This window comes from Prunus avium, chromosome 2, assembly GCF_965620075.1.
Source record: "Prunus avium chromosome 2, drPruAviu1.hap1.1, whole genome shotgun sequence".
NCBI lineage: Eukaryota > Viridiplantae > Streptophyta > Magnoliopsida > Rosales > Rosaceae > Prunus > Prunus avium.
The window spans coordinates 25,587,035-25,659,123 of record NC_142285.1 but is presented as its reverse complement, the minus strand read 5'-3'; the positions used below and the strand labels follow the sequence as shown (position 1 = coordinate 25,659,123).

General features: G+C 38.4%; 1 protein-coding gene and 1 non-coding gene across 2 annotated transcripts; both read left to right on the top strand.

The window, feature by feature from the left end:
• Nucleotides 1-21,277: 21,277 nt before the first annotated feature.
• On the top strand, nucleotides 21,278-60,558 carry LOC110747175 (transcriptional activator DEMETER). The gene is made up of 20 exons (XM_088249476.1): nucleotides 21,278-21,435; nucleotides 21,672-22,785; nucleotides 26,883-28,802; nucleotides 28,902-29,258; nucleotides 29,502-29,592; nucleotides 29,699-31,079; nucleotides 31,161-31,240; nucleotides 54,936-55,020; nucleotides 55,116-55,207; nucleotides 55,283-55,351; nucleotides 55,479-55,515; nucleotides 55,609-55,691; nucleotides 56,111-56,548; nucleotides 57,961-57,997; nucleotides 58,089-58,146; nucleotides 58,415-58,554; nucleotides 58,642-58,707; nucleotides 58,961-59,075; nucleotides 59,170-59,208; nucleotides 60,103-60,558. Exons 2-20 carry the CDS (start codon nucleotides 22,047-22,049, stop codon nucleotides 60,216-60,218), a joined length of 5,943 nt encoding a protein of 1,980 aa, XP_088105602.1. The 5' UTR covers nucleotides 21,278-21,435; nucleotides 21,672-22,046; the 3' UTR covers nucleotides 60,219-60,558.
• LOC148296726 (small nucleolar RNA R71) lies at nucleotides 46,310-46,416 on the top strand. Its single transcript, XR_015834176.1, has one exon. It is a non-coding gene; the product is annotated as a small nucleolar RNA R71 (small nucleolar RNA).
• Nucleotides 60,559-72,089: the final 11,531 nt, after the last annotated feature.

Here is a 72,089-nt window from a genome sequence, read left to right as displayed (position 1 = left end):
CCTTTGATTGATGATTTAAAATCTTTGTGGGATGGGATTAGAGGAGTGTATGATGCACACATAGGAGAATATTTTACACTCAGAGCTGCATTACTGTGGACCATTAATGATTTTCCCGCCTATGGAAACTTATCTGGTTGTGTTGTTAAAGGATATAAAGCTTGTCCAATATGCGGCGATGATACACCTAGTCATAGGTTGAAAAATGGCCACAAAATTTGTTACATTGGGCATAGAAAATGGTTACCAATTAATCATCCATATAGAAGGCAACGTGCAGCTTTTAATGGGAAACCTGAATATGGCACGCCTTTGGAGCCATTAAGGGGAGAAGAAGTGCTGCATATGGTTGAAGATATTAATTACATATGGGGATCGAAAAAAGGGGGAGGTGGAGGTGAAAATGATGGTGACAGAGTTTGTTGGAAGAAGAAGTCAAAATTCTTTGATCTTGAGTATTGGAAATACCTTCCAGTGAGGCATGTCCTCGATGTTATGCACATTGAGAAGAATGTTTGTGATAGTATCATTGGTACATTGCTGGAGATCCCTGGAAAAAATAAAGATGGGATTGCTGCTCGGTTAGATTTATTGAACATGGGGGTCAAAACTGATTTGCAACCCGAGTATGGAGAAAGAAGTACTCGTTTGCCTCCAGGGCCTTGGAATTTGTCAAGAGCAGAGAAGAGAGCGGTTTGCAATTCTTTCTATGGTATGAAGGTCCCTGAAGGTTATTCTTCAAATATAGAAAATCTTGTATCTTTACAAGATTCAAGACTTCTTGGCCTTAAATCACATGATTGTCATACCTTAATGCAACAATTGCTCCCTGTGGCAATTCGTTCTGTTTTGGAGAAGCCTGCAAGGTATGCAATAACTCGTTTGTGCTTCTTCTTCAATGCTATATGTGCAAAGATGGTTGATGTTTCCAAGCTAGATAAGTTGGAAGAAGATGTAGTAGTTACTTTGTGTTTGCTTGAAAAATACTTTCCACCTTCATTCTTCGATATCATGGTTCATCTAGTAGTACATCTTGTTAGAGAAGTTCGTCTATGTGGGCCAGTTTATTTTAGATGGATGTATCCGTTCGAAAGATATATGAAAGTTCTAAAGGGGTATGTTCAGAACCGTACTCATCCCGAAGGTTACATTGCGGAGCGTTATATAGCTGAAGAAGTTGTAGAATATTGCACTGAACATTTATCTGATATTAGTACAATTGGAGTGCCATCAAGTCAGAAGATAGGAGTTTCAAAGCCATTATCAGGTTGCACAGTGAGCTTAGTTGATCGGGACCTGTTGAACCAAGCACATCTATATGTCTTGGAGAATACGGAGGAAGTTCTACCTTATATCGAGTATGAGTTTTATTCCTTAAGTTTCCATTTTAAATTATTCCTTATGTTTATCTTATATGTTTGGGACCGTAATGCTTGAATTTTTCGTGTCATGTAGGGAACATATGATCCACATCAAGGCCGCTTATCCAAAATTTAGAAAGAGAACAAAGTGGCTGCAAGATAAGCACAATAGCACTTTCATTCAATGGCTACACTTCAAGGTATATGTTATTCAATAACATATTGGACTTTTAATTTTCTTCTTTCTATGTTAGATTGAATTAAGATATGATTAATTTGCAGGTTCAAAGGGAACTTGATGAGGGAGGCAATCATGGGGTATCAGAAAATTTAAGGTGGCTAGCAGCTGGTCCAAACATGGCAGTGCCATTATATAGGAGCTATCTTATTAAATGTGTTAAATTTAACATCAAGGCACAAGATGATGTGCGGACAGTTCAAAATAGTGGAGTTTATTTACTTGCACATACCATGCAAGTTGCTAGTGCCAAGGATAAAAACCCAATTATCTCAAATATGGGTTTTTATGGTGTCATTCAAGAAATTTGGGACCTTGACTACCAAAAGTTTACAATCCCAGTCTTTAGGTGCGATTGGATAGATAGTACTTCCGGCCTTGTAGTTGACGAACTTGGATTTACCCTTGTAGATTTGAGTAAAATTGGACATAGGAATGACCAATTTGTTTTGGCTTCTCAAGTCAAACAAGTATTTTTTGTTGACGACCCGATGCATCATGGTTGGTCGGTAGTGTTATCAGCGCCTAATAGAGAATATAATGATGATGTCTTAGGTGATGTGAGAATTGAGTGTGAGCCATTTACTAGAGGGATGCCAAATGTTGACACATTTGATGAACTAGTGGGTGAGTTTGGGAGTCAAAATATTCGAGATGGGTGTGAAGATATATGGATTGAATGATGCTCTTGTAATTTATGAAATTATTTATGCCCTAAACATCACTACTGTATGACATTAATTTTGCAATAAATTGTAATGTGTTTTCTTCACTTTCATTATGCAAGTTTTGGACACAAAACAATCAGTACATAAAATACTGGTTCAGTATTATAAAACGACGGTCCTTATAAAACTGTGAAAAACAGACGTCTGTTGCCATAAAATTGTCAATAAAAAACGACGTTTTGGAGCATTCAACGACGGCATTGAATTTACCGACGTCTAAAAGCGAACTAAAAGTGAAAAAAGACGACGTTATTGTGAAACAGTTATTAAAGATATCACGTCGGAGAAGGATAAAGAGCCGACATGTAATTACAAATAACACGACTCCAGTACAATAATACCGACGTCTAAAAGGACAGATATCGAACTTGAACGTTACAAAAGACGACGTCTTGGATGGATTAGACGACTATTATTTTACTAAAGACGACGTATAAATAGGGAAATACGGCTGTCTTTTACATGATTACGACGTTGTATATCACATACTACGTCGTTTATAGAAATAAATATGTCGTAAGTCATGAGCCTAACATATTTTCCACGTCGGTTATGTAAATATATAAGACGTAGTAAATATTAATAACGTCGTATTTTATTTATTTAAAGACGTCGTATATACATACAAACGACTGTGTTTGTATAAAATAGGTCGTCTATTCTTCTAAATGAAATTTTTTTTGTTCATTTTTCAGTATACAGACGTCGGTTGTTTTTGTAAATGACGTTGTTTATTATAACAACGACGGTGATTTACCTTAACCGCTATTTCCACGTCAATATTAATGGAAAAACTGAAGTAACAATACTATTTCACGACGGTTATATAAATATATTCGACGTCGTATGATTTAATAACGTCATATTTTATTTATTTAAAGACGTAGTGTTTTCTTTTACACGACGAATGTTGTATAAAATAAGTCGTCTATTCTTCTCCATGACAATTTTTTGGTTCATTTTTCAATGTACAGACGTCGGTTTTTTTTTGTAAATGACGTTATTTGTTATAACAACGACGGTGATTTACCCTAACCGCTATTTCCACGTCAATATTAATGTAAAAAACGAAGTGGCATTACTATTGCACGACGGTTATATAAATACATTGGACGTCGTATGATTTAATAATGTCATATTTTATTTATTTAAAGACGTATTGTATTCTTTTACACGACGGAGGTTGTATAAAATAGGTCGTCTATTCTTCTCCAAGACAATTTTTTGGTTCATTTTTCAGTATACAGACGTCGGTTGTTTGGTTGTTAATGACGTTGTTTGTTATAACAACGACGGTGATTTCGCGTCGTGGTTTTACTTTGCAAAAGACGTCGATCGATTTTACGACGATTTGAAAACCAAATTCACGACGGTGAATTCCCGTCGTCTTTTGCCTTTTCTGTAGTAGTGATAGTCCATCAAGGACAAAGTCTTGGAGTGTTTTCGCACAACAAATGGTATCAGAGCCATGTTTTGCGGTGGGCTCTTATAGTTTTAAGAGTGTTTGTAAGTCCTGACGATGGCGGGCGACAAGAAGGCGGTGGGAGAAAGCTCCCAAACGAAGACACCACAAATGGATAGCGTGAAGCTTGAGGTGAAAACATTCACAAGGAAGGAAAACTTCATGCTATGGCAAAGGAGAACGAAACATGACCTAGCCTAGCAAGGTCCAACTGTTATCTTGGCTGGCGATGAGACAAGGCTAGAAACCATGACAACAGAGGAGAGGGACGTGCTTGGCGAGTTGGCTAGGGGGTCCAACAAGGTCAAGGAAGACATCGCAAAGCGAACATAGGAAAAGCTCAAACGGATGTTTGTAAGGAAGTCCTTATCAAACAAACACTTCATGAAGGAAGAGCTCCTAAATCTTCAGATGGAGAAGGGTAGAAATCTCACGGAGCATCTTAACACCTTTAATAGGTGTATTACAAGCTTGCAGAAGGTGGACTTGATTTATAGCAGGGAGGAGGCATTGATGTTGTTGGCATTATTACCTCTGTCCTATGTACACTTACAGAAGACACTGATGATTGGCAAGAGTACTCTCAATTTTGAGAGGTGGTGCAAGACTTGGTGCAACACAGGTTGGCTCAAAATTTTGGAGATAGCCCTTAAGATGGGGGTCTATTAACATGGACCGGAGAACGGGGTCCTTCAAGCAAGCTCAAGGGCAAAAATTGCAATGGGAGGAATCCTAAATTCAAGGACAATGAAGGGTGCTTCAAGTGTGGGTCTACGGACCATTGGAAGTGGGATCATCTGAGATGGAAGAAGAAGTGGAACAAGATGAAGAATGCCAAAAGTTCAAACGCAACCAATTATATGGAGCATAATGGGGAAGTCGTGGCAAATTCTTCGAGTATGGGTTCTACTTCAATTTGTATTTTAGATTTCGGATGCTCTTATCATATGTGTTCAAATAAGAGTGTATTTGATACATATAACGAAATGAAGGGTAGCAAGATTCTATTGGCAGACGAAACAAATTGTGAGGTTTTGGGCCTGGGAGTAGTGAAGATCAAGATGCAAGATAATGTTGTTAGGAGCCTTAGTGAGGTAAGGCATGTATCGGCACTAAGAAGGAATCTTATTCCCCTTTGGTGTTCTAGATAGCGAAGGGTATTCATACAAGGCCAGATAAGGGAAGCTCTTAGTCACACAAGGTTCGGTGGTGATTATGAGGGGGAAGATTCAACCTAAAGAATTTTATCAACTTTTTAGGGGTACAATAGTAGGTGGAGCATAAAATTTTACCAATGAGGCATTTTGCACTAATGAAAAGCTGGCAAGGAATCTTACTATCAAAGAGCCTGTGCAATGGAATGAAGCTACAAGTGTGCTCAAGACTAGTTGGGAAAGGGAAATAAGTTAAGGTTGTATGACTAACAGTTTATCATCATGGGTGCTTGATTTCAAAGGTGTAAAAGTGGCAATGTCGGAGGAAAATGTCCACAAAGGTGAAGTCAAGCCATGGGATAATTGGGAGAATGTTGTTAGATTGATGGCAACCGAAAAGATACTTCTTACCAATGTGGTCATGGAAAGGACTCCAAGATGGGTGGAGCTTGACATAAAGGTTGAAGATGATGGGTATCAACAACAAACTCACAAAGGGGTTCTACTTGAAGTGGAGCCTTCATCACAAGTAAGGTCCGGGCCCGAGGAATCCATCAAACCGTTCTAAGGGTTTGGATGGAAGGACAAGGTTGATTCAACTACATTTCAAAGTGCTTTTTGGAGCATGAACCGAGAACATTGGATGAGAATGAAGGAGTTAGTTTATGAATCCAAGAGCAAGGTTGGTGGTTGCGTGGGGATTTATAGAACAAGGGTTGGCATGCAGTTTGCGTATCAAGGCATACCAAGAATTCAAGGTTTCAAAAAGGTGAGGAGTAAAGAGTTTGGCATGGGGGATCTCTCTTCAACATAAGAGGTCTGGGCGACCCAAGTTTAGCATGAGTGGAGCGCCTCCTCACCTGAGGTGCATTGAGGCAAAGGGTTTCCTACCATGGTGGAGGTTGAAGAGGTTCTAGGGGTCAACAATTGTTTATGGGCGATTGATGGTTCACCAAGGTGGAGATTGTTGAAATTTGGCTCACCATATGATGTAGAAAGAAGGAAGAGGAACCAAGGGCTGCAAGGAGGAGTAGCGGGAATAAGAGAAGATGTCATAAGAGGAAACTGTTGTTGCAGGCGACCGGTCGCCGTTGGCTAAGCGACCGGTCACTTTTGCTTAGAGCTCGGGATGATTTTCTTCCACCAAAGCGACTGGTCATTGCATGAACAGTGTCATGTGCTATTTTGGCTGTTTGGCATGTTTTGACATGATTCCCTATTTTATTGGGGATTCTTAGCCTAATTTAATAGGGTTTTGGTTTGCTATTCCTAGTTCACTTGTAACCCAAGTCCTATGAGTTATAAATAGGACTTTTAGGGCTAGGTTAAAAGAGAAAGAGAGAGAGAGAGAGAGAGAGAGAGAGAGAGAGAGAGAGAGAGAGAGAGAAATAATTCAAGATGGGTGAATTATTGAGTGTTTACAAGGGCATCAAAGGGTGTGAGCAAGGGTATGAGAGAAATTAAGACCTAGGGTTAGATAGGATAGAGCGCTAAGGGGGTTCTTGTTGTAACCAAAGTCGTTCCTATTCTTCTAGTAAAATTTCTCGAGGGGATCACCAAAAAGGACGTAGGTACGAGGCCGAACCTCTATAAATATTTATGTTCTTGTGTGTTTGCTTTACTCTCTTCGTTATGTGTGTGTTTTTTTCTCAAGGGGTTTGTATATGTGTCGTCACATAGTTCATCAATGACAAGGTCTTGGAGTGTTTTAGTAGAATAATTTATTGTTGTACCAACATGCCCAATAGGAGTCAACTACTTGTCCAAACCATGTACCGATATTGTCCCCACCTTAACCATCTAGGTCCAATTCCGGGGTTGGGTTAGGCCAAATGGACTTCTAGGGGTGGGGTTTTAACTTAAAAGGCCTCGGTGAAATTAGGAGTGGACCACCTATATTGAAACTGTAGATTATTGTTGTATTGTCCGATGTGAGACTTACATATGGCTTGTATCGAGCCACCTACACCAACAATCTCCATCTTGGCGAGATCCAAGCCATGGTAACCTGCCCATTCACAACACTAGCACTTTTCAAGAGTGATCCCCTACAACTCCACCTCTTCTGACAAGGATTTGCTAGAGCCTCTTGGAGCCCTTGCTCCACCGATACCTAGGATTTTCTCGAGCCTTGCTCCACTACCCGCTCCATCTTTCTCCACCGGTCAAGGAATTTTTACTTGAGTTGCCTCCTTGAACATGTCAATGGCTTCACCTTGAACCAAGTGTGTATTAGCTGAACCATGCTCTAATACCAATTGTTGTACCAACGATCCCAATAGGAGTCCAGTACATGTCCAAACCATGAACTGATATTGTCCCCACCTTAACCACCTAGGTCCAATGCCTAGGTTGGGTTAAGGCCAAATGGACCTCTAGTTTCGTTTCTTCTTTTTCTTTCTCATAATATGTTTTATTTTTATTTTTTTTTTTCTATTTTCATTTCCTCTGTATTTGTATGAAAAGTAGCAAACTCGAAAAGGAATAGGCTACGTGACAGACAATTGTACGATCAATTATGATTTGTTTGTTTAATTGTTAATTTGATATGTATTTCGATTAGATTAATTGATATTGATTTTCACTAGATTAATTATTATTTAGTATGAATTTTAGTTGATCCCCCCATGAAGACCCTTACATGGGATGTAAAAGAAATTTCGCAGTGACTGACTTTTCCTAATAGCACTGTAAAAACATTTATAAAAAAAAAAAAAAAATCAAAGAGAAGTATTTCATTAAACTTGCATCAACACTTACAATAGAATCAATTGACAAACTGGAGGGCTAAGAGTGGCCTCATTAAAACCCCCAAAGGAGAAAAGTCTGGTCAAGGAAAAAAAGTACCACAACACCTCCAAATAAACAACATAGGAAAGCAAAAAAACTGTTAAGTCTGCATCCTATTGCTACCTAGTACCCACTGTTGCGTAGATTCAGCTGCACCAAAATGGGTTCAACTGCATCCTCAACTTGTGATACTCGCAAGTGCACGAACCGTTGATAGTTTAGCGTATGTAAGTGCGAGGTCGATTCCACAGGGATTGGTGATTGAATGATCCAATTCAGTTTTCCTACACAAAACATAAATAAAAACAAAAGAAACAAAACAAGAAGAAAGAATGTACATTACAAGAAAAATAAATTACAACTACGAAAACATTAAGGAAATTAAGAGAACTTTGAGGAAGAGAAGAAAGTGTTGAGAACTTTGAGAGGGAGAAGAAAGTATTGAGAACTTGGAGGATTTTGGAAGAACATGTGTTTGAGAGCTTTGAGGATTTTGGAAAGGTTGAGACATGTGTTTAAGAGATTTGGAGACTTTTGGAAGAGAGGAGAGATGTGTTTGAGAAAGAGAAGGGAGGAGTGTTTGGGAACATTGAGAATTTGATGAAGGAATGGGAGAAGTGTTTGGAGAGTGTTTGAGAATATGTAGGCTTTTTGGAGAAGAAAGGAAAGTGGTGTTTGGGAACTTTGTGGATTTTGGAAACTTGGAAAATTTGAGAACTTTGAGAACTTTGGAAGGGAAGAGACATGTGTTTGAGGAATTGGAGAATGCTTGGAAGAGAATAGAGAAGTGTTTGGGAAGTGTTTGAAGATTTAGTAAAAGGATCATATTACAACAATTGAGAACTACAAAGGGAAATTAAGAGAATTTGAGGGAGATAAGGGAAGGGAGCTCTAGAGAAGTGCTTGAGAGCTCCCCCCCCTTGGGGTGTTATTACAAGCTTAGAGAACTTCCCTATTTATAGGCCTAGGGGAAGTGAAAATCAGAATTCAATAAGACTAATGCATACAACACTTGAATTATAAAATCTGAAATGGTTGATGCACTTGTATTAGAAAATCTGAAATGGGTGATGCACTTGTATTAGAAAATCTTGAATTGGTTGATGCACTTCACCACTAAATCCCACCAGCAGCCCTAGCTCATCTTCATGTCACCATGACCAAGCTTCCAACCAGAAATGATAGCTCATACCTAGCTCACCATGACCAAGCATCCAACCAGCACATGCTGAGGTCAGCATGACCAGCAACTTCAAGGGCTTACAACTTGGGCTTCTCTTAATCAAATTAGGACTTTAAGCACTCTAAATTGAAGTTCAGAATGTCTTCTTTCCAGCCATATGTTATTTGGGCCAATCCAAGGTCGGAGGAAGAAGTTAAGGCCGAAACAAATTGCTAACTCATTTTCCGCGCTGATAAGATCCATCCTGAGCATGGTTCTGTGTTTGCTAGGTAACGGACTCCAGATTTATCCAATGGGGCTGAACTTTGGATATGTTATAGTACACACCAATTGGAGCAACTTTCATGAAGAATGTGGCCTCATCCGAGCTATGTAGGTTGCTGAAACAAAGCTTGCAATATGACCTACGGAATTGGACTGGCAGGGGGCTGTAGCCATAATGAATTTGTCTTTAAGCTCTTCATCAATTCATCCAAATTAGGCCTTAACATGCTTGAATTGCATGAATTATGTTCTCCAAAGCCATCATTGTTACCTAAAGCTCAATTAACTGAAAGATAAACACAAAAAGGATTAAAAGCACAAGTTTAACTCAAAAACATAACCAAATCATAAGCTAGAAGGGTAAGAAATAATATACAATTATGAACCGATCAAATACCCCCAAACCTAGATTTTGCTAGTCCTCGAGCAAAACAACACAAAACAAAGTTAAAAACAAAACTAGAAGTTAACTAAACCACTTTCGTAGGTAACTCGATTGCATTTAGCATATGCAACAAGCCTTTAAACCTCTAGGCATCCCTAGTAGGAGGAGTTGTGTCTCCTGAGGGTTTAACAGATACGATACCCACAAACGTTTTACTGACTCTGTAAAACAAAGTAATTAGAAAACTTAAAGATTGTTAGTCCTTAAGCAAAACCAAAAACAAAAACAAACACAAAAACACAAAGAACTTAAAACAATTTTTCCGAACATTTTCTGAAGAGAAATGACTCATGCACATGACTTAAACGTTTTAACAATAAAAGCTCAATTTTTAGACATTATTTACAAAGCGGCAAAGTTCTAAACACAATATGCTAAAAGTGTAGTAGTGTGATAGCCAAATGCAACAAATTCCCCAATCTTAGTTTTCACACAATTTCAAAAATCATACAAAGCATAAGTTCAACTTCAAATCTCACCAAAGTTGTCCTCTCACAAATGAATCACTCAGAAGAGGGCTATAATGCACACTCAGTTATAAACATGAGAATAGAGTTAAACCATAAGGGACTTAACTCGCAATAGAAATATGAAGAACTTGCATTAATATGATCTCAAGAAGGATGTCAAACACTTAAAAGTAGAAAAATGAATGCAATTCAACCACATGACATTTAAGATCAATTTAGGTCTTTAACATGGGTTGTAATGGGGCCAAGGGTGTAAGGTGAGTAAGAAATGAAGGATATGGATAATACAAAGTCCAAGGAACTCGCAATGCAAGAGCATAAAATAATTGTTTACAAGACTTCGAATCATCACGATTAGATTTTTTTTCTTTTACCTGATCAAAACTCCTTATACCCTTCATTTACATTGATTCACTCCTTTCCTGAACAACCACCAATTTATTTTGAAGGCCCAAAAATGAAACCCAAAAATGAAATTTCATTCAACCACCACTTAATCACAACTTTTCTCTTTTCTTTCACCAATTGTGTGATTTTTTTTTTTTCTTCGAAATTCCCAAACTTAGTATGAAAAACACATCCCAATTAAAGCTCATGAGTTCCTTAGAAAGGTAAATATTTGTTTTTCAGGCTAAGGCGAGGAAATATAATTGGTTAAATGAAAGAAAAGGTTTACATGTAGGCTCAAAATGGTTAACAATGGAAAATCATGCTTAAGCATGCATAAGGTTAGCTTGAAAGGCACAAACGATCCAAAGAGGGCCTTAATATCACTTCTTAAATGTCGTGAAGTCAAATTGCATAAGAATGAATGACTTTTAAGTGTTCAACCAAATCAATAAATAATGAGATCAAACAACAACTTTGATGACAAGAAAATAAGAGTATGTATATAACACTCATGAATTGAAGTACAAGGCTCAAAAGCTCACTTTATATGGTTATATAAGTCTAATTTGTGCTTGATACAATTCTTTGGGTCATGCAAATCCTTTAATTGGAAAATTATGAAACAAATGGCAAGTGTAAAGAAGGTTTTAAACATATCATGCTAGAACAATGCCAATTTTTTTTTTTTTTTTTAATAAAGAAAAAAAAAAAACACTAAAATAAAATGAAATCCAATTTTTATTTAAGTCATGCAAACATTTATCACTATCTCATCATAAGTGTTCGGAAAGTGACTCAAAACAAAAACAAAACAAAACAATACTTAAAATAAAAACAAGCAAAAAAATAAATAATTTTTTTTTTCAATTATTTTTTTTTTTAATTTTAAGAAAAACCAAATTTACTTGCTAAACTCCAATACCCCCAAACCTAGAAATGAACATTGTCCTCAATGTTTAAAAATTAGCCACAACCAATGTCATAACAACAAATGAAGGGTATTAAAGCAAATAAAAATCACAAAACATACAAAAATAAAATAAAACAATTACAAAATAAAAATTACAAAATAAACAATCAAATAAAATAAAATAAAATAAATAAATAAAAAAACACGAAACAGTAAAACACTCAAAACAGTAAGCCCTAACAGATAGTCTTACACAAACTGAAACCCAAACAATTGAAAGCCCAACCCAAAATGAAATTAACCCAACAACGGTAAAACCCGACCCAACATGAAATTTGAAGCCCACACGTTTAAATTTAATTTTTTTCTTAAAAAGATAAAACGTGAATTATGAGCGCAAAGCGGGATTTCTAAAAAGAGGGAATATGGTCCCTGATGTTGTTTCATGGATAGTCACGGGCAGAAAGCAGGAGCCACGTGTCGACGCATAGAGGCGCCGCAGATCCACAAGCGAAAATTACGGGCTCATGGAAAGGCGCGACAACTTTGCTGAACGCGTCCGTTCAGACAAAGCAAGTCGTGACAAATGTGTTGGAAACGGTTGGAAAGTGAGAAGGTTGTGGGACTCGAGGAACGCTGGATATTCAGAAAACGCTTAGACGCTGCAACGGCTAGGGTTTGTTTGTCAAAGACTACATCTATAAGAAGGAAAAAGAAGGGAAAAAAACAAAAAACAAAAAACACACAGACTCAGAAACACAAAAGAGAAAAGAAGCAAGAAAAAGAAAAAAAAAGTGAGAAATCAAATGGCTTCTTCCTACCCCTTTTCGTTAGATCTCAACCTAGCTCCACCGACTCAAACACGAGGCCAAGCAGTAGCACCAGTATGGATGCCCTACTTTGCCTCCGCACGGGGGCCTGTGACTGTCAATGACTCAATACTCCTGGACAACGATGTTGCCATTGGAGTTGGCAGAAATTTAGTGACTCCCAAAGATATACGTGTGTTCGGGACAAGGGATGACAACCGGGTCACGAGTGATGCCCTGGCACTGAGCGTGCAGAGTACAGCATGTGTCGCAAGTTTGGGTCATCGCCTACTTGCGAAGTCCCATGAGGTAGAGGTGCTGAAAGCTCAGTTGGCGGCGGAGCGAAGTATGGTTGAAGATTGTCAGAGTGCTATAAAAAGCTTGAAAAGGGAGAGGTCAAGGATTGTGGAGGTGAATCGACACCAGCTAGAAGTATTGCGAGACGAGAATAAAAATCTATCAAAGATGGTAGAGTTGTACTCTCGCGACATGAGAAAGCAACTGGAGGACCTAGACCGACCGGGTAAACGCAAGCAAGCGGATCGCGAGAGTAGTTACGCTCAAGCTAAGATTGCGATCTTTGGGAGCTCAAGTGATGAGCCCCAAGAGGCTGTGCGTGAAGCCCCGGAAGAGGACAGCCAGAGGGCCAAACTCAAAGCTCCTATGGTCGAGACACCGAGGGCCAAGAAGAAATGATTTCAGTTTTTATTTATTATTTAATTTTAAAGTGTATGTGTGTTTTTTTTTTTCTTTAATTGGGAAATAAAAACGTTAGCTATCTCAAAGAAACGATTGACCCTAAATGTAAAGAACGACAATCAAACAAAAACACGAAGACCCAAACAAGATTTTTTTTTTTTTTTTTTTTTTTTTTTAGTTAAGTAAATACACAAATAACTGCTTCTTCTTTTAAGAGAAAAACTTAAGGATGACCAGTTAAGGGCCTCAGAAAACACAGCCAGGGGTTCCGGGAAGGTTGGAGGGGTCACAATGGTCCCGCTTAAAACCCTAACTTCTTAGACACCGAAGGTGTCGCCTTAAAGAACTCCTAGACACTGTATAGACTGCGGTTGCTCACTGGAGTTACCAAAAATTTAGCTCCTTCAAAGAATATCCTATGAGTTTTAAATTATACTACCTAATTAAATAAAAAACAAAATAAATAAATAAATAAATAAACTGAAATAAACACGCAATTCAAACAATAATTTAAAAGAAGAGTTGGGATTCTTGCACCAGGTGTCCAAGACGCATCTTTAATTTTGTCTCTTCTTCCATCTACATTATTAAGAAACCAGTCAAACAAGAAGAAAATAATTGAAAATAAAATAAAATAAAATAAAATAAAATAAAAACTGAAAAAGCAAAAACACAAACATCAGAAAACAGGGAGGCAAAAGTAAGTGAAAGTGTAGACATGCTCCCTTTAAAAAAAAAAAACGTGCTCGCAATTTGCGCCAGAAATGAAGGGATCCGAGAGAAAAGAGCACAGGATAGCACCCTCGAGATCCGAAGTGCTTTCGGCTCCCTCATCTGCATAAGTCTATTTAAACTCATCTCGGTGAAGTAGAAGAGCACCCCGCATTTCTTCCTGCAAATTTAGAGAAAACATCAAAAAATCCAAAAACAAAACAATGGCATCCTCATGCACTCACCTTGATGATCTTAGCCTTGAACTGTCCCTTGCACCACCGAATGCGCAGATAAGGGCTCCTCAAAACCATGTCTTCCCAAACTCCACATATCATCACGGTACGGCCTCAAACTTTGCTGAGGTAATACCGAACTTTTCTGAGGCAATGCCGAACAGAGCAGCGCTGCTTGGAGGCATGATTGGCAGCAAGCTCACACCGACAGATCATCTGCATGTGGCACAGAGGTCTGACAAAGCAGCGGTGGAGGAGTCCAATAATTTAACTGTTCTCCATGCGGTCTCGGCTACCAATTTGGGTATGCGATTGCTGGCGAGAACACGGGAGTGTGCCGCGATGAGCGAGGAAATAGCTTCCTTGAAGGCTATGGTGGCGGACTTGCAGAAGCGGCTCTACTGTGCCAATCAGCACGTGGAAGCACTGCAGAGAAAAAATGAGGACCATGTGGAGCTGCTGCAGATTCTGCAAGTAAGAGACAATAGAGGCATGCCATGAAGATGAAGATGAAGATGAAGAAGTTGTTTTTATTTTTAATTTACTTGAATGTTTTTTTGTTTTTTTGTTTTTTTTGTTTTTTTTTGTTTTACTTTTTTTTTTCTTTGTTTGTAATGTTTGAAATGAAATAAAAATGTGTTTTTAACACTCAGAAATAAACTAACTAACCACACCACGTAAATAAATAAACTAACCTAACAAAACAAAAAAAAGAACATAAAAGAAAACAAAGAACTTCCAAATTGATTTTTTTTTAAATTTATTATTATTTACAACTAACTGACCACACAAAGAAAAAAAAAAAAAACAAAGAAGTTCCAAATTGCAATTTACAAGGAAAATTAAATAAAAACTCAAATTTCAATTTTTTTTTTAAACTTTTTAATTTTTTAATTTTTTAATTTTTGTTTTGTTTTGTTTTGTTTTTTTGAAAAAAAAACACACAAATATACAAGCAACTCATGGATGACCAGTTAAGGGCCTCAGAAAACACAGCCAGGGGATCCGGGAAGGTTGGAGGGGTCACAAAGGTCCCACTTAAAACCCAAACTTCTTAGACACCGAAGGTGTCGCCTAAAGAACTCCTAGACACTGTATTGACGGAGACGCTCACTGGAGTTACCACGAGTCAGCTAATATAAAAAATCTTTTTTAATTTTTTTTTAATAAAAGAAATAGAAAATTAAAATTACTGAAGTAATAACAAAACAACTAAAGAGAAAGGATTGGAATACTCCCCCTTGAAGCGATTAGGTCGAGCATGATGCATTTGGAGGTCGCGACTTCTCCCACTGCTCCACCCTCCCCATTCTTATGATTGAGGTTGCCATCTCTCTCCATTTTTATTAAGCTATCATAAATTGCTAAAACGAACACAAAAAACTTGAAACAGAATTAAAGGATTACGAAATATAAAAAAAAAAAACTAAAAATGAAAAGGAAAAATCAACACATGTCCAATTCCATGCTTCAAAGCAACAAGCACCAATGGGTTGTGTAAGCTGGGACTTAAACCCAGTTCTCTTGCTTGTTGGGCAATTGTCCTTTTCTGTTGGACTACAAACACAACTTGTCCATTAATGTCATTAACTTTAAAACTTGAAATTGTCCAGTTAAGAAAAAAAAAATAAAGTAAGAAAGCCAAATAGAATCAAACAATGTTACCGATCCCCAGCAACGGCGCCAAAAACTTGTTGCGTAGATTCAGCTGCACCAAAATGGGTTCAACTGCATCCTCAACTTGTGATACTCGCAAGTGCACGAACCGTTGATAGTTTAGCGTATGTAAGTGCGAGGTCGATTCCACAGGGATTGGTGATTGAATGATCCAATTCAGTTTTCCTACACAAAACATAAATAAAAACAAAAGAAACAAAACAAGAAGAAAGAATGTACATTACAAGAAAAATAAATTACAACTACGAAAACATTAAGGAAATTAAGAGAACTTTGAGGAAGAGAAGAAAGTGTTGAGAACTTTGAGAGGGAGAAGAAAGTATTGAGAACTTGGAGGATTTTGGAAGAACATGTGTTTGAGAGCTTTGAGGATTTTGGAAAGGTTGAGACATGTGTTTAAGAGATTTGGAGACTTTTGGAAGAGAGGAGAGATGTGTTTGAGAAAGAGAAGGGAGGAGTGTTTGGGAACATTGAGAATTTGATGAAGGAATGGGAGAAGTGTTTGGAGAGTGTTTGAGAATATGTAGGCTTTTTGGAGAAGAAAGGAAAGTGGTGTTTGGGAACTTTGTGGATTTTGGAAACTTGGAAAATTTGAGAACTTTGAGAACTTTGGAAGGGAAGAGACATGTGTTTGAGGAATTGGAGAATGCTTGGAAGAGAATAGAGAAGTGTTTGGGAAGTGTTTGAAGATTTAGTAAAAGGATCATATTACAACAATTGAGAACTACAAAGGGAAATTAAGAGAATTTGAGGGAGATAAGGGAAGGGAGCTCTAGAGAAGTGCTTGAGAGCTCCCCTCCCTTGGGGTGTTATTACAAGCTTAGAGAACTTCCCTATTTATAGGCCTAGGGGAAGTGAAAATCAGAATTCAATAAGACTAATGCATACAACACTTGAATTATAAAATCTGAAATGGTTGATGCACTTGTATTAGAAAATCTGAAATGGGTGATGCACTTGTATTAGAAAATCTTGAATTGGTTGATGCACTTCACCACTAAATCCCACCAGCAGCCCTAGCTCATCTTCATGTCACCATGACCAAGCTTCCAACCAGAAATGATAGCTCATACCTAGCTCACCATGACCAAGCATCCAACCAGCACATGCTGAGGTCAGCATGACCAGCAACTTCAAGGGCTTACAACTTGGGCTTCTCTTAATCAAATTAGGACTTTAAGCACTCTAAATTGAAGTTCAGAATGTCTTCTTTCCAGCCATATGTTATTTGGGCCAATCCAAGGTCGGAGGAAGAAGTTAAGGCCGAAACAAATTGCTAACTCATTTTCCGCGCTGATAAGATCCATCCTGAGCATGGTTCTGTGTTTGCTAGGTAACGGACTCCAGATTTATCCAATGGGGCTGAACTTTGGATATGTTATATTACACACCAATTGGAGCAACTTTCATGAAGAATGTGGCCTCATCCGAGCTATGTAGGTTGCTGAAACAAAGCTTGCAATATGACCTACGGAATTGGACTGGCAGGGGGCTGTAGCCATAATGAATTTGTCTTTAAGCTCTTCATCAATTCATCCAAATTAGGCCTTAACATGCTTGAATTGCATGAATTATGTTCTCCAAAGCCATCATTGTTACCTAAAGCTCAATTAACTGAAAGATAAACACAAAAAGGATTAAAAGCACAAGTTTAACTCAAAAACATAACCAAATCATAAGCTAGAAGGGTAAGAAATAATATACAATTATGAACCGATCACCCACTCCAGCCAAGGAGGGGCAATATCTTCCCAAAAAACCGCAAACCTTTTTTCAATCCAAATTGGGCCATTGCATGCGCAACCCCCATTGCCAGCGCGAGGTTGAAACACCACATTAACCTCCTCTCGATCCACCATTAATCCTCTAATATCCACCACCATATTGCCCAAATTACTCCACCACTCCAAAGCTCCCTTAAGCATCGCCATTGCTTCTTTGGAATCTATTGCAAGCACAAAACAAGTATAGCATGTAAACCCCATCATTAATAACCCTTCTCTCATTGCCACTAATTCAGTACGTAACACATTCAGCCCATGTGGCCCAAAAGTAGCAAAACCACAGATGAATCTCCCTTCATTATCTCTACAATAGCCCCCCAAACCTCTCAGCCAGACAGCCTGGGCCACACCAAACAGGATTTGTAACTTCCATATAACTCCATAGTTCTCTCCACTAAATCTTCTATGCGAGGAACAAAGCTCCCATGCAACATATCATTATGTGTCTGCCATAGCTTCCATACACAACAAACAAACCTCTCCAAATCGACCTGTGAGCAAGCTCTAATAATAGTATCTTGTAAATCTACAAAAGAACCTCCACTAATCTTAAAACGCTCAGCAAACTTCGTACACCTCCAAAACTGCTTGCTAAACTTACAACTCCACAAAGCATGACAAGCATCCTCATAATATTTGTCGAATCTGAAACAAACTTGGGACTGAACCACTTTCCTCTTGTACAAATTAACGACAGTGGGCAAAATGTCTGAACACGCCCTCCACACCAGATTCCTAATCTTACTTGGCACCTCAAGCTTCCAAAGTTGCTTCCAAAAAGATTGCCAAGCCGAGGAATCCGAACCACCAATATCAAAGTTCTCGTCACATTGGGATAAAGCCACCCGATAGCAAGTTTTAACTGAGAACTTACTAGTTTTTTTTTAAGTACCAGTATTGGTTGTCACCCAATTGTGCTACTGATCCTAGGGCTATGCTAGCTATTGCCTCTTTATCCTCCCCACTGAAGTGGTTTGTTTAGCAAAGCCAAGTTCCAAGCACAGAGTCAGTGATTAAATCAGCCACCTTAGCATTCCAATCCAATCATGCATTAACACGGTTTAGGAATCCACTTGTCATAAAAAATCTTGATTGATTTCTCGTTTCCAACTAGCCAAACTAGCCCTAGCTCAATAACCTCTCGTCTCCACAAAATAGATCGCCATATCAAAAACAGAGAATGACCCAATGGAGCCCCCATGAGGTCTCCATGTGGAAAATATCGAGCCTTCAGAATCTTTGCCACTAGAGAATTTGGTTTCTCCAAAATATGCCATGCCGGTTTCGCTACCAAAGCTTTATTGAAAGCTTCAAAATTCTTAAAACCAATTCCCCCCATAAATTTAGGTTGACAAAGCTTTCGCCACCCCATCTAATGTATGCCTCGTTGATTAGATTTCCCCCACTAAAACCGAGCTATCATAGCTGATAATTCTTTGCACAAGGTTTGCTGCAATTGAAAAACTACCATTGTATAAGTAGGAAGAGCCTACCCAACTATCTTGATTAATACTTCCTTTCCTGTCACTGACAAAAGCTTCATGTTCCAAGTATTTAGCTTGCGCCATAAGAGCTCCTGAACATAGTTGAACATTATTTGGGATCTATTCCAAGTACTTAATATAAACAAAGCCCATGCTCATCCGCTTTTTGTTTTGTACATTTTTGTTGGGTTTTCTTTTTTAATGCCATGAGTAACAATTAAGCAAATATGTCATGAGCCAAATAATAATGTTTTCTTTCAGTAACCTAAAAATTTGTAAACATCAAATATTGCCTCCAAGACACGCGGTCATAATCTCATTTTTTTTTTTAAATACAAGCAATAGTCTAAACTAAAATAGGTACAAGTTATTCAAAACACACTTCTTCAAAAGTTGGGAGACAAGTTATTCAAGTTATTAATTCCAATTTCTTACTTAGGCATACCAATTTTTTATGCCAAGTTATTCAAGCCCATTATTTTAGGATTCGAACACCCTTTTCTCAAATAACAAAATGTAGTCCTCACAATATGAGTTATTTAATTTCAAAACAACTTAATCTATAAAGCATTTCACATTGATCATGTGAAAATAACACATTTTCTAATCAGATCAAACCAATAATCTCTTATTTGTAAATAAATCTTCGAGTTTTGTACGTATGTGAATTTTGGTCAACTAGAATACTAAGGGAAATATTTTTCCTCACAACTTTAACCCAAGGTGTATGCTCATCACCCTTCTTAATACTTGACATGTGTCCATAGACGACATAACCATGGTTAACTTTTTACTTTGATTTATGTAACCATGATTATATTTATGGACACGTGTCAAGTGTTGAGAATGATGATGAGCATACACCTTGGATTAAAGTGGTGAGCAAAATGCTCCCCCATTTTTATAGTTGGCAAGAGCAAGTTAGTTCAATCAAGAATGAATACTTGGGCGCAAGATCAATTATAAATAATAACTCCCAATCATTGGCATCAAATTATTTTATTTTTTTGGTTGAAAGACTTTAATATTCCAATAGAAATCACAAGATACATCACTGCAGTTTGAATACGAGAATCAAGCCAAATTGGTACATCTTCTAGCCAATACAAATTGGTTTCTAAATTTAAAGTATGGCCAAAGCATGCACAACTTTGTTTGCTTCCCTAAGCCTAAATTGAATATGCAAAATACTAAACAAACACAATTCATCTCTTAATGCTTGCATTAGGGCTAGGCAATCAAACTGGTAACCCAGTCAAACCATCCAAACCCAAATCAATGGTTTGGGTTAGTTTGGTTTTTTTTTGGTCATCGGTTTGAATCCAAACCAAACCGAAATATATGATTCGGTGTACAGTTTGCAATATTCAAAACCACAGTTTAACCAAACCAAACCAAACCGATGGTATTAAATTTTTTTTATGTATAATATTATTATAAGAAATATATATAATACAAAGTTTCAATCTTTTCTTTTCTTCTCTCTCAATCTCTCCGTTTGTCTTGTCTTCATCAGTCCCTCTCTCTCTCTCAATTGTTTTTTCCTTCTTCTTATGTCTGTCCTCATCTTCTTGCACTATAAAAGTTTAAATACACAAATTTTACATACATAAATTAAAATAGGCTATATTTCTCGTACGGAAAGTACTTATACCAACACCATCCTTATCTTCTTGTTTTTTTTATACATAAAAGTAAATTTAGCGAAAGTCACGCGCTACACCGACTACAATACTATTCTAATCACGTTTTAAATACATTAGTAGATATGGAAACGTTCTTTTCTGTGTATGATACACGCATATGAACTCCGAGATTTTCGTTTCCTATTATGACAAAAAATGAAATCATTACCTTGTTTTTAGAAAATTATTTCTACATGTAAAAACATACCAATAAATCATGTGTAGTAAAAAATAAAAATAAAGAATAATTTCGGCATAACAAAATATAACTACGTTGAGCATATACAAAATAAAGTAATACTTCAACTAATAAAATAAATGATCATTTCTTCGATGTCAATTTGATGTGACAGTGTTTTATTTGTTCCTAACTCATCTCAATTTTAATTTTAGTAGTCAACACATTAAGCTAATTGATGAGTATGGCTGAAATTTGGGAAAACTTTTGGACTCTCATAGTGTTATGTAATTTATTTTTTTCTTTCTTGAAAGGTCTTCTAGTACTTTTGATGAGGCAAAACTGTAAACTCATATTATCTCCCATTTACCAACAAAACAATTGAATGCTAAAATCACTACTGTTACAGCCAACAAGCCACCTTAGCAACAGTTTAATTTGCAGTTTTACCACACTGTCATTGAGGGCAATGTACTAAATTGAAGAAACAAACTACTAAAAGAAGTTTTATGAGTTTTGTAAAGTCATTAACCATAGGCGGTGTGGCCACAGTATAAAATATAGGAGGTGCCCAGACTAATTTCTATTCAATATCTTAAGTGTAGCCTATCTGTTTTGGCTTCTCTCTCAATCTCTCTCTCCTTCCTGTGTTACTGTTGGAAACTGACTGCATTTTCCGGCATTGACTAACTCGTGAGCTGCCTGGCTGCGACTCTGAGTCTCACAGCTGGATTTGTGAGCTAAGCTGCCTGCACTCACATACATTCTACCATCTCTGTAAGCCTTTCACTTAATTCATGCATGTTGACCAAAGCCTCTCTATTTAATTGTTACATTTTCTTTCATATCAGAAGAAGATTCTCTGAAGATTTAATGATTTGTTTGCCTCATAATCCTAGTCGTTTAAACCAATATTAAATAACTCAATTTGCACAGATTGAGAAGATTACTGTCTATCTATATTCCTGGTCTAGTTTGGCTTCAATTGTCACTCATGTTTCCTTGTTTTCCAGGACACAAGAAATGGCTGGCCTTTAGCTGCTGAGAAACATCTGGTGTAGATGATTTTGAGCATTAATAACAGAGATGCCCGTCTGCTTTTTCCCATCTGAGGGAAAGATCTCTTCTTTAATGTGTATTTAAAATCTTGTGTTGCATGTTGGGTGTGGGACAGTTAGTTTTGTGAGAAATGTATTTTCGCGTTTCGGCACAGTCAGTTCAGGCAATAGGGACAAGGAACAGAGGGGTTTGCTGAAAAATCAGGCATCACCAATTTTCCGCAAAACTTATCTGCTAGAGGGAGATCAGAGTGTTATAGATAGGAACACATCAAAGAAACAGAGAAGTGGAAGGGACTTTGATAGTTTGTAAATTGTAGGGGCTCAAGAATGAAGTTTGGAGGGAGATTTTCGTTTCCCCAGGATGAAGATCTTCGGTTCGCGAATTCTTGGGTACCAGTGACCCCAGAGAAGGCAATTTCAGTGAAGCCTCATCCAATCCTTGCCAACCCGTATGCAAACAACCCGCAAGGAGCAAATTGGCAGCAACAACCAACTGGAATTTCAAGTGATCATGTACAAATGGGGGCTACTTACAATGGGATCACTCAAACTGTTAGCCCAACTGAACAGCAGCATGCAAATGGAGGGCATTATGGTTACTCTTATGATGTAAGTCTGGCTGAGAAAACCCAAATGGTTGATCTCATCACAGGCTCCTACAGCCCAGGCTCCTTCATAGAATTGCTTTGTAGCGGCTCAATTTGGAACAACGATCCAATGACACATCTGCTTCATGATCAGGCAGCTTATGTTGCCTCCGCAAACAGGAACCTGAGCACAAGTGCAGACATAGCAGCAAACACAGCTCTAATTCCTAAGTTTCAACCTCATTTGGGCAACCTAGGAAACAGCTCAGGCAGTTTCTTGCTAGCCAATCAAAATTTCAGCAATGGTTCATATCCTTCAAGTATGGTGATGGGCAGGTCCTTGGCTATGGATTTTCCTTCTCAAGTTGACAACAGTCAGAGATATTCCAACTCAGTTCATTGGCTATATAGCAACCAAAATCCCTGCTCAAGTTCAAACCCTTTGAATAATGGCGCTAGCTCATCCCAGATATGCCAGTGTAAGCATTTTAACTCTGTTCTGATATTTGTGTCATTTATGCGACGAAGATTTGCATTAAGCTATTGGTTGAAAGAGTGTGTGTTAATGTTTATATATTCTGATAAAATTTTGTTGATAAAAACAAAAAATTAGGAGAAAATAAATTATTTGGCATTTGATATAGGAGAAATCAATTTCAGTCACAGCAATCGTATGTCTTATGTGCTAGAAAATTGTCATCGATGAGACCATTAAGATGCTGAAATTTATAAAATAAAATTTTATGGATCCGAACCGTTTGCTTTGTTTTTTATCTATACTAGTCTACTAGGCTTTTGATGTAAAACTGTCACATCAATAATGTATTGCCAAAACAATAGTTTTTAATAGAATAAATGTAATGTAAAAAAAAAAAGTATTAACTTTCTACTAGATTAAATATTGAAGTTATAAAAAAAAAATAACTTCCTTTATTTTTTCTAGGACATGTTTTTAATCCTTTGATTATATTATAAATGATGTGGCAGTCTCACATCAAAAGCCAAGTAAATCCTAGTAGATATTAAAGAGAACTCAACATCAACAATCTTGTCTTTGATATATTCTGTTATAGTTTGAAACAATGCTCTGCACTATAATTTGTTTATTATATATGTCTTCTAATGATCTGTATGTATGTATTATAATTTGTTACAAAAACGTTGACCAAGAAACAAAAGAAATAAAATACATAATTTTCTCATCCAAACACTACATAAGATCAGGAATGATTTAACGTTTACTGCATTATGTTAACCAAAACCGAAAGAAAACAAGGGAAAAGAAACAAAAATAGAGGCAAAACAAAAATAAAACATTTTGATCGCCATTAAAGGTACTGGTCATTTCCTGGTATATATTACCCTCCCTAAAGGTACTGGTCATTAGCGAACCTATTCAACCATATAAATTCCTTTCCTTAGAAACCTTTATCAATGTCATATACTCAAAATCATTAGTACATGGCACAAACCAATTGTATATGTAGCATCGGTCTCCAACCGATCGAGCCTCCACCACATGTGAAGACATAACACGTGGTGGATTTGCTTAAGTACCCTACATAGTTTGCACCCACATAACCAGGCACACATGGTTTTCCTTGTTGATTTTCAGACAAAATCTCAAGACGCTTCGTGCCCTTTAAATATACCTTAGAATCTAATTCATCACTATATTCTAGTGCATTTACTCGGACTCACTATGTACCTCGAAACTAGACTAAATGATTGGGGTACGTCAGGTCGTGTACAAATCATTGCATACAAGAGTCACAACAAAATCTCTTCAATCGAGAAACCAAGTTTTCTTTACCCACTTCAACAAAACCTTGGTTGACTCATGTAGATATCTTCCTTTAAATCATCATGGAGAAAGGTGGTCTTTACATCCATCTATTCTATCTCTATGTCATGTAGAGCTGCTAAGGACAGTAATAACCTTATTTGTGTGTCTCACTACCAGAGAGAAGACGTCTTTATTATCAACTCCGTCTTTTTGCAAGTACCCTTTGACCACTAAATGAGCTTTGAACCTCGTGGTCTCTTCCTCTCACATTCTTTTTTTTTTTTTTTCAGTCATAGGAATAGGCTTCTCATCAAACACCATAACTCTACTAACGATTTTTTTTGCTTTCTAATTCCCTAGATTCTATAACTTATACCCTTTCACTCCCTTCTGGAAGTTAGGAAATGCATTCAAGAGATTTGGGATTAAGTTTGGACCGCTCATCAGGGGGAATAAAAACATATATGTAGTACATCTAAAAACCATTAGACCCCGTTTGGTTCATTGGAAAGGAAACTTGGGGATGGGAAATCAATTGTTTTCCCATGTTTGGTAAGTCAGGCATGGGAAATCGTTGTCTGGCACATGGGAAAGTAGGAGGGAAAGTGAAGAAATCCTCCCTCCTTGGGTTTTATTTTCCCATCTCATGGGAAAGTAAGGCTAGCATTAAATGCACCTTTTTTCTGACTAATTTGTCCTTACTAATAATTTATAATTACAGTTTTATTCAACAACTATTGGTATTCCTTTTTATTTTTTAATTCATAACAGATTTTCCATATTTTTAATAGGGGTACAATTGGGAAATTAAACAAAATTAGATTTCCATTCTTATTCATAACAAACATGGGAAAGGAAATAAAGTGATATTTCCGGGTTACTTTCCCGGCATTACCAAACATAGGAAAGGAATCGCCATTTCCCATCCCTTGGGAGATGACATGGGAAATGATTTCCCATCAAATCCATTCCGTGAACCAAACGGGGCCTTAGAGCATAGTAACTAACCAGTTTATTAGACCATACCTCATTTACACATATGAAACCAAGCATCCTTGATAGTGATGGATTAAGAAAATAACAAGCATGATTAATCTCTCTCCACAAAATCAATCAGGCAACCTACATAAATCCTTATGGACCTTTCTCCATAAGATTCATGTTCATCCTCTCTACAGCTCCATTATGTTGGGGATTTTCTTCACATTGCCTTGTGATACCGTCATCCTTGCAAAACTCGAGAAACTACTTATCTATAAACCCACCCCTATTGTCACTCTTCAAGTATTTAACTTTTCTACCCATCTAATTTTCTTTTACGCTTTCACTTCTTGAATTGGGTGAAGACCTCAAATTTTTATTTCATAAAGTAGACCCAAATCTTACTTAAAAAATCACCTAAGCAAGTAACAAAATGTTGGCCCCACCTCGTCCGAGTGAATATATTAATCCTTCTCGTACTCTTATTCTCCTTGTTTGCTTACATACCACCCTTGTTTGCTTTCTGGTGGTACAGTGCTTACAAAACTTAATAAGTCTGCAATAGCTTAGATCTTCTAGGAAATTATGCTTTGTGTACCTCTTGCATGGCTCTTTCACTCATTTTTCCAAGCTGCGAATGTCAAAGACAAGTTTGATCTTCTAAGTCCTCCTTGGTAGAAACTGATGCTCATTGCAACCCTAAAAGTTTGTAGAAACTCATAACCCCAAGTGAACCCTTTGTGACCTTACATTCTTTAGATTTGTATTGTAGCCATTCTACTCAAGAGAAATATGATTCTTTCTTAGTGAAGGAATATACCTCACCTTACCTAGTGACATGACAATCTCATCAAATTTCGATCATCAATGTAATCACACCAAGAACTTTGCATGTTGATTTATCCACCATCATGACTTCACCCCCATCTTTGTCTTCGTATGTATCAAATCCTTCCTTATTCAAACACATATGAAAAGTACCTCCAAATTCTAAAATTCAAGATGGAGAAGATTTTCGTAAAGAAATGACCATGAGTTCATTGTTGCTTCTGGTAACAGCCAAAAGTTCAGTGTTGCTAGCAACACTAACTGTATGTGAACTTCCTGCATTCTCAACTTGTTCCTCTTCTTTGTCCATGCTGGAAAATTCTTTTCGTAATCATCCTTAGAACCACTTTCAAATTAACCATCTTTATCCCTGAATTTTGACCTTCCAATGTAACCATGTTGGCCATCTCGCTTCTATGGTTGGCCTCTTGCCTAGAACTCTTAGTATAGAGCCCTTCACCCTGAGAGCTTTCACCCATTGTATGATTCATCCTCACATGATAGATGAGATCCTGAACGACATCATCCTATAACAAAGTATCCATGGCAATTGTAAGCGTGGTCCTAAATTGCTTAAAAGACGAGGGTAAAGACCTCAACACATCACATCATCATATATCTTTTTCCATGTTTCTTTTGCAGGAGTGGTACGCTTCATATTTATGGCATGTTTACGTATTAGTAATTAGTATGAGAATCATTCTAATTCCTTCTTCCCTTGTGTTTAATAATGCATGGGTATTGAAATGATTCAAATTCCTTACTTCCCCTGCGTTTACTTACATCTAAAGAATAAAAAATTATGAGAGTTCCATGTTAAAATTTGTAATCAAATACCCTCAAAACTAGGAATCTGATCAACTTGGGGGAGTAGTTGATCCAATTCCTATTCCTTAATCCATGTTTCTTTTCAAGTAAGAACTACTTGGTATAATTTTTTTTATTTTTTTTTATTGTACTAATAAAACCTTACATGTACAGATGGTTTTCCCGTACCATTCCCACCAAGCTATGATCTAAACTCTTTACCAAGAACAGAAGCCGATGCTGCCACATTTGCTGCCAGCCAACTCCAATTCACAACAAATCAGGCCAAGACTTTGGAGATCGACGAGCTTTGTACAATACTGAAATCCTTGACAAGTGGAAGTGCTAATAAGGAAAAAGGCAAGCAGGTGAAATTAGTTTTGTCTATAGGAGATGAAGCAGTTCAAAAACATAGTGACGGCCTCTTGGAGAACATTGTGGAGTCATCATCTGCAGCCATTTCTACACCATACATGGAAACGAAAGATTATGGCAGGGAAGGTGACATAGGGATTGATATCGAAACGATAAATTCTGGCGGGGAAGGTGACAGAGGGATTGATCTAAACAAGACACCACAGCAGAAAACACCGAAGCGAAAAAAACACAGGGCCAAGGTAGTCAGAGAAGGCAAACCCAAAAGGACACCAATGCATGCAACTCCAAATATTAATATAGAGTCTAACGAGAGCAGACCAGCAAAGAGGAAGTATGTAAGAAAGAATGTCCAAAAGGAATCCCCAAGTCAACTGTCGCATGTTCCAAGGGAGACAATAGACCCTAATGCTGGAAAAGTTGCAAAGTCATGCACGAGAGTTCTACGTTTTGGTTCCGAAAAGTCCATGGATGAAAACCCATGCAAAGCAGTTGGTCAGCAAGAGGATCTGGAACAAGGGAACAAGAGGACTTTTGATTTGAATATTGATTGTAAAGGGATACATATGGGCACTGGAACTGACCAGGTTCTTAGGACAAATGCAGCTGAGCGAATCGGCTCACAGAATGAGCTGATGGTAGAAAACCAGATACCAGGAACTATGAGAAACCCAGCCCCTTCCATGACCCATATTCTAAATAACTATCCATTCCTGCCCGAAAAGCAACCATCTGCAGCCCCACTTGCTACAAAAAAAGACATGCATGTGGAAAATTTGAATGTCATACGGAGACAAGGAGAAAATGGGAATTCGGATTTAAGCCAGAGAAGATGTAGAGATGGATACATTCCCATGCAGCAAAAAAGAGATGCTCAAAAAATAGGCCACGATGTCATTTGCGCAAAAACTAACGGTGAAAACCGTCAGAAGAGTAGAGAAAGTATCAAGCATGGCAGCTGTCAATCAGTGGTAACCCTTCTCTCCATTCCAACTGAAGCCAGGGGATCCAAGAGGGGATATTCCGGAACTATTGAGCACACACATCTTTCTACCAATCATCCATCTAGTTCCTCATCGTGCCAAGATATATTTCAATTGGATCGCTATCAGAGAAATAGTTGCACTCTCGGCAAAGAATTTCCAGAGAGTCATAAGAAACAGAAATTTGATAATGGATACTTGAGCATCTATGATATGTCTTTCGAAGTTTCGCCGGTTGAGGAGTGCATGGGAAAAGTTGAGAAAAAAGGGGAAAACAGTGTCAACTCAATTGGGTTTGCATCAAAGCTGAATAATACATTATTGAGTTCTTCCATTGAAAGTAGCAGAATGATAGAGGAACAGAACAAAGGGCTCAACAAGTTTACCAGTGAGAGGTACACTCACTCGATGGCTTCTGGGCATAGTTTTCTAAATCAGCAAAACTCATCCAAATTGCATTCAAGCCAAGAATTCGCTCAAGTTAGTAGCTTTTCTGCCCATGCCTCGATTCAAACATGTAACCAGCTTGCCTCATCACTTTCCAGAAAATCATTTCAACAAGGAAACAGGCAGGTATTTCAAACTCGCCATGATAATACGACCGTAAAGAGGCAGACTCTGTTAACGGAAAAGAAGAACATGACTGTATCGCAATCGGTTTCAGCAGGTACAGAAAAAGTCCTGCAAGAAGGGGACGCCTTGTATGATAATCAGCAACCTTCTCCACAAGCAATAGGTACTTTCCACCTTATGAAACTTTTGAAACTTGTATGTATAATCTCAATACTTGTTTTCAACTCCCTTAAATGATGACAACCTCTTGATTTGGATGCAGGGTTTCCAATAAGGACAAGATTTACCATATCAATGGATGACATCACAAGTCAATTTAATGGCCTGAACCTCAATGGAAGCTGCAGCAAATCTATAGAGCATGAGAAAAATGCACTTGTCCCATACAATGCACCTGGTGCAGTTGTTCCCCATGACGGGACTCTTAAGAAACGTAAGCCACGGCTTAAAGTAGAGCTTGACCCAGAACCAAATAGGATGTGGAATCTCTTGATGGGCAAGGAAGGAAGCATAGGCATTGAAGAAACTGATAAGGAAAAGGAGAAGTATTGGGAAGAGGAAAGAAAGGTTTTCCGAGGACGAGTTGACTCAGTCATTGCACGCATGCACCTTGTTCAAGGTAAAATACTAACAAAAAACTATATAGAGTTAGGCTGTTGTTTTGAAATTGAGTGAATATGTCGACAGTAAAGTAATAAGCTTCATAAGCATTTCATGAATGGTTTCATTTATTCCCTTCTTAATATGTATATAAACCAGGCCAAACCCAGTTTTGTTAAAAAGTTTTTTAAGTGTCAAACATTTGCATGATTTGTAGATCTCTCGATCAAGCTCTAACTTGATCCAATATTATTCTACACAGGAGACAGAGGTTTTTCGAAATGGAAAGGATCAGTTGTTGACTCAGTGATTGGAGTTTTCCTTACTCAGAATGTTTCAGACCATCTATCAAGGTACACACAATTTTAGCATGATTGTTATGCAGCAAGGTTGCCCATAAATGAATGTCTTTAAGTGAGCAGAATTTAATTTAATTTTTTTTCCTTTTTCTTTTTGTAGCTCTGCATTCATGTCCTTAGCAGAAAAATTTCCGCTCAAGTCGAGCAATCGCCAAGCTCAAGACAAGGTTGGGATGAACTTGTTGGTTAAAGCACTGCAAGTTCGGATGACAAGTCCAGAGGATGGCACCAGATGGCATGAAGAAGTATCAAGTCAACCAATCTATAACCGAATTTCTGCGGCACTCCATGAACCTGCAGAAAATCAGAGAGGCAGTGAGACCTCAGGGACGGAAATGAACTTAGTGGAAGCACATAGTCAGTGTTTGGAGGAAGAATTTGCAGCATCTCAAGATTCTTTTCAATCCTCAGTCACTCAAGCTGCTATAGGAATCCGATCGTACTCGGTCCCCAACTCAGAAGCAGAAGATTCCATCACTGAGTGCCAACCCAACAAGATTCATATGCCTCTTTCAACAAATCGAGAGATGGAGAAAGCGACCACATTTCAGGAATTTTACCAAGTAAATGGAAGTTCAGTTTTAACTGATGGATCTAATAATGGGTATATAGAATATGGAAAGCTAAAGACAAGATCAGACAGAATCGATGATCTCAACGGAACTTCTTCGTTCACCAATCTACTCAATCTTCACAACAGAAAAATGCAAGTACCAGTTGCTTCTTCCAGCAACAATCAGTTGTATATGTACCTGGATTTTGGAGAACCAGATCCATGTGGATTTGGAACTTTCAGTCAGGAAAGCATATCGTCTTGGCCTCCAATTGCTTCCAGGTTCAACATTGAAAATGGCGAAAAGTGCGAAAGCTTCAGAAATGAAGAGCTGTCAAGAAGTGTTGTTAATGCCTCTGTGCAAGATAATATTTTGTGGGGTTCTCAAAATAATTATCAACCAAGTTCAAGCAATGGATGCAATCATCCTTCCTACTACAGTCATCAATGTGAAGGGAGCCAAACCTTCCAATTACAAAACAATTCAGTCAGAGAGACTCTAAAATATACTGAACAACTTCTGGGAAAGAAGAGTGGCATGCACCATGCTCGAAATGTCAGTGAGCTTAATAAAAAATCTGTCAATGTCGTCGATAGGATCTCTGTTGTGAATAAGCAAATACACATGGGAAATCAGTCAGCTGAATCGCATTTAAAGGAGCAACTTCATTCCTATGGCCACCCACATAATGAGACAAGTACAAAGATTTCAAAAGGAAGAAAAGGGAAGGCCGTGCGCGAGGAACAGAATGGAGTTGACTGGGACATGTTGAGAAAGCAGTTGGAGGGCAACGGTAGGAAAAAGGAAAGAAATGAAGACACAATGGACTCACTGGACTATGAAGCACTTAGAAATGCTGATGTGATTGAAATTTCTGATGCGATCAGGAAGCGAGGGATGAACAAAATGCTAGCTGATAGAATCCAGGTTCTCTCCTATACTGTTCAGTCTAAATACCTCTTATTTGTGATGAAGATCAATATCTCCATGGTTGCAATTTTTTTGTAGGGATTCCTGAACCGACTGGTTAGAGACCATGGAAGCATCGATCTGGAATGGTTAAGAGATGTTCCACCAGACAAAGCGAAGTAAGCCATTCCAAATAATTGATTAGAATTGTTGTGAATTGAGCACAAAACTCAACTCACCCTCCCCTAATGATCTTGTTGTTGATGGACTTTGTGACAAACACAATTATGGATGAATCACACACACTACACTTGAGAAACCAACCGAGCACAAAATGACACAAGAATTTATAGAGGTTCAGCAATTGCCTACATCCTCTTGGTGATCCCCTTGAGAAATTCACTAATGAAAGAATAAGTTACAACTTTGGTTTACAAAGAAACCCCCTTAGAACTCTATTCTCTCCCCAAGCTCTCTTTTCTCTCTCACCCTTTGCTCAATACTTTGATACACTAGAGAACTCTTAAGCCATGATTTGCTTCTTGCATGCTAAATCCCTTTATATATCCAAATATGCAAGAGTGTGAATGCAACCTCACACTATTCAAATGTTGGCTACCAAACTTAACCATGGATGGCTACCAAACATTCCACCATTTTGTGCCACCAAACAAGTCACCTATTTTTGACAAAGATGGCAAGCCAATATTTACTCACATGGGCAACTCCAAAATTCTTCTAGAAATGAGTCAACCATGTCATGGAATTTAGGTAGAAATCCATAGCACACAAAAGAGGACTTTGTATCCTTAGGTGAGCCAGTTTTTCCAACAATCTCCACCTTGGCGAACCTAAAACTCCATGTGGAAATCATTGCCTTTCATGACATCTGTTATGTCTTGAGAATCGTCCTGATAACTCCCAAGAACTCCACCTCAATCTTTAGCATGGAACAAGATTGAGCAAGCTCAAACAATGTTTGAACTTTGCTGCTGTGACTGGCTTTGTTAGACAATCTGAAGCATTTTCAGTTGTATGAACCTTCTTTATCATGACATCTCCATCGTTCACCCAATCTCTTATCCGGTGGTATCGTACATCAATGTGTTTGGACCTCCCATGGAACGCTTGATTCTTCACTAAGTATATAGCACTTTGACTGTCACTTTGTATCACCACCAAGTCTTGAGCTATCCCGAATTCCTTTGCCAATCTCTTCAGCCATACTGCTTCTTTAGAAGCTTCCGTGAGCGCCATATACTCCGCCTCTGTAGTAGACAAAGCACTAACCGATTGTAGCACCGCTCTCCAACTAATCGGTCCTCCACCACAAATGAAGACATATCCTGTGGTGGACCTCCTCTTGTCTAGATCTCCTGCATAATCAGAGTCCACATACCCCGACACACATGCCTTTCCTTGTTGTCTTTCAAACAATATACCAATCCTCTTGGTGCCCTTCAAATACCTTAGAATCCACTTTGCTGCTGTCCAATGTTGTTTCCCTGGATTCGCCATGTATCTTGACACTACACTTACGGCTTGGGCTAAGTCGGGGCGTGTGCACACCATTGCATACATGAGACACCCTATCAAGCTTGCATATGGAACTTTGCTCATTTCTTCCTTCTCTTCATCCGTAGAAGGACATTCCTGCGCACTTAACTTAAAATGCTCCGCCAAAGGAGTAGACACAGGCTTGCAATCCATCATATTGAATTTTTCAAGTACTTTGGAAATGTACTTACTTTGTGACAACCATAGCTTGCCTGAATTTCTGTTTCTCCTTGTCTCCATTCCTAGGATCTTTTGTGCAGGGCCAAGATCCTTCATGTCAAACTCCCTTCCAAGCAATGTCTTCAATTCCTGGATTTTTGACATATCTTTACATGCAATTAGCATGTCATCAACATAAAGAAGCAAAAAAATGATATTACCATCCTTGAATGCATGAGTGTATACACAGCAATCTGATTCACATCTTCTATACCCAATCTTCATCATGAAAGAATCGAAGCACTTGTTCCACTGTCTTGGAGATTGCTTCAGCCCGTATAAAGACTTTTTCAACCTGCAAACCAGATTTTCCTTGCTTGCTTCAATGAACCCTTAAGGTTGGCTCATGTAGATGTCCTCCTCCAAGTCCCCATGGAGGAAAGCAGTCTTCACATCCATTTGTTCCACCTCCATGTCCTTTTGAGCTACTATGGAGAGTAGTAGCCTTATAGAAGTATGTTTCACCACCGGAGAGAAGATTTCATCATAATCAACTCCCTCCTTTTGCAAGTATCCTTTGGCCACCAATCGAGCTTTGAATATGGTGGCTCCCTTCTCATGCATTTCTTCTTTCTTCCTAAACACCCATTTGCAGCCAATAACCTTGCGACCTTCGGGTTTAGGAACTAACTCCCAAACTGAGTTTTGGTGTAGAGATTCCATCTCTTGCATCATAGCTTCCATCCAACTTTCTCGTTCCTTGCTCTCAACAGCCTCTTGGAACGTGGTTGGTTCTTCTTCACTAGCATTTAAGGCATAGTGAACTGCGTCATTGTCCCATCCAAACCTTTGAGGTGGTTTGATGGTTCTCCTGGGCCTGGACCGAGCTATAGATGATGGCTCCACCAGTTCTTGAGCCTCTTCTTCTTGAGTTTGTTGTTGTTGTTGCCCAGCATCTTCCTCCTCAATGTCAGACTCCACCTCTTCCTGAACGTCTTCAGTTGGCTGTTCTTGTGAAGTTTTCCTGGACACCTTCTTGAGCGGAACTTTAATGGTTGTTTCTTTCTCAACAACATCCTCCTTTGCATATGAATTCTTGGCTTTGTTCATAGGCATGGTCTTCTCATCAAACACAACATCTCTGCTGAGTATCTTCTTTTGGTTCACTGGATCCCATAGCTTGTAGCCCTTCACACCACTTTCAAAGCCGATGAAAATGCATTCAAGAGACTTTGGCTTCAACTTGGATCTTTCATCACTAGGAATAAGTGCATATGCACTGCATCCAAATACCTTAAGATTAGTATAATCAATTGACTTATTAGACCATACCTCCTCTGCACATTTGAACTCAAGATTTCTTGACGGCGATCGGTTAACCAAATAGGAAGCGTGGTTAACTGACTCTGCCCAAAATGATTCGGGCAATCCTGCATGAATCCTCATACATCTCTCACGCTCCATGAGAGTTCTATTCATCCTCTCTGCAGCTCCATTTTGTTGGGGCGTCTTCTTCACGGTAAAGTGCCTCTTAATGCCTTCGTTTCTGCAAAACTCAAGGAACTTGTTGTCTTTATATTCACCACCATTGTCACTCCTTAGGATCTTGATCTTTCTTCCGGTTAGGTTCTCAACTTCTGCCTTCCACTCTTTGAATTTGGTGAAGACCTCAGATTTCTCCTTCATGAAGTAGACCCAAACCTTCCTGGAAAAATCATCCAAGAAAGTCACGAAATAGCGAGCTCCACCCATTGATTTAATCGGTGATGGCCCCCATACATCCGTGTGAATATAATCTAGCACACCTGTGCTTTCTTCCTCTTTATCTCGCTACTTGAAAGCTACTGTTGATTGTTTTCCCATGGTACAGAATTTGCAGAACTCCAGCTTGCAGCTTTGAACACCTTTTAACAACTTTCTGTTGTGTAGTTCCTGCATGCCCCTCTCACTCATGTGCCCTAGCCTCAAATGCCAAAGCTGAGTTTCATCCTCCGAGTCCTTGCTTGTGGATACAGCTGCTCCACCTGTAATTGTTGTACCACACAATCTATATAGACAATTAGGTTGAACTTCTCCCTTCATAACCACAAGTGAACCTTTTGAGATTATGAGTTTCCCTCCATTAGCTTTAATTGAATAACCATTCTTATCAAGAGTTCCAAGGGAAATGAGATTCTTACGCAACTTTGGAATGTGTCTTACCATTCCAAGCGTCCTAACAGCCCCATCATGCATCTTCACCTTGATTGTGTTGGAAAAAATGGCTCACCTAAAAGGATACAAAGTTTTTTGGCGCTCAAAGGATGATTTTGAATCTGCCTAAAAGCGACCGGTCGCTGGACATTTGCGACCGGTCGTTTTGAAGCAGATTCGAAGTCTCGTAAGTAATCGACGAGCGACCGGTCGCTAGTTCTTTGCGACCGGTCGCAGGCACACGAGCGACCGGTCGCTGGACATTTGCGACCGGTCGCTTAGAAGCAGATTCAAAGTCTAGAGGGAAAACTTCTGGCGACCGGTCGCCCATTCCTGACGACCGGTCGCTCCAGTCGTGCTGTGATGCTTTGCTTACGTATTTTCAACTGTCTTTTCAATGGCTATCGCTTTCCACGAGTTTGCAGGTGCTTAATGGATCACTTCTGAGGTAAAAGAGGGTTGACTACCTGCTGGATAGTTGGGAGAGCACTCATGGCTAATTGGTTATCCTATTTTGATTAATCTCCTCTCCATTTTCTGGTTTAAGGGAGGTGGCTGAGTGGGATTGTATTACCTACCTAATCTGACCCTTAGTCTAAGTGGTGACTAAAAGGAAAGAACGTGGAGGACAATCAGATATCCTATCTCTTGTCCATTGGCTTGTGTAGGTAATGGGATGAAGTAAGATAACACAAGGGAGAAAGAATGTTGAACTAATGTAGTGGCAAAAGCTGGAAACAAGTTAGAGTTTCTTTAGAGAGCTTTGTTCAGAAAAACCAAGGTGAGAGCAAGAGAGTTCTCTAAGTGTATCAAGGTGTTGAGCAAGGGTGTGAGAGAAACAGATTGTGAGGGTAGTGTTCTAAGGGGGTTTCCTTTGTAAACCAAAGTTGTAACCTATCTTCATTAGTGAAATTTCTCAAGGTGATCACCAAAGAGGATGTAGGCAATTTGCTGAACCTCTATAAACACTTGTGTCATTTGTGCTTGGTTAATTTCTGTGTGTGTGTGTAAGACTCATCCATCATTGAGTTCTTTGTCCAAAGTCCATCAACAACAAGATCTTAAAAGGGCAGTGAGTTAGTCATTAATTCACAACAAGTGGTATCAGAGCTGTGTTTGGCAGCTGGAGCTAGTTCTTCTCTTGGAGTGCTAGTATGTTGAAGATGGCAAGTGACATGGAAGCTGAGAGTGGTAGCAGTTCACAGCATATGAAGCAACCACAAGTAGCAAGCATGAAGGTGGAGTTAAAGCCTTTCACAGGGAAGGAGAACTTCACTCTTTGGCAACGAAGGATGAGGTCAGCTCTTACACAACAACAGCTCCATGTTGTGTTGGTTGGCAAGGAGAAGAAGCCAGCAAGCATGACGGATGATGAGTGGGGAGTTCTTGACGAGTTAGCCAGAGGAGCTATCGAAAACTATCTCTCCGATGAGGTGCTCATCAACGTGACAAAGGATACAGCGAAGCAAACATGGGAGAAGCTCGAAGAGATGTTTGCAGGGAAATCGTTGTCCAACAAACTCTTCCTCAAGGAAGAACTCCTGAATCTTAAGATGGAGGAGGGAGGAAATCTAATGGAACATCTAAGTAGTTTCAATAGATGTGTTGCTGACTTGCAGAGAATGGATGTGAATTATAGTCCGGAGGATAAGGCTCTCATGTTGTTGACATCCTTACCTTCGTCCTATAAACACTTCCGAACCACTCTTATGTTCGGAAAGGTTACTCTTGATTTTGAGCCTGTGGTGCAAGACATCATGACACACCATAGGATGACTCAACGTTCGGGAGAAAACTCTCAAGGTGAAGGTCTAGTTGCAAAGACCGGAGAGAGAGGTCGTTCAAAGAGGCGTGAAGGCAAGAAAGGCAATAGAGGAAGGTCCAAATCCAAGGCGAAAGATGGTTGTTTCGAGTGTGGGTCAAAGGAGCATTGGAAAAAGAATTGCCCCATATGGAAGGAGAAGAAGAACAAAGGGAAGAATGCAGCAAACACAGCTGAGGATGTCACGGAAAGTGATGGTGAGCTTTTGTGTGTTAATAGCAATGTTAAAACAAATGCATTGGCTAATTCTTCAAGGTGTTCCTCTTCCGATTGGATTTTGGATTCCGGATGCTCATATCATATGTGCTCAAACAAGGAGTGGTTTGACACGTATGAGAAAGAAGATAGCAGTGAAGTGATGATGGGGGATGGCTCAATGTGTAGAGTCAAAGGAACCGGTACAATCAAGGTAAAGATGCATGATGGGGCTGTTAGGACGCTTGGAATGGTAAGGCACATTCCAAAGTTGCGTAAGAATCTCATTTCCCTTGGAACTCTTGATAAGAATGGTTATTCATTCAAAGCAAATGGAGGGAAACTCATAGTCTCAAAAGGTTCACTTGTGATTATGAAGGGAGAGATTCAACCTAATTGTCTATATAGGTTGTGTGGTACAACAATCATAGGTGGAGCAGTGTTGTTAATAATATGTTAACTCGCAATTGTACGGGGCAATTAGTAGTATAGCAAGACAAGTACGAGGTCGTACCCACGAAGACTGAGAAGTTCAAATTAGTTATGTACTTTAGATTACCAAATTCAAGAAGTTAGGAAGTTAAATCTAAAACAGAATTTAAAGCAAGAGTGAGTTTGAAAACAAATGCAGCAAGATTAAAATGAACTTTGAAGTGAGAATGCTTGTGATTATAGAAAGAAATGAACAAACTGAAATTGCAACGGAAAGCAAGTAAACAAAAGTAACAAAGGGTGGTTTTGAAAGTTAAAACACAGGTTTGGAGACTAGGGCATTCGATTCACCATAACACTTCAATTCTGGGTTATAAAGATTCAAGTAACAAGTCTAATTCAGATTCAAAGATTGATTCTAGCTAAAGTATGATTAGGCCATGGTGTTTGGTCCTAACCTTGTGTTCCTAATTCCCTAATTTGATCATTTGTTGTCTAACCTAAAATTAAGCATTAGGAACCCATTAAGCATAGAAGAACATTTTAAACAACCAAGTATGTATCTAATCCCTGTTGTCGAATGTCCATACATACTCTTCCTATTCATAGTTCAATTCGAATTAAAGCATGGTGTATACTCTTAATTCAAACCAAGATAGTTAACAAACAAGTTCTAATGGTGATCAATCATTCAAACAAGCATGTTAACTTATAAGCATAATGAATAAGAACATGAATCATGAATCAAACTTGAAACTCCAAACTTATAAACCCAGAATATTCATGTTAGGTTACATCGAAGCCCTAGTTATGGATTTAGCTACTCATAATGGAAAAGAGACTTGAACAGAAATGAGAAAACATAATGAATGCAATAAGAGTAGAAAAACCCTTTTTCTGAAGTTCTTGTGGTGTCCAAGGCTTCTCCAAGTGCTTCTCCACTTCTAATGCTTCTCCAAGAGCTTCCCCACTTCTAGAAAGATGTATGAAGGATATGGAGGTGATTTGGGATGAGTTTGAGTGAGTGGTGATGGCTAAGGAAGATGAAATTCGTAGGGAAATGGAAGAGAAGTTTGCTGGAGTTGTTTTGGTGATTGTTGGAGTGTTTGGGATTGTGAGAGTGTTTGAGGATGGTTGGAGTGAATTGTGGGGGTTGTGAATCTCAGGATTTGTTGTGTCTTGAATGTGGAATGGATGTGGTATTTATAGGGAGAGGGGAGTGATAAATCTGAATTCAATATGGCTAATGCATACAACACTTGCATTATAAAAGATGAATTGGTTGATGCACTTCACTAATGCATACAACACTTGCATTATAAAATATGAATTGGTTGATGCACTTCAGCAATAAATCCCACCAGCAGCCCTAGCTCATCTTCATGTCACCATGACCAAGCTTCCAACCAGCTACAATAGCTCATGCCTAGCTCACCATGACCAAGCTTCCAACCAGCTCATCCTGAGGTCAGCATGACCAGCAACTTCAAGGGCTTACAACTTGGGCTAGGCTGAATCAAATGAAGACTTTAAGATGTCCATTGTGAAGTTCAGAATGTGTATGATCCAACCACACAAGTATTGGCCCAATCCAAGCTCGGAGGAGGAAGTTAAGGCCGAAACAAATTGCTAACTCAGTTTGCTCGCTGACAAAATCCATCCTGAGCATGGTTCTGTGTTTGCTAGGTGACGGACTCCAGATTTATCCAATGGGGCTGAATTTTGGATATGTTATAGTACACACCCATTGGAACAACTTTAATGAAGAATGTTGCCTCATCCGAGCTATGTAGGTTGCTGAAACAAAGCTTGCAATATGACCTACGGAACTGGACTGGCAGGGGGCTGTAGCCAAAATGAGTTTGTCTTTAAGCTCTTCTTCTCTTCATCCAAATTAGGCCTTAACATGCATGAATTGCATGAATTATGCTCTCTTGCTCTTTTGGCCTACAAAACACATAAAGGGAGGCAAATAAGTCAAAATTATAAGAAACTAAGCAAAAGAAGTAAGTAAATTGGGCATGTATATGTATGAAATTATGAGCTTAACACACCCCCAAACTTAGATTTTGCTAGTCCTCGAGCAAAACAAAAGAGAAACAAAGATAAAAACAAAACAAGAAGTTAACTAGACCACTTTCGTAGGTAACTCGATTGCATTGAGCGTATGCAACAAGCCTTTAAACCTCTAGGCATCCCTAGTAGGAGGAGTTGTGTCTCCTGAGGGTTTAACAGATACGATACCCACAAACGTTTTTCTAACTCTACAAAACAAAATGGTTAGAAAAACAACTTTGAAATCAACTAATGAAAATGAAAGAAAGTTTTAGTCATACCTTCAACACCATAGAGTTGCCAAGATAGGTCATCAATCAGTGTGTACAAGTGGAAGCTATAGCTCAAAGGCACACAGTTTCAAAGCAAGCACACTCAAACCTTGAATAGAGAACATGCTTCGACTCTAATTCTCACAGATAACACTCAATCACTCAGAACCTATGTTTTAATTCTCTCAAGAAAGCATAAGTGAGTGTATGAAATAGAAGCACAAATTTGGTTAGATCTCATGAAAGGAATTAAATACTAAGAATAGAGATACACACATACTTACCAGCACCCATGAATACATCCTCAAAGATCAGCTAGGTCTTTCACAATGTTGTAATGAAAGGCTAAGGTTTAGGGGAAATGGAAGAATTGGAAGGAAAAACAAATAACTTAAGAACATACCAAGGTTGCATGCTTCATTAATCTGCAAGGCATCATTGATTTAGATTGGCATGGCAGCAAACTTCATGGTATCACCTGGCATGGACTTTATTTTTCACACTTAGATCAAATCGAAACACTTTCATCTTCGTTGATTTGATCTGCATCTTCATTAACTTCATTGCACAGATTCACACCAAATTTCATTTAGGTACACGGCAGCAACTTCCTTGCATCAAACTTTATCTTGGCACACCTTGGTATATTTCTAAGTTATAGGGTATGGCTACAAGAGGTTAAGTATCTCAGATTGAGATACAAAGGTAGGGAAAATGATGAGGGTGATAAAAGAAAAGGCTTTGAGTGTTTGGCTTCAAGAGGGCTAATGGAACACACATATGGGTAGGGTGAAAAGAAAGCATATAGAATGGTTATACACACATAGCCTAGCATCACTTCAATGAGTTCATTCATGAATGAGAGCAAGCATATGATATCTGCAAAAGAGAATCATCCTTAGTATTCGATCAAAATGAAATGATGAGATCAATTAGAGTGAATTGAAGAAAATAAGTATGGATGAGAAATAGAACACTTTAAACCCTCTCAAGAAAGCAATTAGGCTCGATATAGCTCACTAGGGTAGTCTCCACTATTTTCCTTCAAGAATTTGAGCATGGTACTTTAGCCACCAGAATTCTAAGAGCCAAAGCTTTGTGAAGTGCAAAATTCTGATATGAAAACCTCAATGGCAGCTCCATAGCATCGATTGTATGACATTTAGAAAAAAAAAATTAGTGACAAATGAACGAAAATTGAAACACAAATGAATGAAATTTGAAAACCTTCCCCCCAGACCTGAATTAAACATTGTCCTCAATGTGAAAGCATACAAAAGATGATTGAGAACAAACAAATGATAAGGGAAAAGTTAGAAGAAGGTTTAGGAAAAATTAAAAAAAAAAAAAAAAATGAATATATAAGCAACTCATGGATGACCAGTTAAGGGCCTCAGAAAACACAGCCAGGGGATCCGGGAAGGTTGGAGGGGTCACAATGGTCCCGCTTAAAACCCAAACTTCTTAGACACCGAAGGTGTTGCTTAAAGAACTCCTAGACACTGTATTGACGGAGGTGCTCACTGGGGTTACCAAAAGTTAGCTTATATGAATTTTTTTTTTTTTTAAATTTTTTTTTAATTTTTATATTTATTTATTTATAAAAAGGAACAGAAACTTAAAAATAAAAACAAAACAAGTAAAGAGAAAGGATTGAAATGCTTCCCCTTGATGCGATTAGGTCGATTGCTACCAAGCACCTTCTTCTTGAACACATGGGTTGCCTCCCAAGAAGCGCCTTAGTTACTGTCTTGGCAAGACATTGTGCAATCAGCTAAGTTGATGGTACGAAGGGAAGTTGATCTACCACATGGCCAGTTTGGATGCCAGCTGAAACTCCCTCATAGAATGGCTTTAAACGTTGTCCATTTACTTTGAAAGTCGAGCCATCTTTAGGGTTTTGAATCTCCACAGCTCCATAGGGAGAAACATTGACCACGGTGAATGGGCCTTGCCATCTAGACTTCAATTTTCCTGGAAAGAGACGCAAACGTGAGTTAAACAAAAGAACTGACATACCTTTGGAGAACTCTTTCCGTTGAATGTTTCTGTCATGGTAACTCTTGGTTCGTTCTTTGTAAAGCTTTGCATTCTCATAAGACTCATGTCTAATTTCTTCCAATTCATTGAGCTGAAACTTTCTTGCATGGCCTGCCTTGTCTAGATCAAAATTTAACTTCTTGATGGCCCAAAAAGCATTGTGTTCAAGCTCCATTGGCAGGTGACAAGCTTTCCCAAACACAAGACGATAAGGGCTCATTCCAATGGGAGTCTTATATGCAGTCCTATAAGCCCATAATGAATCATTGAGCTTAGCTGCCCAATCTTTCCTTGTATTGTTCACCACCTTCTCCAGGATGTGCTTAATTTCTCTATTGCTTATTTCCACTTGACCAGAAGTTTGCGGATGATATGGTGTAGAGACTCGATGGGTGATGTTGTACTTCTTCATGAGTGCTTCGAATGGCTTGTTACAGAAGTGGCTGCCTCCATCACTAATGACAGCCCTTGGAGTACCAAACCTTGTGAAAATATTATCCTTCAAGAACTTCAGCACCACCTTATAATCATTGGTTTTGGTGGCTATGGCTTCCACCCATTTAGACACATAATCAACAGCAACAAGTATGTAAGTATAACCAAAGGAAGATGGGAATGGTCCCATGAAATCAATACCCCACACATCGAAGAGCTCCACAACAAGTATGTTATTCAATGGCATTTCATTCCTGCGACTTATGTTCCCCATCCTTTGGCACCTATCACACTTAACACAAAAATTAAATGCATCTTTAAATAGAGTGGGCCAAAAGAAACCAGATTGCAGAATTTTAAGTGCTGTTTTCTTAGCTCCAAAGTGACCTCCACAGGCCAATTCGTGGCTATGCCTAAGTATGCTTTCTTGCTCTTCTTCTGGAACACATCTTCTGATGAGTTGATCCGGGCAATGCTTGAATAAGAAAGGTTCATCCCATACATAATGTTTCACCATGGAAAAGAACTTCTTCTTATCCTGAGAAGTTAAATCATTTCTAAGAACACCACAAGCAAGATAATTAACAAAATCAGCATACCATGGCTCTTTGACTTGGGCAGCATATAGTTGTTCATCAGGGAAAGTCTCATTCAAGGGTAGCACAGCTCCTCCTTTTTCTTCAACCACAATTCTGCTTAAATGATCAGCTACCACATTCTCACATCCCTTCTTATCTCGAATCTCCAAATCGAATTCTTGCAGCAAGAGAATCCATCTAATCAAGCGTGGTTTGGCATCCTTCTTAGTGAGCAAGTATCTAAGGGCTGCATGGTCAGAATAAACAATTACTTTAGAACCAACAAGGTAAGAACGAAATTTTTCTAAAGCAAAAACCACAGCAAGCAACTCCTTCTCTGTTGTGGAGTAGTTGATTTGAGCATCATTCAAGGTCCGGCTAGCATAATGAATCACATGGGGCAGCTTGTTCTTCTTTTGACCTAAAACTGCACCAATAGCAAAGTCAGAGGCATCACACATTATTTCAAATGGTAAAGACCAATCCGGAGCTATGATAATAGGGGCTGAAGTTAGCTCCCTCTTCAAGGTAGAAAAAGCTTCCATGCAAGCTTCATTAAACTCAAAAACAGCATCCTTAGCAAGGAGATTACACAATGGCCTTGTAATGCTTGAGAAATTTTTTATGAACCTTCTATAGAATCCAGCATGACCTAGAAAGCTTCTAATTCCTTTAACAGAGGTAGGGGGTGGAAGATTTGAGATGAGATCGATCTTGGCTTTATCCACTTCGATTCCCTTGCTTGAAATCACATGGCCTAGCACAATGCCTTGTCTCACCATGAAGTGACACTTCTCCCAATTCAAAATCAGATTTGTTTCCTGGCATCTTTTAAGCACTAGAGACAAGTGGTGAAGACAATTATCAAAAGAGGAACCAAAAACTGAAAAATCATCCATAAATACCTCAATGAATCGTTCCACCATATCTGAAAAGATTGACATCATGCATCTTTGGAAAGTTGCTGGGGCATTGCACAAACCGAATGGCATCCTTCTATAAGCAAACGTACCAAATGGGCATGTGAATGTGGTTTTCTCTTGGTCTTCCGGAGCAATGGGAATTTGATTATAACCTGAAAAACCATCAAGAAAACAATAGTAAGCATGGCCAGATAAACGTTCAAGCATTTGATCAATAAAAGGTAAGGGGAAATGATCTTTTCTAGTGGATGTGTTCAACTTCCTGTAATCAATGCAAACTCTCCAACCAGTGACAGTTCGTGTAGGAACTAGCTCATTCTTCTCATTCTTCACAACGGTGATTCCGGACTTCTTTGGAACAACTTGCACAGGGCTCACCCACTTAGAATCTGAAATTGGGTAGATGATTCCTACATCGAGTAGCTTTAAAACTTCAGCTCTAACCACCTCTTTCATGTTGGGATTTAGCCTCCTTTGGGCATCACGAGATGGTTTGCTGTCTTCTTCCATTAAAATCCGGTGCATGCACATGCTTGGACTAATTCCTTTGATGTCTGCTATGGTCCACCCAATGGCTGTTTTATGCTCTTTTAGAACTTTAATTAAGCTCTCTTCTTCATGTGAGGAGAGACCTGCAGCAATTATAACAGGGAGAGTTTCGTTAGCACCCAAATATGTATATTTAAGATTATTGGGAAGAGGTTTAAGTTCTAGCTTTGGTGGGATGACAATGGATGGGTCCAATTTCGTGGATGATGGTCCAAGAGGCTCGATTGGTGGCCTAAATGATGGTGGGTATGGCGGAAACACTTCTAAGGCAGCCACCACTTCTTGGAACTCCGGTTCACAAAGATCTTCCTCTTCTTGTGTTAAGACAGCTTCTAAAGCATCATTAGACTTTCTCTGCAAAATTTTGGAAGAAACCTCATGATCCACAACATCAATTGAAAAGCAAGAATCAAGAGAGATAGAAGGTTGAGATAGAGCATTAAGCATTTTAAATTCAACAGTTTCACCCAAAACAGTCATGGAGAGGGTGCTATCTTTCACTTTGATGATTGTGTCTGCAGTGGCCATGAATGGTCTGCCTAGGAGAATGGGATCAACACGATCTCCATTTGGATTGTCTTCCATGTCCATCACTACAAAATCAGCAGGGAGAATTAGTGTATTAACTTGAACTAGAATATCTTCTACAATACCTTTTGGATATTTTATAGAATGATCAGCTAGTTCAAGTCGCATTGAAGTCTTCTTCATCCCTTCTAAGCCAAGCTCTTGATAAACTGAATATGGCAAAACATTGATGCTTGCTCCCAAGTCCAACATGGCTCTTCCAACCTTCTTGCCTCCAATGTTAATGGGAATGTCAAAGCTGCCAGGATCATCTAGTTTTGGTGGAAGCTTCCTTTGCAATACAGCACTTACATTCTGGTCGAGCTTTACTCCTTCATTTGGAGCGAAATTGAGCTTGTGAGTTTTCAAGTCCTTGATGAATTTTCCATATGCAGGAATCTGTTCAATAAGATCAAGCAAAGGCAAATTGATATTAACTTTACTCAAAATATCATAAATCTCTTTAAAAGCCTTATCTTGCTTTGCTTTCTTAAGACGGCCTGGAAATGGAATCTGTGGAACATATGGAGCGGGTGGCACGTATCTATCTTCTTGAAGATGTGGTGGCACAAATTTGTCATCCCTTTTATGCAATTGGAATTGATCGGATTTCTGAGAATCTGATTTGGCCTTAGGAGCAGATTGAGAAGTTTTGAGTTGTTCTCCTTCCGTAGCCATGGTCTCCTCGTCTTTATCTTCTACAATCACAACATCATTTGAAAGATTAGAATCATCTTTATTATCAATGATCTTACCTGATCTGAGCACATGAATGGCCTTGGCTTCTGGGTTCTTTGGATTGATCTCAGTTTGGCTTGGCCATTTCCCAGGCACTCTTTGAGTTATTTCAGCAGCTATTTGGCCTAATTGGACTTCCAATTTGGAGATGGCAGCTTGTGTAGTTTGCTGAAAATTGGATTGGTTGATTGCCATCTGCTTCACTATATCTTCCAATGATGATGATGATTGTTGTGGCCTTTGGAATGGAGGGGGATTTGCTTGATTCTGGGTATTTCTCCATGAAAAGTTTGGATGATTCCTCCAACCTGGATTATAACTTTGAGAGTATGGATCATTTCTTGGACCTTGGTTGTAGGAATTTACCAACTTAGCTTGCTCTTGCACAAATTCTGGATATCCAGCCCCAAGTGGACAAGCTGTGGTAGCATGGTCATGAGATTCACAAATACTACACACTTCCTTCGGAGGGCTTCTTGAGTTTAATGCAAGAAGAGCATCTAGCTTTTGTTCCAGTTTTGAAATCTGCACACTAGAAGCATCATTAGAACCACTAATAACACGTTTACCTCTTGTATCCGTATGTTGGGTCTCCATTGCTATCTCCTCAAAGAGTTTGTACGTTTCTTCTGGAGTTTTGGTTTTAAAAGAACCACCTGCAAAATTGGTGACTATATTATGACTAGAAGGGGTTAGTCCTTTATAAAACATACGCATTTGAAGCTTCAATGGAATCCCATGATGAGGACATTGGTTGAGCAACCCATTGAATTTCTCCCATGCTTCACAAAACGATTCATCATCTTGCTGTGCAAATAACAAGATCTTGTCCCTAAGCATGTCGGTCTTTTGCGTGGAGAAGTATTTTTCCAGGAACTTCTTTTGAATGGCAGACCATGTAGTGAGTGAACCAGGCTTCAAAGAATTCAACCAATACTTCGCCTTATCCTTTAAAGTGTATGGAAACACTCTCATTCGAAGTTGATCTTCTGTCACACCTGTCAAGGGAAAAGAACTCACAACATTAAAAATATCCTTTATATGAGTCAATGGATCTTCATTAGGTAAACCATAAAAGGAAGGCAGCATATTAAGATGAGAAGATTTAAGCTCATAATTTCGAGCTACAGTGGGCAGCAAAATGCTTGAAGGAGATGCTGGAATTGTTGGGATATCAAGTTCTCCCATGAACTCAATGGCAGCCATCATTTCTTCTTCTTCTTGGTCTGAACTTGCTTCCGAATTTGAAAGTGAAGAACCGGGAAGTTCAGTGTGGAGAGCAAGACTTGTAAATGTAGCAAGAGCTTGCTCTTTTGCAGTTGACAACTCCCTTTCTAGACGATTCTGAATTTCAGAGGTCACTCGTCTGGGTTGCAATGATGGTCCTGCGTTCAAAGATCTAGAACGTTGGAACGAAGACCTCACTTGTTCAAGTAATGGATTTTAAGACATAAACTACCTGAAACAGAAAATTAGATTAATTAGAAACACTAAAAAGAATAGGGTAACCTTGGGCACATAACCAGGGAAGAACTTTCGTTCAGTCCCCAGCAACGGCGCCAAAATTTGTTGTTAATAATATGTTAACTCGCAATTGTACGGGGCAATTAGTAGTATAGCAAGACAAGTACGAGGTCGTACCCACGAAGACTGAGAAGTTCAAATTAGTTATGTACTTTAGATTACCAAATTCAAGAAGTTAGGAAGTTAAATCTAAAACAGAATTTAAAGCAAGAGTGAGTTTGAAAACAAATACAGCAAGATTAAAATGAACTTTGAAGTGAGAATGCTTGTGATTATAGAAAGAAATGAACAAACTGAAATTGCAACGGAAAGCAAGTAAACAAAAGTAACAAAGGGTGGTTTTGAAAGTTAAAACACAGGTTTGGAGACTAGGGCATTCGATTCACCATAACACTTCAATTCTGGGTTATAAAGATTCAAGTAACAAGTCTAATTCAGATTCAAAGATTGATTCTAGCTAAAGTATGATTAGGCCATGGTGTTTGGTCCTAACCTTGTGTTCCTAATTCCCTAATTTGATCATTTGATGTCTAACCTAAAATTAAGCATTAGGAACCCATTAAGCATAGAAGAACATTTTAAACAACCAAGTATGTATCTAATCCCTGTTGTCGAATGTCCATACATACTCTTCCTATTCATAGTTCAATTCGAATTAAAGCATGGTGTATACTCTTAATTCAAACCAAGATAGTTAACAAACAAGTTCTAATGGTGATCAATCATTCAAACAAGCATGTTAACTTATAAGCATAATGAATAAGAACATGAATCATGAATCAAACTTGAAACTCCAAACTTATAAACCCAGAATATTCATGTTAGGTTACATCGAAGCCCTAGTTATGGATTTAGCTACTCATAATGGAAAAGAGACTTGAACAGAAATGAGAAAACATAATGAATGCAATAAGAGTAGAAAAACCCTTTTTCTGAAGTTCTTGTGGTGTCCAAGGCTTCTCCAAGTGCTTCTCCACTTCTAATGCTTCTCCAAGAGCTTCCCCACTTCTAGAAAGATGTATGAAGGATATGGAGGTGATTTGGGATGAGTTTGAGTGAGTGGTGATGGCTAAGGAAGATGAAATTCGTAGGGAAATGGAAGAGAAGTTTGCTGGAGTTGTTTTGGTGATTGTTGGAGTGTTTGGGATTGTGAGAGTGTTTGAGGATGGTTGGAGTGAATTGTGGGGGTTGTGAATCTCAGGATTTGTTGTGTCTTGAATGTGGAATGGATGTGGTATTTATAGGGAGAGGGGAGTGATAAATCTGAATTCAATATGGCTAATGCATACAACACTTGCATTATAAAAGATGAATTGGTTGATGCACTTCACTAATGCATACAACACTTGCATTATAAAATATGAATTGGTTGATGCACTTCAGCAATAAATCCCACCAGCAGCCCTAGCTCATCTTCATGTCACCATGACCAAGCTTCCAACCAGCTACAATAGCTCATGCCTAGCTCACCATGACCAAGCTTCCAACCAGCTCATCCTGAGGTCAGCATGACCAGCAACTTCAAGGGCTTACAACTTGGGCTAGGCTGAATCAAATGAAGACTTTAAGATGTCCATTGTGAAGTTCAGAATGTGTATGATCCAACCACACAAGTATTGGCCCAATCCAAGCTCGGAGGAGGAAGTTAAGGCCGAAACAAATTGCTAACTCAGTTTGCTCGCTGACAAAATCCATCCTGAGCATGGTTCTGTGTTTGCTAGGTGACGGACTCCAGATTTATCCAATGGGGCTGAATTTTGGATATGTTATAGTACACACCCATTGGAACAACTTTAATGAAGAATGTTGCCTCATCCGAGCTATGTAGGTTGCTGAAACAAAGCTTGCAATATGACCTACGGAACTGGACTAGCAGGGGGCTGTAGCCAAAATGAGTTTGTCTTTAAGCTCTTCTTCTCTTCATCCAAATTAGGCCTTAACATGCATGAATTGCATGAATTATGCTCTCTTGCTCTTTTGGCCTACGAAACACATAAAGAGAGGCAAATAACTCAAAATTATAAGAAACTAAGCAAAAGAAGTAAGTAAATTGGGCATGTATATGTATGAAATTATGAGCTTAACAAGCAGCTATATCTACAAGCAAGGACTCGGAAGATGAAACTCAGCTTTGGCATTTGAGGCTAGGGCACATGAGTGAGAGGGGCATGCAGGAACTACACAACAGAAAGTTGTTGAAAGGTGTTCAAAGTTGCAAGCTTGAGTTCTGCAGATTTTGTACCATGGGAAAGCAATCAAAAATAGCTTTCAAGCAGCGAAACAAAGAGGAAGAAAGCACGGGTGTGCTAGATTATATTCACACGGATGTATGGGGGCCATCACCGGTTAAATCGAAGGGTGGAGCTCGCTATTTTGTGACTTTCTTGGATGATTTTTCCAGGAAGGTTTGGGTCTACTTCATGAAGGAGAAATCTGAGGTCTTCACCAAATTCAAAGAGTGGAAGGCGGAAGTAGAGAACCTAACCGGAAGAAAGATCAAGATCCTAAAGAGTGACAATGGTGGTGAATATAAGGACAGCAAGTTCCTTGAGTTTTGCAAAAGTGAAGGCATTAAGAGGCACTTTACCGTGAAGAAGACACCCCAACAAAATGGAGCTGCGGAGAGGATGAACCGAACTCTCATGGAGCGTGAGAGATGTATGAGAATTCATGCAGGGTTGCCCGAATTTTTTTGGGCAGAAACGGTTAACCACGCTGCCTATTTGGTTAACCGATCGCCTTCAAGAAATCTTGAGTTCAAGTGTGCAGAGGAGGTATGGTCTAAAAGGTCAATCGATTATTCGAATCTTAAGGTGTTTGGGTGCAGTGCATATGCACTTATTCCTAGTGATGAAAGATCCAAGTTGAAGCCAAAGTCTTTTGAATGTATTTTCATTGGATTTGAGAGTGGTGTGAAGGGCTACAAGCTGTGGGATCCAGTGAACCACAAGAAGATACTCAGCAGAAATGTTGTGTTTGATGAGAAGACCATACCTATGAACAAAGTCAAGAATTCAGAGGCAAAGGAGGATGTTGTTGAGAAAGAAACAACCATTGAAGTTCCACTCAAGAAGGTGTCAAGAAAGACTTCACGGAAACAGCCAACTGAAGACGTTCAGGAGGAGGTGGAGTCTGACATTGAAGAGGAAGAAGCTGGGCAGCATCAACAACACACTCAAGAAGAAGAAGAGGCTCAAGAACAGGTGGAGCCATCATCTATAGCTCGGTCCAGGCCCAAGAGAACCATCAAACCACCTCAAAGGTTTGGATGGGAGACGGATGCAGTTCACTATGCCCTAAATGCTAGTGAAGAAGAACCAACCACGTTCCAAGAAGCTGTTGAGAACAAGGAACGGGAAAGTTGGATGGAAGCTATGATGCAAGAGATGGAATCTCTACACCAAAACTCAGTTTGGGAGTTAGTTCCTAAACCCAAAGGTCGCAAGGTTATTGGCTGCAAATGGGTGTTTAGGAAGAAAGAAGAAATGCATGAGAAGGGTGCCACCTTATTCAAAGCTCGGTTGGTGGCAAAAGGATTCTTACAAAAGGAGGGAGTTGATTATGATGAAATCTTCTCTCCGGTGGTGAAACATACTTCTATACGACTACTACTCTCCATAGTAGCACAAGAGGACATGGAGGTGGAGCAAATGGATGTGAAGACTGCTTTCCTTCATGGTGAATTGGAGGAAGACATCTACATGAGCCAACCTCAAGGGTTCATTGAAGCAGGGAAGGAAAATCTGGTTTGCAGGTTGAAGAAGTCTTTGTATGGGCTGAAGCAATCTCCAAGGCAGTGGAACAAGTGCTTTGATTCTTACATGATGAAGATTGGGTATAGAAGATGTGAATCTGATTGTTGTGTTTACTCTCATGCATTCAAGGATGGTAACTTCATCCTTTTGCTTCTTTATGTTGATGACATGCTAATTGCATGTAAGGACATGTCAAAAATCCAGAATTTGAAGACATTGCTTGGAAGGGAGTTTGACATGAAGGATCTTGGTGCTGCACAAAAGATCCTAGGAATGGAGATAAGGAGAGACAGAAAGGAAGGCAAGTTGTGGCTGTCACAAAGCAAGTACATTTCCAAGGTACTTGAAAGGTTTAATATGATGGATTGCAAACCGGTGTCTACTCCTTTGGCGGAGCATTTTAAGTTAAGTGCAAAAGAATGTCCTTCTACGAATGTGGAGAAGGAAGAAATGAGTAAAGTTCCATATGCAAGCTTGGTAGGGTGTCTCATGTATGCAATGGTGTGCACACGCCCCGACTTAGCCCAAGCCGTTAGTGTGGTGTCAAGGTATATGGCGAATCCTGGAAGGCAACATTGGACAGCAGCAAAATGGATTCTCAGGTACTTGAAGGGCACCAAAAGGCTTGGGATATTGTTTGAAAGACAACAAGGAAATGCATGTGTGTCGGGGTATGTAGATTCTGATTATGCAGGAGATTTAGACAAGAGGAGATCCACCACAGGATATGTCTTCACTTGTGGTGGAGGACCGATTAGTTGGAGAGCAGTGTTACAATCGGTTAGTGCCTTGTCTACTACGGAAGCGGAGTATATGGCGTTAACGGAAGCTTCAAAAGAAGCGGTATGGCTGAAGAGATTGGCAAAGGAATTCGGGATAGCTCAAGACTTGGTGGTGATTCTAAGTGACAGTCAAAGTGCTATTTGCTTAGTGAAGAATCAAGTGTTCCATGGGAGGTCCAAACACATTGATGTGAGGTACCACCGGATAAGGGATTGGGTGAATGATGGAGACATCACAATAATGAAGGTTCATACAAATGAGAACGCTTCAGATTGCCTAACAAAGCCAGTCACAGCAGCAAAGTTCAAGCATTGTTTGAGCTTGCTCAATCTTGTTACATGCTAAAGATTGAGGTGGAGTTCTTGAGAGTTATCAGGGCGATTCTCAAGACATTACAGATGTCCTGGAAGGCAATGATGTCCACAAGGAGCATTAGGCTCGCCATGGTGGAGATTGTTGGAAAAAATGGCTCACCTAAAAGGATACAAAGTTTTTTGGCGCTCAAAGGATGATTTTGAATCTGCCTAAAAGCGACCGGTCGCTGGACATTTGCGACCGGTCGTTTTGAAGCAGATTCGAAGTCTCGTAAGTAATCGACGAGCGACCGGTCGCTAGTTCTTTGCGACCGGTCGCAGGCACACGAGCGACCGGTCGCTGGACATTTGCGACCGGTAGCTTAGAAGCAGATTCAAAGTCTGGAGGGAAAACTTCTGGCGACCGGTCGCCCATTCCTGACGACCGGTCGCTCCAGTCGTGCTGTGATGCTTTGCTTACGTATTTTCAACTGTCTTTTCAATGGCTATCGCTTTCCACGAGTTTGCAGGTGCTTAATGGATCACTTCTGAGGTAAAAGAGGGTTGACTACCTGCTGGATAGTTGGGAGAGCACTCATGGCTAATTGGTTATCCTATTTTGATTAATCTCCTCTCCATTTTCTGGTTTAATGGAGGTGGCTGAGTGGGATTGTATTACCTACCTAATCTGACCCTTAGTCTAAGTGGTGACTAAAAGGAAAGAACGTGGAGGACAATCAGATATCCTATCTCTTGTCCATTGGCTTGTGTAGGTAATGGGATGAAGTAAGATAACACAAGGGAGAAAGAATGTTGAACTAATGTAGTGGCAAAAGCTGGAAACAAGTTAGAGTTTCTTTAGAGAGCTTTGTTCAGAAAAACCAAGGTGAGAGCAAGAGAGTTCTCTAAGTGTATTAAGGTGTTGAGCAAGGGTGTGAGAGAAACAGATTGTGAGGGTAGTGTTCTAAGGGGGTTTCCTTTGTAAACCAAAGTTGTAACCTATCTTCATTAGTGAAATTTCTCAAGGTGATCACCAAAGAGGATGTAGGCAATTTGCTGAACCTCTATAAACACTTGTGTCATTTGTGCTTGGTTAATTTCTGTGTGTGTGTGTAAGACTCATCCATCATTGAGTTCTTTGTCCAAAGTCCATCAACAACAAGATCTTAAAAGGGCAGTGAGTTAGTCATTAATTCACAACAGATTGTACCAGTGCCTTTGACTTTACAAATTGAGCCATCCCCCATCATAACTTCACCACCTTCTTCTTTTTCATATGTGTCAAACCACTCCTTGTTTGAGCACATATGGTATGAGCACCCGGAATCCAAAATCCAATCGGAAGAGGAACACCTTGAAGAATTAGCAAATGCATTAGTTTTAACATTGCCATTAACACATAAAAGCTCACCATCACTTTCTGTGACTTCCTCAGCTGTGTTTGCTGCATTCTTCCCTTTGTTCTTCTTCTCCTTCCATATGGGGCAATTCTTTTTCCAGTGCTCCTTTGACCCACACTCGAAACAACCTTCTTTTGCCTTGGATTTTGACCTTCCTCTGCTGCCTTTCTTGCCTTCACGCCTCTTTGAACGGCCCCTCTCTTCGGTCTTAGCAACTAGACCTTCACCTTGAGGGTTTTCTCCTGAACGTTGGGCCATCCTATGATGCGTCATGATATCTTGCACCACCGGCTCAAAATCCAGAGTGACCTTCCCGAACATAAGAGTAGTTCGAAAGTGTTTATAGGATGGAGGTAAGGATGTCAACAACATAAGAGCTTTATCCTCCGTACTATAATTAACTTCCATTCTCTGCAAGTCAGCAACACATCTATTGAAACTACTTAAATGTTCCATTAGATTACCTCCCTCCTCCATCTTAAGATTTAGGAGTTCTTCCTTTAGGAAGAGTTTGTTGGACAGCGACTTCCCTGCAAACATCTCTTCGAGCTTCTCCCATGTTTGCTTCGCTGTATCCTTCAACACGTTGATGAGCACCTCATCAGAGAGGTAGTTTTCGATGGCTCCTCTGGCTAACTCGTCAAGTACACCCCACTCATCATCTGTCATACCTGTTGGCTTCTTTTCCTTGCCCACCAACACAACATGGAGATGTTGTTGTGTAAGGGCTGACTTCATCCTCCTTTGCCAAAGCGTGAAGTTCTCCTTCCCTGTGAAGGGCTTTAACTCCACCTTCATGTTGACAGATTGTGGCAGCCTCTGCAGCATAGAGCTACTTTCACCTTCAGCTTCCTTGTCACCTGCCATCTTCAACACTCTAGCAACTTGCTGCTCCAACACAGCTCTGATACCACTTGTTGTGAAGTGAGCACAAAACTCAACTCACCCTCCCCTAATGATCTTGTTGTTGATGGACTTTGTGACAAACACAATTATGGATGAATCACACACACTACACTTGAGAAACCAACCGAGCACAAAATGACACAAGAATTTATAGAGGTTCAGCAATTGCCTACATCCTCTTGGTGATCCCCTTGAGAAATTCACTAATGAAAGAATAAGTTACAACTTTGGTTTACAAAGAAACCCCCTTAGAACTCTATTCTCTCCCCAAGCTCTCTTTTCTCTCTCACCCCTTGCTCAACACTTTGATACACTAGAGAACTCTTAAGCCATGATTTGCTTCTTGCATGCTAAATCCCTTTATATATCCAAATATGCAAGAGTGTGAATGCAACCTCACACTATTCAAATGTTGGCTACCAAACTTAACCATGGATGGCTACCAAACATTCCACCATTTTGTGCCACCAAACAAGTCACCTATTTTTGACAAAGATGGCAAGCCAATATTTACTCACATGGGCAACTCCAAAATTCTTCTAGAAATGAGTCAACCATGTCATGGAATTTAGGTAGAAATCCATAGCACACAAAAGAGGACTTTGTATCCTTAGGTGTGCCAATTTTTCCAACAAGAATAATGCACTTGAATGCATCAGCAGATTTTGTATGTAGTTCTTACAAATTTTTTCGTGCAGGGATTATTTATTAAGCATACAAGGATTGGGCTTGAAAAGTGTGGAGTGCGTCCGGCTCTTAACCCTGCACCACGTTGCTTTCCCGGTAACAATTTTCTGGCTGCTAATTTGTTATATTCTGATAAGAGACTCAGAACATCTTACGAACTTAAATTGTATTTCTTTGTTGCTCCATAAAAGGTTGACACAAATGTCGGAAGGATAGCAGTACGACTAGGATGGGTTCCCATCCAGCCACTACCTGAATCATTTCAGCTACACCTAGTGGAACTGTAAGAAATAATGTTTCGACAAATGAATGCTTAAGTTTTCTGGTAGTTCCAAATGCTAACCATGTTCCTCTCCAGGTACCCAGTGTTGGAGTCAATTCAAAAGTATCTGTGGCCAAGACTATGCAAACTTGATCAACTAACCCTGTAACCTCATAGCTCCCTAAACCATTCAAGTTGAATTTGAGAGCATTATTTTTGTGTGCAAATATTCATGCATGATTTGTTTGATTTAACTTGCGCTTTTACTCATTGGCTGCCTACTAAACTACAGGTATGAGCTGCACTACCAGTTGATTACATTCGGAAAGGTATGCATGGAATTTCATTAGTTACAGTTTACAAACATTATCTGTAATTAATCAAAAATAAAATAAGTGGCTCAAACATTGATTTGTATGCAGGTTTTCTGCACAAAGAGTAAACCAAATTGCAATGCATGTCCAATGAGAGGAGAGTGCAGACACTTCGCAAGTGCTTTTGCAAGGTTTGAGCAATAATCTCTGAAAAATTAAATGTATACTGATGCCACTGTTCAGGCAAATAAACACAGAAGCAATTCATGAGTATTTTCAGATATTTCGAGGCATGGGATTCATGCCTCACTAATTAGCAATCAGAAAGTGTGTAAATAACTTAGACTATGTTTCAGTAATCACATGGAACAATTAAGAGAAGTTTTTTTTAATCTTTTTTTATCTTTTTTTGAGGACCTTCCCTATTGAGAGAGGCGATAGTATACTAAACTCACACACACTACACGGATGCTAGGACTCAAACCCAGGACCTTTCCTGGGAGGAGGAATTGCTCCAAACCACTACATTGGGTCCTTTTCTATATTTATCAAACTTAGTTAAAGAAGAAAATAGCATTACTGAAACCAATACCAACCATGTTTGGTGCAGTGCAAGACTTGCCCTGCCAGGGCCAGAAGAGAAGAGCATTGTCAGTTCAAGTTCTTCAATTGCAGCCGAGACAAATCCTACTATAGGTGTTACTCCCATGTCACTGCCTCCACCCGAAAACAAATCGCTCCAGAAAGTAGGTACTGAAATTAACAAGTGCGAACCAATCATTGAAGAACCAGCAACGCCAGAACAAGAGTTCACGGAGCTATCACAAAGTGACATTGAGGACTTTCCCTATGAGGATCCTGACGAGATTCCTACCATCAAACTCAACATTAAAGAGTTCAACTCGACAATAAAATATTATTTGCAAGGGAACAGGGAGCTCCAAGAATGCGACACATCCAAGGCTTTAGTTTGTTTGAACCCAGATGCTGCTTATATCCCTGCCCCCGAGCAAAAGTTTGTCACTCGACTACGAACAGAGCACCAAGTGTAAGTATATATATCTTCCCATAGTCGCAAAACCACATATGCTTGTCCATAAGCTGGACTTATATTCAGCTAAAGTAGGGCCTCATTCTAGTTTGAAGTTCTTACTAATGTCTATGATTGGATCAGTTCGTACTAATGTCTAGAAAAAATAAGTCTTGGTGTCTAAGTGTCAAACATAGCAGGCCCGTCCGAGCAGGCCCCGCTTATGTAAGGTCCGGCACGGCACGGGCCATATCTTTGGACCTAAATACAGAATTCCTGTCCTGGACCTGAGAACTCTCTGCTTAGGAGCCAGTATGTTCCGAGTTTTGGCATACATGCCCTATATACTGTTGTGAATTAATGACTAACTCACTGCCCTTAAAGATCTTGTTGTTGATGGACTTTAGACAAAGAACTCAATGATGGATGAGTCTTACACACACACACAGAAATTAACCAAGCACAAATGACACAAGTGTTTATAGAGGTTCAGCAAATTGCCTACATCCTCTTTGGTGATCACCTTGAGAAATTTCACTAATGAAGATAGGTTACAACTTTGGTTTACAAAGGAAACCCCCTTAGAACACTACCCTCACAATCTGTTTCTCTCACACCCTTGATCAACACCTTGATACACTTAGAGAACTCACTTGCTCTCACCTTGGTTTTCCTGAAAACTCTCACAAAAACTAATCTTGTTTCCAGCTTTTGCCACTACATATGTTCAACATGCTTTCTCCCTTGTGTTATCTTACTTCATCCCATTACCTACACAAGCCAATGGACAAGAGATAGGATATCTGATTGTCCTCCACGTTCTTTCCTTTTAGTCACCACTTAGACTAAGGGTCAGATCAGGTAGGTAATATAATCCCACTCAGCCACCTCCATTAAACCAGAAAATGGAGAGGAGATTATTCAAAATAAGATAACCAATTAGCCATGAGTGCTCTCCCACCTATCCAGCAAGTAGTCAACCCTCTTTTACCTCAGAAGTGACCCACTAAGCCTCTGAAATCTTGTGGAAAGCGATAGCCCTCAAAAACACAGTTGAAAACACGTAAGAAAACGTCACAGCACGACTCGGACGACCGGTCGCCAGAATTATTTTCCCTCCAGACTTTGAATCTGCTCTGGACGACCGGTCGCAAATGTCATGCGACCGGTCGCTTGTGCTTCCTGCGACCGGTCGCAAAGAACTAGCGATCGGTCGCTCTTCAGTTTTGCTCCAGACTTCGAATCTGCTCTGGACGACCGGTCGCAAATGCCTAGAGACCGGTCGCTTGAGGCAGACTCAAAATCCTCCTTTCAAAAAACAACCTTGTATCCTTTAGGTGAGCCATTTTTTCCAACATATACAACCATATGTACATGGACATAATTATGAATTCTCTGTGACACTTCTACATCCTATTGATATGATGCAGGTATGTGCTACCAGATTCACATCCACTCTTGGAACGGGTAAGTCGAAATGTTACACTTTATATCTAGAATATGTAGTGACCTACATGAAGCATTCTTATTCTCAATTAAGCACTATTCAATTTTACAGATGGACAAACGGGAACCAGATGACCCAACCCCATATCTTCTTGCTATATGGGCACCAGGTAATCTGAAAACAGAACATTGCTGAAACAGTTCGTCTAATATAGAATTCCAAATAATCTCTCCAAAAGTAACGAAAAAACATGAACTTCGCAGATACATTGTTGAGAATCTTGACATCATGCGAATTTAATTAATTTGATTTAATAGAACAAGTTAGAACTCAGAATACAGATGAACTAGGGTTAGCTAATCTGCTAGCAGAGATATGAAGTTAAATATTTCACATTTTTCTTGGTGATTCATTTATTCTACATTTCTGTATACTAGGTCAAACTTCGAATTCAATTCAACCACCAGAAAGCAGGTGTGGCTCCCAGGACAAAAATAAATTGTGCAATGAGAAGACATGCTTTTCATGCAACAGTAAAAGAGAAGAAAATTCGCAAACAGTCAGAGGCACAATTTTGGTGAGTAAAATTGACTGTCATAATATGTCGAAGCAAAGAATAGACTACCTGCAGTTGTTTACTGAAATTTGATTCAACTTGTAACAGATACCTTGTAGAACAGCAATGAGAGGGAGCTTTCCGCTCAATGGAACATACTTTCAAGTTAATGAGGCAAGTCTTATTCAAACTAATCTCCTTGAGTTTATCTACTGTGCACAGTCTGGATTAAGTTAATAGCAAACCAGAAAGTACACCTTATGCAAGTTAGATTAACCACTAGCCTGAACTCATGCAACCCAATTGGTAAAGAGTCTATGTGCCTACCCTAATGAGAAAAGCTGTTGCTACTTCATCCAGTTCTCTAAGCCAGAATATCAGAGCCATTAATGTCCAGATTTATAAACAAAGTTCTATCACAATGCAGGTGTTCGCTGATCATGATTCTAGTTACAATCCAATTGATGTTCCAAGGCAGTGGATATGGAATTTGCCAAGACGGACCGCATACTTTGGAGCTTCTGTAACGTCAATATTTAGAGGTAAGAGAAATCTAGATACTTGCCAACTAAAGATGTAAAAATTAGTTACAATGGAATACCTATTGTCTAACAATGAAATACCTATGTCTATCAGGTCTATCAACAGTGGGAATTCAATACTGCTTTTGGAAAGGTATGTGTTTTCAACTTCAGTTCTTAGTGATTTGTCTGCCCAGTTTGATGATAACTCTCTAGGCACAAGTACAGAAATAAGAAGATAACACAAGATCATGAATTTAACTTCCAACAAAAACTACATTGTATTTGGCAACTACAATAAACGTCAACGCAACCTACTTAATTGCTTGCAAATACATCTTGTTCCGGTAATTCTTCTAGAATCGATCACAAGATCATATAAGTCTATTTAGAATATTCAAATATCCCAGTCATATAAAGCTAATGGATTTGATCATTTGAGTGACTAAATCATTTGAACATAACATTTAACTGATTAAGCAACTGTTAAGTTCAGACATGGCAAAGGAGGTACACTATCAGACATGATAATGAGAGGTAAACAATTAGAAGATTAGTTTACACCTGTACATAAATTTACGTAAAAGTAAAGATTAGTTATACTACTAGATTATTAACAAATGGACTGATTTTAAGTGACTAAAAATGTAACCTTTTCCTTTCTAGTTTTTAGTAACCTTTTCCTTTCTAGTTTTTAGTTTTTTTTTTTTTTTCTTTTTGGGGTTAAGAGATAGAGTATAAGCAGAGAGAATGGATGTGAAGGGTGGAAAAGGAGTGGTGGTGGGAGGAAGATGGAAGAAATGTACACGGGCCCTAATCTGTCTTCATTCGTCCCATACATTTCCCCTCTACATGTCCTACCAAAAACCAAAAGGCTACCAAACAGGCTCTAATTTGTAGTTATAATGAAAAGGAAAACATGAACTTGTCGTTGACAAAAGTTTAGCATGAGGTCATTCAACTGACACCTTATTTCGTGGACAAAAGTTGAGTTCCAAAATTATGCAGAAGGTTATTCAACTAAGTTAACTTGCTCCTTGATTTGCAGGATATGTTTGTGTGAGGGGATTTGACCGGAAAACAAGAGGACCAAGACACATAAATCCCACATTGCACATGCCTGCAAGTGAGTTGACCAAGACTAAAAAGGAAGAAAAAAGATAAACAGATCATAGTGCAGAGAAGATTTTGATTAGAAACACAGAAGATTACTGACTGTTTGAGAAGAACAATGACTAAGAAATCCTAGCATCTTCAATTGTTCTTCCTCTAGCATGAGATGCAGTCACTATATGTTCAGACGGCCAGCAGAAAGTGGTTTTCAAACATAAAATGTGAGATCTCGTGACAAGTTGATTGTAATCTGTCCAGAATTATAATTAGTATTTTCAATAAATGAACTGGTTATGTGTGGGTTATTTGCTCCTCTCCACCAAGATGCTGAAAATACTAAGCATCTATGACCTAAATCTTAGATGTTCAAGGTTGTCAAGTTTATGAACAAGTTACAAGTAATATTCAAACCATGCTGAATCTCAACAGGTTAAAAGGTCTGAAAGCATGTAGAACATGTCAAACAAAGTAGGGCAAATATTCAATTATGCTCATATATGCTCATATGCTCATATTTTTATTCTTCTCCAATATGGGGGGTATTTATAAGGAAATACAACCCTTAAAAAAATAGGAAATAAATCTAAATTACAATAGGAAATAAATCTCAATTATAGTAGGACTAGACAAATGGGTAAGTAACCAAAATCCTAACATAGTAAGGAATCAAAATCCTAACTAAATAAGGACTTGCCAACATTCCCCCTCAAGTTGGGGCAAAGATGTTCACATGCCCAACTTGACAAGCAATGTTTTTAAAGTACGCTCATTTTCAATGTTTTTAAAGTTTTTTTGATTTCATTGGATTGAAAGTGCATCTTTTATACCATGAGTGTATATGCTTGATTTCCTACATGCAAACTATGCAAAGAAATGCATGATTTTTGTTTGATAATTGAATTTGCGAAATGTTTGAAACATGAATTACATTAATAATTGCTTTTTATAATACATGTATTGAGTTTTAGAAAAACTGAAGTTTCTGTTTTTTGAAAGACACTAGAATGGTTTAATGAACATGCCTATTTTGATGCGCAATTAAATAAAGAACTATCATGAAAATGTTTCTAAATTTAGATGTTACTCTTTCATGATTAATGAAATATATGAGCATGTATCTTTTTATATAATAAATGACAACTATGCTTTTATAAGTTTTCTCATTCAAGGTTATATGCATATATATTAGTAGAACTCATGATTTATATATGTATAATTAAAGTTAACAAGAGGCCAAGTGTAGAAATTTAATTAGTTTGCTTAGGTAGCATGAAAACTTGGACCTTGCATGGTTATTTCGTAATATAGTTATCATGAGTTTAATAGCATTTGAATCATAGTCAATATAAACATGAAGTTTATAGATAAATGAGATGTTTATGGTTGGTTCTATTGCTGAAAACTTTCTGTCATAATTTGACTAGTAAGAAATATATTATAAATATTATGGATTGCAGATGATGTATATTTGAATGTACTTTTGGCTCTTTTGAAGAAACAAAGATTGATAAGTTAAGGAGTGTGATTTTCATGGAAAGATACCTCTTGATAAAAAGGTTACATAGTATCTCCATGGAAACGTACCTCTTGGTATAGAGGTTGTAAGTATGAATTTAAACGATATAACTTCCATGGAAGGAACTCTTTAATGAGTTGGTATGTCCATGATGAAATGATATATAATAGGTGGAGGTACATAACCACCTAGCAAAAGACACATATGGTTCTCTATTTATAGAGAATGTATCCTGCAAAGTTTTATATAATGATTTGATTTATATTTTGATTGATATTAGAAGCAAAGTTTAATGCATAGCATGGTTATTATTATTTGAGTTATGCTATTCATTAATGACAAGACCTGACCCAAATTCCACTTTGGAATCTGAGCCAAATCCTGTGCATGTCCAACACCTGGCAGGTGCCGGGCACACTTGACCAAATTGCCCTTCTAATTAAGACTCAAAATTCTTTTAAGGTTTGACTTCTGCCGAAAATTTGGCAGTCTCCTTTGTAATTCGCTCGTTTCCCAAAATTTTCACCTATATAAAACACAATTCTACAATCTTAAACATTCAGCATACAAGAATTTTATCCATACTCAATTTAACAGTGGTTCACAACATAAACAAAGCACTAGCATTCACCTTGTTATAAACGAGAATTAACGGTAATCCATATTTTGCTCAATTACAATGGGTTACAACTAGACCCATTCAAAACACAAAGTTAACCCGAGCCGCATTCCTCGCAAAACTCAGGGGACCCTTAGTCAACCTGAGCCGCATCTCTCGCAGAACTCGGGGGACATTTAGTCAGCCTGAATCCTCACACCACACGGTTTAGGCATCCCCGAAACTCGTGGGGCATTATCATAAATGACAAAACTGTTTCAAGGCAACTAAGGGGTACTACTGTGGTGGGTTTGAAAACCATATTCTGAAACTTATCATACAATTTCCCATACAACACAAATCCATATTTCAATTCTTTTCTCAACTTTCCAAAAATCGTTTCTCAACTACCTTTGAATTTACACCACATACTGTTGACAACTAGTGTCCATAATTCATCATTTTCAAACCACTGAGTATATATATATATATATATATATATATATATATATATATATATATATATTATAATATGGACATGTACTTAGATGTTTAATTAATTTATTATTCACGTCGAAATCCGATTACATAGTGATTCATAAATATTAAATCATTCAATAACACTCAATCAGATACTTTAATAATAATAATAATAATAATAATAATAATAATAATAATAATAATAATAAATAATAATAATAATAAATAAATAACCTCTAGAGATCCCATCACTTCCAACGATGCATAATCTTCAAATGTCAGGAATGACATCCAGGAATACCATAAAATACTATAATATAATCTCAAAATCCAACCATAATCAAAATAATTCACAAACAGTCAAGCCTCGTCTATAGGATCGTTCTTGCACTTCTTGAAGTATGAAACTACCTCAGAAGACTCTCGGTCAACTAAGTGGTCAAACTTCCCAAATTTGGTTAACCTGGCCCTTAGGCCCACCACCTCCAATTTCCGATCTGAAAGTTCCTCTGGGTTTAACTAGGTTTAATAAACATGTCCTGCCTGTTTGGTCCAAATCAAACATGCGGATCGCTCGTGATCGCACAATCAGACAGTTATCGTTTTAATAAACCCGGATAACGCCTAATATGCGATATCCGATCGACAGTCAAACGGTATACAAATTCAAAACCGAGCATACCGTCGTGCTCAGGACGACATGGGGATTATTTTAGGACTCAAAGACTAGCCACAAAGTGGCCCACGTGCTGTTGGCGCGTGGGTGTCCAAAGCGATTTTGGCAATCGGAAAATCTCCAAATCGCCAGTCAAGACTTATACCTATATGATCAGAACAATCGCTAATTCAAGTTACAAAATGCATAAATCAATCCTAAATAACCCAGCCATCAGCTAGAACACATTTGTAAATGGAGTCGATCCAACTTTCCTAACATAATAAACCCGGATAATGTCTAATATGCGATATCCGATCGACAGTCAAACGGTATACAAATTCAAAACCGAGCATACCGTCGTGCTTGAGACAACATGAGGATTATTTTAGGACTCAAAGACTAGCCACAAAGTGGCCCACGTGCTTGGCGCGTGGTTGTCCAAAGCGATTCTGGCGATCGGAAAATCACCAAATCGCCGGTCAAGACTTATACCTATATGATCAGAACAATCACTTATTCAAGTTACAAAACGCATAAATCAATCCTAAATAACCCAGCCATCAGCTAGAACACATTGAGAGGATGAAAAGCATACCTAGTTCGCAGAAATTGGCGGCCGGAATCCTCGGAACAAGCGATGGAAAGTTTTGACAAAACAGGACGGTTTTCTGCGATTTCTGGCGGCTGCGGCTGGGAATGGTCGGGATGGAGAGGGGGGTTGAGGTGGTCTTGTAGGTATCGACCTTGTGGCCAGTGGCGACGGCAAGAGCTAGAAACTTGATCGGCTTCACTGTCGGGGGGGTCTGTCGCACAGATGAGAGAGAGAGAGAGAGAGAGAGAAATCTCTTTTTAAAAACCCAATTCGAAATATTTACGATTTTGCCGCTGGGCTTCTTTTGATCGTAACTTCTTTGTTACAACTCCGATTTGAGCACACTACGTGTCTACGGACTCAACGTGCTCTACGCAACGGTACTACTCAAATCCCCAAATTCTTTACTGAACAAAAAGTCAACTTTAAACCCATTAAAATATTCCCGGGGTAAAATTGTCTTTTACTTGATTATTTTATTAATTAAATATTAATTTAGGATCGGGTTATTACAATTAAAATATTAAAATGTTATATATGTGAAATGCATGGCATGGAGAATGCAAAATTATTTTACAAAGGAATAGACTCATGTAATCTTAGCATGAGTTAAATTGCATAAGAAAATAAAAGTGCTAAATGAAATTGATTGGGAAACCAAGGATTAGTTCTATTGAAATCAATCAACTTTAAATGAATATTGGAAATGCAAAGGAGTTATTGCATTGATATTCAAAAGGTACATTGCTAAGAACAATATTGAAATGTATAAAGTTTTGACTATGGATTGGAAAGGGTACTCAATCTTGACAAAGATGAGTAGGACATCTAATAAAGATGAATATGACATAGTATTAGTTAAAATGTCAAGGTTTAATCCAAGTCATGTTACTAGACGCACTATGCCAAATTTCACTTTCAGCAACACTACATAAGCATCGGTAAAACGAAAAATCGATGCTATTAGTACATTAGGCATCGCTTTTATAAATATAGATACTAAATAGGTACAAACACATTAGCACGAATTTTTGGTTTTTCATGATGATGCCTTTGATTATCCTTTAACATCATCTGTCTTTACCATAGATGCCTAAATTGTTTCGTCTATTTTTTTTTTTTAAGAGGGACATTTTTTTCAACAAGCCACAGATGCCGAAAGTGTAGTCAATATGCTAGTCCAAAATAAAGAAAGATAAATAAAGAGAGATCTTGATAACATGAATTGTCAAAATTATATTGCCAAGTGAATAAAATGGCAAGGAAATTTAATAAAAGACATAACTATGTAAAAATATCAAGAATATCATATAAATTAGAATTTAACTTTGTAAATAAGTTGTACTTGTATGATAAAGAAGAGGGTGAGTATTTACTCTTAATAGACATGATTGAAAGTACTTAGATACGGGGGTACTACATGTTTACCTATATGAGTGTAGAGGGTGGTGTTGCCTTCTATGCGACTAAGGACGAGTCACTAAAGCACTCACGAAAGTGGACATAGATACCAAGCCAATTCATGTGTCAGTTATTTAAACTAGTAAATTGAGCTTAGACCCATAAAATTCATTTTAAATCACCTACAACCCTTTCCTTTAGTTTTCTATTTAAAATACCCAATTTTTTCAAATAATACCCGATGACTAGGATCCAACTAAGCAAGTTACCTAATATAACTTAAAATCTGATTTATTGTATTTTTCGGATTCCAAACCTACCCCTATTTATAAGTTATTGTGTTATGAGGGGGTGTAACTAATGACACACGTTGAATTTGGAAAGATCTCCAAATAGTTATAATGGATGTAGGAATTAATTTAGAAACTTATTTGAAATTAAATATTAAATTCCATATTAAAGTATTAGTAATCTATTTACGACTAGTAATCTATTTTTGAATTAATGTTGTTTTCCTTTTATGAATTACGACTAGTAATCTATTTAACTTATTAGTAATTTAAATTCAATATTAAATTTAGGAATTAATGTTGTTTTCCTTTTATGAATTATACGACTAGTATTCTATTTTATTATAGTTTTATGAATAATAGTGTACATTCTAATTATGTTGAAAAATAATTTGATAATCTATTTATTATTTGTTTTTTGAAAAACATTTTTTTTTAATGAACCTATTTTTTCTAAATGAACTTATTTTTTCTCTCCAAATAATGTACCTATTTTTGTTTCTCTAATAATGTACCTAGTAAAACAATTTACCTAGTATAATGAACCTATTTTTTTGCTAAATTTTGTATCTATTTTTTTCTCTAAATAATGTACCTATTTTTTTTTCTCTAATAATGTATACCTAGTAAAACAATTTACCTAGTATAATGCACTTATTTTTTTCTTCTAAATAATGTACCTATTTTTAATTTATAAAAAATGTGCATAAATTTCAATTATACGACATACCTATTTTCTATAAATTATTGTGTACCTATTTTTAATTCCTAAAAAATGTACGGAAATTTCAATTACAAAGTAACTGACCTATTTTTGTTAATTTTTTTGGTAAATAATATACCTATATTTTTATACATATATATTTATATTTATATTTTTCATATGTACATTATTGGATATGTAATTTACTTTTTTTTTTTTTTTTTGCAATTTTAGGGGAATGGCAACCAAAAGAAATGGGGTGATTGCTATGCTATTAATAGGGAGTTTTAATTACAATTATGGCAGTTAATGAAATGCTTGGAATAAATTATAAATAAAATATGAAGTCTAATGGCAAGGATGTAAAAACATAGGAATACTATGACCTATTATATCTTAAGTTTGAAATTGGGTTTTACACATAGATTTATAGAATGATGGGTATATGTCTAGGAAATAGAAATTGTAGGGACCTATATCAGACAAGCCCTATTTAAACTCACCTGAGGGTTTAAAGAGTTGTATGTGAGATGTATCCGGTTAATCCCAATAAGAATGTAAGTTCAAAATTTATTTACTTAGCATTACTTGATCAATTTTGAAATGTTTTCACTAACCTAAGATTCAAGTCCACAAGACATCTTAGTTTATGCACAAGTCTTTCAAGGAATTACTCAAGAAATTTTCTAAACTTGTTTTCAAAAGCATTTAAAAGTTATACGTAAAGTTTTGTTTTGATACTTTGAAAATGGTGGAGGATTGTAGAATAATTTCAACAATATAAGGCAGATGACCAATCGACCGGTCGTTTCAAGCAGAAGCTTCAGTTAGTTGTCTTGGTATAAAGCAACTAGTCGTCGAGGAAAAATGACTGGTCGTTTGACAAAGAATGTGCTTTTTTTGAAGCACCTCTTCAGTCATGTGGTGTGCCTAATGCCTAAGTGTTTGAATCATATATATGAACGTTAGAAATACTTTATATACATGATTTAAACATAAAGTCACATTCTTTCATAAAGAGAAGTGTTCTCTTTGAAGTGGTACTTCTTGATAAAGAGGTACAATTCAAAAGTTGTATATTTTATGAATTAGGAGTTAAACCAATTCAGAAAGACATCAATTCCTCTATAAATAGAGATGGTTATATTGCAACAAATACATGAAGTTATATCCAAGACATATAGGAAAGATCTAAAGATCAAAGTTCAATTCCAACTATTCACCATCCAATTTCACAAAGTAAAACTTCTAGAGGTTATTTTCTGTAGATTTAGCCTCTAGGTATCTCAAGAATCCTTGTTACAATTCTAAAGTGTGTTTGGGGTTGTCTTTGATTCTGCAAGACATTGACAACATATAGTTTAGGTTAGGCTTCATTGTATCCACATGGCTTATTTGCTTAACATCTTTGCACAGAAGTTGTGAGGGCAAATAAAGTCTGAAAGATAGCGTATTCATACACACCTTGAAGCATCTTTCATCCTCTCATTTTCATTCCTTCTTAAACACTTCTTCCGTAAGCCATTACCACAAGATTTGTAAACGCAAATTTCCAACATAAGAAACCCATTCAAGCTTATGTTACTACTTTATCGACAATGGAGAGCATTAGAGATGATTCGAATAGCTATTTTGTTGAAGCTAGTATACTTCAAATGAAATCCTACCTCCAAGATCTATCCCAAAGTCATAGAAATTCATAGAAACCTGTTAATTATCGTTAATATATATTCGGAATAAGGTACTGCATACCTTGCGGAAGATTCCAAGTGAAAAACCGCTTGCAATTACTAGCCCGCCGAGATGCTTCCACGTCACGAACACGCCAACAAGATTCTACACGTTCCTCGTCTCCAAGGTCGTTGGATTGGCTATGAAAGTTACTCCATTGATTCCACGTACCCAAGACCAAGGCTCTTGGTGAATTGCCTAAAGGAGAGTGTTTAGGGAGATATGAGGTTTCTCTCTTTGTGGGTGTAAAACTCACTACAACTCTTTGATATGCACTCACACTTCTTGTCTCACACACACCAACTTAGAGAGTATGCACTAATGCTTCTCATCATTTTTTTTTCACTTGCACACACTCCATCTATTTATAGGAGTTGTTTTAGCTCATCTCAAGAGAGCATAAAACATACACTAGTGCTTAAGTTGGTAGTGCCTTAAAACAAGGTTTAGTGCCTTAAAACAAGGATTAGTGTAGTGCCATAAAACAAGGCTAAGTGCCTTAATTTGTGTAGTGCCATAAAACAAGGCTAAGTGCCTTAATTTGTGTAGTGCCATAAAACAAGGATTAGTGCATAATCATTGTTTTATTACATCTCCCACTCACCCACATAGGGTGTGATGACCTTGTTTTATTACATCTCCCACTCACCCACATAGGGTGTGATAACCTCACAATCATCTTAAACCTCTTGTATACACTCTTCTTCTCATACAGGAAATGGGTCGTGCGACCTTGCGAGAAAAACGTACAGCTACAAGAGCACATTTTATTAAGTCATCACCAAACTAATAAAAGTGCATCATTTGAAATCATCTCGTACATACCCCAGACTTATTCAGACTACACCGGTATCAGCACTCTTAACCCCTCATAAAAGCAGTGCTTCACCCCAAATATGTATTGTACTCATGACATGTCATCAACAAATATGACATAGACGCTGGCCAGCTATGAGTCACAAAAACATGGTGTATTGTCGAACAGTCTTCCTTAAGCGCTTATATCAATCCAACTAGACTTAACTGCTTTCTTAGACATGCCCCTTGAGACCTTATAATTGATCCTAGGGAAACAAGCTAAAGTAGCAACATCAAGCATCCTCTTCATGACATAGGCTAAAGTCAACTAAGGGTACATTTTTAGGATCTTAATTAATGATCCAAGTGGCTCACATAGTGATGAAGCAGGGATTCATTCATCGCTCCCACTGTCGATCGCATCTAGCACATACAGTATAAAATGTATGCTATGACGTATTCTCATAAAATGAGCATGTCACTTGTCCAAGAATTGGACATACGTCATACGAATCTTAGTCTAGACATTACACAAATGTCTAACTTGAGTTCTAGTCTCAGTCACCCTCTCGGTGCCTGTCTGGAATCTCACATTCGGCTCAATACAGGCTTCATAGATTTTATGGCAATTTTCTATGATCGACCTCTTTCCTTTTTCAAGGTCTCATCTTAGCTCCAACTAAGGCGACATTTAGAGAAGTGTTTTATCTAGCTGCCTACTTGGGCGCAGATATACATATATGTCATAATATGTTGTCTAAGCTTTTTAGAACATAACACAAATGTCTCATCTTGCTCGCTATCTCAGCGCCAAGGTGAATCTCCCATGTGAGTGGGCTGACTCAAGCCTGGTGACAAATCTTTGTGCAAAAACCATATCAATCATTCTAGAACAAGTACCATGGAAAAAATGATTAACATTGCATTAATAATAAAGTCAATTACAAAATAGGTATATTAAAACCTTCGTAGTCCCATACTCCTAATATGAGAAAGGAACACATCTCTAGCAATGGGTTTAGTGAGAGGATCAGCAACCATATTGCCACTTGAGATATGCTTTAATATAACCTCTCCTTGTGCTACCCTCTGTCTGATATAATGATATCTGACATCTATGTGTTTGGATTTTCCATGGTATTTCGGATCCTTTACATATGCCAAAGCAGATGTACTATCTGAGTAAACAAGTACTGCCTCACAGGTTTTGGCTGTATAGTTTAGTCGTTGCAAGAATCTTCTTAACCAAACAGCTTCCTGAACTGCTGCTGAGCAAGCAACATATTCCGACTCCATTGTGGATAGGGCTATGCAAGACTGTTTCTTGCTACACCAAGAGATAGCTCCACCTCCAAGTATAAAAGCATAACCAGAGGTGGATTTACGTTCATCTCTGTCATTGGCCCAATCTGCATCACTGTAACCTCTAAGTCTCAAATCGCCACCATGGTAGCATAAGACAAGATCAGCGGTACCTTGCAGATATCGAAAAATTCTCTTTACTGCTTTCCAATGAGCAGGTCCAGGATTACTTTGATAACGGCTCACCATACCAACTGCATGACAGATGTCTGGCCGTGTACACAACATAGCGTACATTAGACTTCCTATCGCAGATGCATAAGGAACTTTGGTCATTTGGTTTCTTTCCTCATCATTTTTAGGACATTGGTCAAGGGTTAGGACACATCCTTTTTCCATTGGTGTGTCTATGGGTTTGGAGTGATGCATACGAAAACGTTCAAGTATCTTCTTAATGTAAGTCTCTTGAGACAAACCGAGAAGTCCTTTTGAACGGTCTCTTATGATTTTCACTCCTAGCACATAATTTGCTTCACCCATGTCCTTCATTTCAAACTTTGCGGACAACCACTTCTTAGTGGCGACAATGGAATCCATGTCATTTCCTGCTATGAGAATGTCATCAACATACAATGAAAGAATCTGAACATTTTCCTTGGATCGTTTTAGATATACACAGTGGTCTTCTTCAACCATCTCAAAACCAAAGGAGATGATTGAGGTATGAAATCTAATGTTCCACTGTCTAGACGCTTGTTTGAGGCCATAAATAGAACGTTTGAGACGGCAAACTTTGCGCTCTTGTCCTTTGACCTCAAAACCCATTGGTTGATCCATATAGATCTCTTCGTCTAGATCTCCATTGAGAAATGCAGTCTTAACATCCATTTGAAAAAGGTTCAAATCCTTTTGTGCGACAATAGCGAGGATTAGGCGAATAGATGCAAATCTCACCACAGGGGAGAAAGTATCATCATAGTCTATACCCTCTCTTTGAGTATAGCCTTTCGCCACAAGACGTGCCTTGTACTTGTCAATTGAACCGTCCGCTTTGCGTTTGATTTTCAAGACCCATTTGTTTCCAACGGTCTTGCGCCCAGTGTTGCGTCGATACAGCTGCACCAAAATGGATTCAGTTGCATCCTCAACTTGTGATACTCGCAAGTGCACGAACCGTTGGTAGTTTAGCGTATGTAAGTGCGAGGTCGATTCCACAGGGATTGGTGATTGAATGATCCAATTTAGTTTCCCTACACAAAATAGAAACAAAAACAAAGAACATAAAACAAGGAAGAAAGAAATAAGTAACTCAAGCAAATAAGTTCCCAAGTTCAATTTAGATAAATGGATTGATTCTAGCTAAAGTATGATTAAGCCATGGTGTGTGGTCATAACCTTGTGTTCCTAATTCCCTAATTTGATCATTTGTTGTCTAACCTAAAATTAAGCATTAGGAACCCATTAAGCATAGAAGAACATTTTAAACAACCAAGTATGTATATAATCCTTGTTGTCGAATGTCCATACATACTCTTCCTATTCATAGTTCAATTCGAATTAAAGCATGGTGTATACTCTTAATTCAAACCAAGATAGCTAACATGCAAGCCTAAATGGTGATCAATCATTCAAACTAGCATATTAACTTATAAGCATAATGAATAAGAACAAAAACCATAATTGAAACTTGGAAACTAATTAAACTTGAATACTTAAGAAAGAATTTACATAACAAAGAAAAATAAATTACAACTACGAAAACATTAAGGAAATTAAGAGAACTTTGAGGAAGAGAAGAAAGTGTTGAGAACTTTGAGAGGGAGAAGAAAGTATTGAGAACTTGGAGGATTTTG

Excerpts from the sequence above, each read along its gene's own strand:
- LOC110747175 (XM_088249476.1), top strand. The coding sequence starts at position 22,047 with ATGAAGTTTGGAGGGAGATTTTCGTTTCCCCAGGATGAAGATCTTCGG. Across the intron at positions 29,259-29,501 it reads ACGCATGCACCTTGTTCAAG|GAGACAGAGGTTTTTCGAAA; the intron begins GTAAAATACTAA and ends TATTCTACACAG. Across the intron at positions 57,998-58,088 it reads CACATCCACTCTTGGAACGG|ATGGACAAACGGGAACCAGA; the intron begins GTAAGTCGAAAT and ends TCAATTTTACAG.